This window comes from Saccopteryx bilineata, chromosome 2 (genome assembly GCF_036850765.1).
Source record: "Saccopteryx bilineata isolate mSacBil1 chromosome 2, mSacBil1_pri_phased_curated, whole genome shotgun sequence".
Lineage (NCBI taxonomy): Eukaryota > Metazoa > Chordata > Mammalia > Chiroptera > Emballonuridae > Saccopteryx > Saccopteryx bilineata.
Genome location: NC_089491.1, coordinates 253757531 through 253829619, shown reverse-complemented (window position 1 = coordinate 253829619; position 72089 = coordinate 253757531).

The following is a 72089-nucleotide window of genomic DNA, read 5'->3' as shown; positions in this document are numbered from 1 at the left end:
AACCTCAACCAAACCTTCAGAGATTTGGTGGTTCCAATTATATTCTTCATATTTTTCCTCAATACCCAAAACTATGTAGACTGTAATATTTTTGGTTACAGCATTGATAAACACACTTATTCAGAAGTTACTCAAAAAGGAAAATCACAGTCCAATAACATTAAATATTGCTATAAATGTTTAAAATAAAATAAGAAAGCTTAGTATCATATAAATAATTCTATACACTATTATAAAGTGTGTATTATTCTAATAAAACTAATTTTGTTTACTATTAGGAAATATTTTAATATAAAACAATACATTAATACATCAATAAATATGACCATTCAGTCTTTCTTGATTGATGCTGGCAAAGCACTTTGAGGTTTAACACTAACTTCTGAAAAGCCATATAAAAATAGCAACATATGCATTTATAATGTGGTAATAAACACTCATACACGTGTATAACTTAGTATTAAATGCAGCATTTTAGTTACTGAAATGGGGAAGGGACATTTCCACAAAAATCAGCAACAGGAAAAGGTGACCTTTATCTCCATTACTATTCATAGCATTCTTCACATATTCCTGTCCTCTGTGCGGGGGTCCTCACAGACCAGAAGGAGAGGAAGGATGAGATGAGCCCGGGCCAGAGGCACCTGGCTCTAGATCACCATGGGTCCTGGGGGGACAGCTCACCCAGTGAGCACACTGATACCTGAAGCTCCCAGGAGACACTGAGTGATGTGCCAGCTGGTTGAAGCAATCTCAGGATTGTCACACACTGTCCCACTCTGCCCTCAGACCCCAACCCCTCCTGTCCTCTCTGACACACCGGAACCTCCAGTAGAGGAGCACTGCTGTCCTGATCCTCTCTTCTGAAGCTGCTTGTGACATCACAGAGGGACCTGGGGCCGCTAAGACTGTAGACAAAGAGGGCATTGGGCTAAGGTTGTAACTCTTGCTACTAGGGGTATCAGAGACCTTATCTTTCACATTGACCAGCAATGCACACGCACTGATGTTTACTACATCATCCATTTCACCACCATAAATATAGACTATTTTCCCTTTGTTTTTTTATAGACCAAATGCCCAAATTTATTATTTTTCTTTAAATTTCTGTTTTTACGTAGAGGCAGGGAGGCAGAGAGGCAAACTCCCACATGTGCCCAGACCAAGATCCATCTGGCAAGCCCCCTACTGGTGGTTGATCTGTTGCTCAGCAACCAAGCTATTTCAAGCCCCCTACTGGTGGTTGATCTGTTGCTCAGCAACCAAGCTATTTCAACCAAGCTATTTCAATCCCTGAGGCGAGGCCATGGAGCCATCCTCAGATCCCAGGGCCAAATTGCTGGAATTGAGCCATGGCTATTGGAGAGAGAGAGTGTGAGAGACACAGAGAAGAAGAGAGAGAAGAGGGAGGGTTGAAGGAGTAGATGGCTGCTTCTCCAGTATGTCCTGCAGGGAATCAAACCAGGGAATTCAACCATGGCTATGGGGGAGGAGAGAGAGAGAGAGAGAGAAGGAGAAAGATAAGGGAGGTTTGTTTGGAGGGGCAGATGGTTGCTTCTCCTGTGTGTCCTGACAGGGAATCAAACTGGGGAATTCAACAAGCTGGCTATGCTCTACCACCAGTCAGGGTCCAATATAAAACACCTGTTTTCCCAACACTCTTATGTGCCTGGAAACCCAGGTAAGATCTGAGGCTGCTGTGTCTAGACAACTGCAGTTTTGAAATCTTTCTTCCTGACACTGCATGGGATCACTTCCTCTGTCCACTGGGGTCTGTCTGGGCACACACTATGCCCTGTCCAAGGAGCTCCGTCCTGTGTGGACATGACTGGGCAGTGCAAGTGCCATTAGGAATGGCTAGATGGGGACAGAGAAGGAAACAGTCTTTAATAAATGAACAGGTGGAAGGACATCAGATCCGTAGATGCTAGTGACAGAGAAAACAAAAGTGACAGGACAATCAGTGTCAGCTCAGGGGTCTCAGAGGGGGTTTATGTGTCTCGCTTCCTCCTGAGCACACAGCACTGTGCGCATTGAGTCTCATCATCTGCAGGAATGTTGTCATGACCCCATCCTCAGGCCTCCCCCTTGCTCATATGCTGAGTGGTTTGTGCAACTCTCAGTTATGATTATAAATGAGACTGGCTTGTAGTGTTCAATCCTGATACTTCCCTGTAGGGTAAGGATGCTTTGATTTGCTAGAAGGAGAAAATGAGTTTAAGATGCATGAGCTCATTTTAGTAAATACATTTCAACACAAGTAAACAATGACTTCTATACTGTGGATGGCGGAGCCAGCAGCATCTGACCCGGCCCCCAGAAGCAGGTTAGACGGAGGCAGACATCCTGGGTGATGAGCACCGGTGCCAGATGATGGAGCTGAGGAGTGCAAACGCCCGCTCCTTCCATTCCGTCTCTTTCCTGTGAAGGAGACTCTGTTCAGGGAGAGACAAGGTAAGAGGAAATCTCAGCCATGCTCATGAATCCCCAGAATTCTGTTTGCTGAGGACTAATGGTTGGCATTTAAAAATCCCTGCTTCAGGGTCTCCTATCCTGTGCCCATGGAGCAGTGCAGGTCAAATTCTTCAAGAAAATATAGTTTTGTTTTGTTGTTTCCTATCTCTTTTAAGCTATCAACCAGACCTGGACAATTAAATCCATGAGGGGAGGAAGCTGAGATATGAGGTAAGTGTGGGAGTCAAAGCCAACTGCTCATGTGCCTTTCTGGGTCCTCATGTGCAAACAAGTTACACTTCACTGAGGACACTGCCTGCCCAAGTGTGCAAAAGCCAGTGGAGTATTTTCCCACTGGCCCTGGCCCTGAACCCAGAGCTTTTAGTCACAGTTCACAGCGCCCCCTGCTGGTCACAGAACTCATGTCCTGCAGCCCCTTCCAAACCACCCAGCTCTCAGGAAGGACTCTGGTTTGGGCAATTGGATCTTTCAGATGCCAATACTCAGGGCAATGGAATAAATAGTTCTCATTGTAGTTTAGGGTTGACACATTTATTTTTCTATGTCACTAATGATCTGCAGAAAACAATAAAATGCAATGTTACCAGATATTACAGGATTGTATGAGATCTGAATTTGCTTCTATCTTGTCCCTGGGCTCATCACTGGTATGTGACCACCCTGTACAAGGTCCAGGATTAAGGTTCTGCAGGAACCCTGTTAGTTCCTGTTTTATCGGAACAGCAGACATCTTGTCACACTATTAAGTAACCAAATTAAGGAGTCTTTATTTTAAAGCCAGCAACCACATGGAGAACAATGTCCTTAAATAAAGCAGCTCCGAACACAGTTTAGGGTTAGCTTTTAAAGACAAAATTACATACTGATTGGGGAATGGGGAGAAGGAGAAGCAAGCAGTAAAACAAAACAGTGAAACATGCTCTCTTACAATGTTTATCTGTAAGATTAATTCAGGGAGAAACATTCTGGGTATATCTGCAACCTTGCGGAACTATCAAGGCCACAGCCTGGGAAACCAACCTCAAGGCCAGGGGGAGGGAGTTTTTTTTAGAAAAAGTGAGTTCTGCTAAAAGTCTCTTTGTTTCAGAGAAAGTAAGTTCTGCCAAAAATTACTCATGCTAAATGTCTTTCTCTTCTATATTTCATTCTCTACTGGTTTTAATTAAATTTTAATCAAATCATTGATTCATTTTTGTTGCTATCTTCTTATATAGGTATATATTGACTTCTGTGTCAGGAGCCGATCAACAACTGCTGGCTGACAAGGTCACAGCAGGAGAAGACCCACAACTGCTGGCTGACAAGTTCCAGCAGGAGAAGACCCACAACTGCTGGCTGACAAGGTCACAGCAGAAGAAGATCAAAAACTGCTGATTGACAAAGTCACAGCAGAGAAGACCAACGGCTGCTGGTTGACAGAGTCACCGCAGTGAAGACCAATGGCTGTGGGTTGACAAAGTCACCACAAAGGAAAGGCACAACGATACTTCCCCCTTTGACTTTTTGAATTAATCTGGCCTTATATCCCCCCTTTTCTGGGTGTGTGCTATTTTTTATGGCACAGGGATAATAGTACCATGCTTTTCCAGTAGATTCATAGTGATTTCTTTGGAAATGAGACAGAGGGTGTGAGTTCCACAGAAAAGACTGTAAGCCCCTTGAATTGGGCTCGTAAACATAAGAGGCTGGCTATGATATCCCTCTTAAAGGGTTAAGTTTGTAGGAGAATTTCTTCTTATTAATCATGTTATAAAGAATAGATTGTGACTTGTGAATGGGTAGAAGGCAGTGGCTGTGCACAGAGCACCTTTTGGCCTTCACTTAATTCATCATTTTTTCTCCCTAGCCTTTTCATGTGATAGAGTAGAGAAACTTTCCTTTCTTCTTGCTTACCTGACCTGCAGATGGTGGAACACTCTAAGAAGAATATAGTTAGAACTTAACTAGTGTGTGAATATAGTAAATAAATAAAATTTGACTAGACAATAGAATCTTAGGAAAGGAGTAATGGAATGGCCCATTGTGTGGCCTGGGATGGGAATGCAGTCAGCAAGAAAAGAATGTTTTGCTAAGAGAATTGTTTTATGACTGAAGGCAGTTGCTGGGCTTTCTCAGTGAGACACTCTCATGAGGTTTGTGTACTTTCCAAGATTTTTTCTTCAGATAATGAGAGGAATGGGGAGGGCATCCATAGAAGCAATAGCAATTAATGTCTTCTGAAATTATGTTGCTACTAAGCTATCATGCAAGTGCACTCTATATATCTTTAAGTAAAAGTTACTCTTAATGTTATGTCAATTTCTTAATGGGCAAGCCTTTTGTTATCTTATGAGAAAAGTTAGGACACTGCATAAACTCAAGGCCATTTGCCTGAGCAAGCAAGCAGGTGGTCCTTTGCTAATCCTTAATGATTTCGTCTGTTAATCTCTCTCTGCCCCTTGACTCACAACAACAGTAAAGTTGAGTTATTAGTAAGTACTAATCTTTTAAAAGCTTTTACCAATGTTATTATCGCTATTCAAGTTATTTTGTAGTTGTACTTTGAATGATTTGCCACCTGATTTGTAGTTTATAGATATAAATTAACTGTTATCTGGAAACATGTAAACATAGTGAAACAGAAGCAATGATTAATACCATGTAATTGTAACTTGGTGTGTGTGTATAAAAAAGGAGCTGTACTAGCATTTGGCAGAGATGCCTGGCAGTAAATGCTAACTAGAGAATAAAGAGAAAGAAAAGAATTTGGCTCTCTCACTCGAATTTCACCGACGCCATCTCCTCCTGTGGGACCCCTGGATCCCCCCCGGGGCTGGACCCTAGCACTTCTGATTACTAATAATTTGATAGAATTTATTCTTTCTTGAACAAACTTTGTTATAAAATTGATTAAACATGGTCCTAATGTCAGACAGCATAAAATTAAAGTAAGAGGACCGATTGTAGGAAACAGGGTAGGTAGCCATGGTGACCAGTTAAACATTCTCTGGAACCAATTCTGCAATTTTTCAAATTCTTTTCTTCTTTTTTCTATATCTGTCCTAACTAAATATAGACTTTTTAAATTATACCAGAATTATTCAAATTAAAACAACAAGTTTCTCCTAATGCTGCACATAGGTCACCTTGTTGAAGGAAAAGTAGGTCTAAACCTTTTCTATTTTGTAAAACTATTTCAGCTAAGGAATTTACTTGTGCTTCTAACTTGGAGATAAATTACTTTAAATTTTCTAAATCATAGTTGATTAGACTATTGAACTTCCTTATTTGTATTTCTCCTGCTATTAAGGCTGTAGTCCCAACTACAGCTGTTTCTTGCTAATTCTAATCCTAGTAGTAAGGGGACAAGAACTGGGACTTGTTTCCAACAGGACAACATGCTAGATGGTTGCATTAATAGTCTTCCTTTATTTCCTTTATACAAATAAACTTGAAGCATAACATATATTAGAATACACAATAGAGGCTTATTCTGTTCTCTAAACATGTTTTTTTTTCTTTTTTACAAACCTCCTACAACCTGTACAAACCTTCTGTAATTTACATAAACCCTCTTTACTATTCAGAAATAACTAGCTTTCATAACAACTTATTTTCTCCCTCTTTTCTTTCCAAAGCATTTCTATACCTTATATCTTTCATTATTAAAACTATACAATTCTGTTCTAATTAATCAGAACTCTTAATTTCTAAAAACCTCAAACTTCAGTGACAACCAAGCTAGCAACAAGCAATTCTTTTTCAAAATATACTTCCTTGAAGGATGGATGACGTCAGAGTAATGGCGGAGTAGGAAGCGATACCGATAAATCTCCCCCAAAACTCAACAAGATCTTCAACCAGAAACAGAAAAACCTATACTTGGAGCTTCCAGATTCTTCGCAATACACACAAAGGTATGATTGAGTGAAAAATTGGCTAAACATATAACCAAACCCCGAAGGAAATAGGGAGTAAGAAATGCTCCGCCTTCCTCACTAACCTAAACAGGGCGGCTTTCTCTGGTAACTGTGAATATAGAAACTGAGGCGGGCAAAGGGGGTGAATAGATCCAGGCCCCCGCAGCAAAAACGGCCGAACCAGGCTGTGGCTCAGAGATCCAAGCCGAGGAAAATCTGATCCTGTGGCAACCCGGGCAATACAAGCTAACACTCGCGCCAAACCCAAACAAAGAAAGACAAGCGGAGCGGACATTTTACCCGGTCTCCTGGTCGGTGCGCAGTTAGTGGAAGAGAGATTTCTTCCTAAGCCGCGGAAGTCGGTGCCCGTGTTGCCCCACGGAGAGGCAGGGTGAGAGGCCTTTCTGTGGGCTGAGGGCAGAGTCTCTGGGCAGCCCCAGCGCCCTGGGAAAGCCACGAATGGTAGGGAGTGAGAACTAATCCCAACGGTGGAGATTTTCCGTGCTGGAGGCTGTTTCACTCAGAGGGAACCACGGCCGGCCTCATATCCTGGTTTGCGCGCGCAGATAAGGAGTGAGCGATTCCTCCGAGTGCCTCGGCAGTGCACGCCCGTGTTATCGCAGAGAGGGGCAGAGTCAGGGGCCTTTGTGTGGGCCAAAGCGGAATCTCGGGCCGCCCCAGCGCCTTGCAAAAGCCACACACGGGGACGGAGCGAGACTCAATTCCAACGCTGAAACTTTTCCCTGCGGTTGGGGGTTTCACTCAAAGCGTGAGACTGCTGGCCGGATATCCTGGTTGCAGACAGTGAGTGAGAGTTTCCTCCAAGCGCCCCGGAAGTGGGCGCCCGCTTGTGTTACCGGATAGAGTGGCAGAGCCAGAGGTCTTCGAGTGGGCGGAAAGCCCGCCTGATTATGCTAGCAGCTCTGACTGACTGAGCCTTACCCAGAGCCCTGTGCTGAGTGGAAATAGAGTGGGGAGTTGCCAGCAATTTGAGCCTCTTACTATCCAGGCAGAGGCAGCAGCAACCCCATACCTGGACTATCAGGCTACTAATTGAGGAAGGAAAGACTAGGAGAAAGGCTCCAGGAACACGGACTCTCTCACTGTTGGAGCCTATAAATGCTAATGAGCCTCGACTCCCAACGAGAATAAAGCACAATACATGACATTGCCATAGAGACTTATCAACTGCAAACCTCTACCTGAGCGTGCCAAAGGGGCAGAACCCGGGGTACAGAGTCACCGACCAGGAAGAGGGAGAGAAAAGAAAAAGCAAGAAGATAACCTCTCAAAATCAAGAATAATCTGCAGACTTTATAACCTATCCCATTTTATTATATTTGTTCGTTTGTTTCTCTTATCTTCATTCTTGAGACTTTTTTTTCCTCCTCCAATTTGGCTGATTAACTCTCTACCGGTCTTACTCTCTCCTCTCCTTGAACTACACTACCCATAAGTGTTACATCTCCCATTATCATTTCTCTTCTCTTCCTTTCTCTCTATGAGGGTTGCACTCCAAAACCCTTAACTCTCTCTCTCTCTCCTTTCTTTTTTCTTCTTTTAGTGGTTCCCTCTTTTTTTCTCTCTCTCTCTTTTCTCCCTCTATATTAGTTTCTTCCTTTCTCCTTTACATCTCCTCTCATTCAAACCTCAATAACAAACAAATTATCTTATCTGGGACTCAAACCTATGTTTGTGGCATTTTGGGGGGTTTTTACTTCACCTTTTTAACTCACTAGCAGTGCTCCCATCCCTGGCTCTCCATATTATCTAGTTCTTGTTCCACTAAATACAATAGTAAGTTTTTAATTTGTCCCCCCATTTTTCCATTTTCCTCTTATTCCTCTCATCATAACTCTTAGAAAACCAACACCTAAAAGCAAATCATTTTATTCTTGACCCAAATTTTTTCCTTATTTGCTTTTTGTGGGTCCATACGCTCTTTTTTTTTTTCTTTTTTTTTTTTTTTTTTTTTCCTTTTTTTTTTTTTTTTTTTTTTTTTTTCTTTCTCTCTTTTTTGCCCCTTTATTACTTTTCCCCAATTCAGGCCCTCCATCACAGGCATTGTTTGTTATAACTCACAGTCCACCAGAAGATTTTCTCAAGAAAGAGGGGAGAGGAGAGGAGAGGAAAAAAAGAGGGGGGGAATAATTTCCTTTTTTAAAAATTTTTATTTTATTTTATTTTTCTTTATTTCATTATTAATTTTTTAAAAAAAAAAACAACTCTTTTCGATTTGTTATTTTTTTATTTTTTTTAACTTTTTATTCTTTATTAAATCTCATTAATACTATCAACAAAACCACCCTCAGATGCCATTAAGGAAGAGAAAATCGAATATCATGGATACAAAAGAAAGAGAGGTAACACAGCTAGATGAGGAAAAATCTATGGAGAAAAAATTTAATATATTGGAAACCTTGGAGCTAAATGACAGAGAATTCAAGATAGAAATACTAAAAATCCTCCAAGATATACAAGAAAACACAGAAAGGCAATATAGGGAAATCAGAAAACAACTCCATGAACACAAAGAATATATGTCCAAGGAAATTGAAACTATAAAAACAAATCAAACAGAGATGAAAAACTCAATTCACGAGCTGAAAAACGAAGTAACACGCTTAGCTAATAGAACAGGTCAGATAGAAGAGAGGATTAGTGAAATAGAAGACAAGCAACTTGAGGCACAACAGAGAGAAGAAGAAAGAGACTCAAAAATTAAAAAAAATGAGATAGCCCTACAAGAATTATCTGACTCCATCAAAAAGAATAACATAAGAATAATAGGTATATCAGAGGGAGAAGAGAGAGAAAATGGAATGGAGAACATACTTAAACAAATAATTGATGAGAACTTCCCAAGCCTGTGGAAAGAACTAAAGCCTCAAGTTCAAGAAGCAAACAGAACTCCAAGTTTTCTTAACCCCAACAAACCTACTCCAAGGCATATCATAATGAAATTGACACAAACCAACAGCAAAGAAAAAATTCTCAAGGCAGCCAGGGAAAAGAAGAATACAACATATAAAGGAAGGCCCATTAGATTATCATCAGATTTCTCAGCAGAAACTCTACAAGCTAGAAGAGAGTGGACCCCAATATTTAAAGTCCTGAAAGAGAGGAACTTTCAGCCACGAATACTATACCCATCAAAGCTATCCTTCAAATACGAAGGAGAAATAAAAACATTCACAGATACAGAAAAGATGAGGGAATTTATCATCAGAAAACCCCCACTCCAGGAATTACTAAAGGGGGTTCTCCAATCAGATACAAAGAACAAAAAAAAAACAGAGCCACAAGTAAAAGCTCCAAGAAGAACACAATAAAACCAAATTTAAACTGTGACAACAACAAAAAGAAAGAGGGGGAGAAGACGGAGATTAACAGTAGCAAAGGACGATGGAGTGCAAAAGTACTCACAAAATAGTTCGCTACAATGAACAGGGTAGGGACCCTTTTCATTACTCAAAGGTAACCACCATTGAAAAAACCACCACAGAAGCACATGAGATAAAAAAGATAGCAACAGAGGAAAGATGTATGGAATACAACCAAATAAAAACAAAAGATAGAAAAACGAAAGAGAAGGATCAAACAAGACACAAAACTAACAGAAAGCAAGATATAAAATGGCAATAGGGAACTCACAAGTATCAATAATTACACTAAATGTAAATGGATTAAACTCACCAATAAAAAGGCACAGAGTAGCAGAATGGATTAAAAAAGAAAATCCAACTGTATGCTGCCTACAGGAAACCCATCTAAGTAACAAGGATAAAAACAAATTCAAAGTGAAAGGCTGGAAAACAATACTCCAAGCAAATAACATCCAAAAAAAAGCAGGTGTAGCAATACTCATATCGGATAATGCTGACTACAAGACAGGAAAAGTACTTAGAGACAAAAATGGCCATTTCATAATGGCTAAGGGGACACTGAATCAAGAAGACATAACAATTCTTAATATATATGCACCAAACCAAGGAGCACCAAAATATATAAGACAGCTACTTATTGATCTTAAAACAAAAACTGACAAAAATACAATCATACTTGGAGACCTCAATACACCGCTGACGGCTCTAGATCGGTCATCCAAACAGAGAATCAACAAAGACATAGTGGCCTTAAACAAAACACTAGAGCACCTGGATATGATAGACATCTACAGGACATTTCATCCCAAAGTGACTGAGTATACATTTTTCTCCAGTGTACATGGATCATTCTCAAGAATTGACCATATGTTGGGCCACAAAAACAACATCAGCAAATTCAGAAAAATTGAAGTTGTACCAAGCATATTTTCTGATCATAAAGCCTTGAAACTAGAATTCAACTGCAAAAAAGAGGAAAAAAATCCCACAAAAATGTGGAAACTAAACAACATACTTTTAAAAAATGAATGGGTCAAAGAAGAAATAAGTGCAGAGATCAAAAGATATATACAGACTAATGAAAATGACAATACGACATATCAGAATCTATGGGATGCAGCAAAAGCAGTGATAAGAGGGAAGTTCATATCGCTTCAGGCATACATGAACAAACAAGAGAGAGCCCAAGTGAACCACTTAACTTCCCACCTTAAGGAACTAGAAAAAGAAGAACAAAGACAACCCAAAATAAGCCAAAGAAAGGAGATAATAAAAATCAGAGCAGAAATAAATGAATTAGAGAACAGAAAAACTATAGAAAAAATTAATAGAACAAGGAGCTGGTTCTTTGAAAAGATCAACAAAATTGACAAACCCTTGGCAAGACTTACCAAGGAAAAAAGAGAAAGAACTCATATAAACAAAATACAAAATGAAAGAGGAGAAATCACCACGGACACCGTAGATATACAAAGAATTATTGTAGAATACTATGAAAAACTTTATGCCACTAAATTCAACAACCTAGAAGAAATGGATAAATTCCTAGAACAATACAACCTTCCTAGACTGAGTCAAGAAGAAGCAGAAAGCCTAAACAGACCTATCAGTAGAGAAGAAATAGAAAAAACCATTAAAAACCTCCCCAAAAATAAAAGTCCAGGCCCTGACGGCTATACCAGCGAATTTTATCAAACATTCAAAGAAGACTTGGTTCCTATTCTACTCAAAGTCTTCCAAAAAATTGAAGAAGAAGCAATACTTCCAAACACATTTTATGAGGCCAACATAACCCTCATACCAAAACCAGGCAAGGATGGCACAAAAAAAGAAAACTACAGACCAATATCTCTAATGAATACAGATGCTAAAATACTAAACAAAATACTAGCAAATCGAATACAACAACATATTAAAAAAATAATACATCATGATCAAGTGGGATTCATCCCAGAATCTCAAGGATGGTTCAACATACGTAAAACGGTTAATGTAATACACCATATCAACAAAACAAAGAACAAAAACCACATGATCTTATCAATAGACGCAGAAAAGGCTTTCGATAAAATACAACACAATTTTATGTTTAAGACTCTCAACAAAATGGGTATAGAAGGAAAATATCTCAACATGATAAAGGCCATATATGATAAACCATCAGCTAACATCATATTAAATGGCACTAAACTGAAGGCTTTCCCCCTTAAATCAGGAACAAGACAGGGTTGTCCACTCTCTCCACTCTTATTTAATGTGGTACTAGAGGTTCTAGCCAGAGCAATCAGACAAGACAAAGAAATAAAAGGCATCCATATCGGAAAAGAAGAAGTAAAGGTATCACTTTTTGCAGATGATATGATCCTATACATCGAAAACCCCAAAGAATCCACAAAAAGACTACTAGAAACAATAAGCCAATACAGTAAGGTCGCAGGATACAAAATTAACATACAGAAGTCAATAGCCTTTCTATATGCCAACAATGAAACAACTGAGAAGGAACTCAAAAGAATAATCCCCTTCACGATTGCAACAAAAAAAATAAAATACTTAGGAATAAACATAACAAAGAATGTAAAGGACTTATATAATGAAAACTATAAACCATTGTTAAGGGAAATCGAAAAAGATATAATGAGATGGGAGAATATACCTTGTTCTTGGCTAGGAAGAATAAATATAATCAAGATGGCTATATTACCCAAAGCAATATACAAATTTAATGCAATTCCCATCAAAATTCCAATGACATTTTTTAAAGAAATAGAGCAAAAAATCATCAGATTTATATGGAACTATAAAAAACCCCGAATAGCCAAAGCAATCCTAAAGAAAAAGAATGAAGCTGGGGGCATAACAATACCTGACTTCAAACTCTATTATAGGGCCACGACAATCAAAACAGCATGGTATTGGCAGAAAAATAGACACTCAGACCAATGGAACAGAATAGAAAGTCCAGAAATAAAACCACATATATATAGTCAAATAATTTTTGATAAAGGGGCCAACAACACACAATGGAGAAAAGAAAGCCTCTTCAATAAATGGTGCTGGGAAAACTGGAAAGCCACATGCAAAAGAATGAAACTGGACTACAGTCTCTCCCCCTGTACAAAAATTAACTCAAAATGGATCAAAGATCTAAACATAAGACCTGAAACAATTAAGTACATAGAAGAAGACATAGGTACTCAACTCATGGACCTGGGTTTTAAAGAGCATTTTATGAATTTGACTCCAATGGCAAGAGAAGTGAAGGCAAAAATTAATGAATGGGACTACATCAGACTAAAAAGTTTTTGCTCAGCAAGGGAAACTGATAACAAAATAAACAGAAAGCCAACTAAATGGGAAATGATATTTTCAAACAACAGCTCAGATAAGGGCCTAATATCCAAAATATACAAAGAACTCATAAAACTCAACAACAAACAAACAAACAATCCAATAAAAAAATGGGAAGAGGATATGAATAGACACTTCTCCCAGGAAGAAATACAAATGGCCAACAGATATATGAAAAGATGCTCATCTTCTTTAGCTATTAGAGAAATGCAAATCAAAACGGCAATGAGATACCACCTCACACCTGTTCGATTAGCTGTTATTAGCAAGTCAGGTAATAGCAAATGTTGGAGAGGCTGTGGAGAAAAAGGAACCCTCATACACTGTTGGTGGGAATGTAAAGTAGTACAACCATTATGGAAGAAAGTATGGTGGTTCCTCAAAAAACTGAAAATAGAACTACCTTATGACCCAGCAATCCCTCTACTGGGTATATATCCCCAAAACTCAGAAACATTGATACGTAAAGACACATGCAGCCCCATGTTTATTGCAGCATTGTTCACAGTGGCCAGGACATGGAAACAACCAAAAAGCCCATCAATAGATGACTGGATAAAGAAGATGTGGCACATATACACTATGGAATACTACTCAGCCATAAGAAATGATGACATCGGAACATTTACAGCAAAATGGTGGGATCTTGATAACATGATACGAAGCGAAATAAGTAAATCAGAAAAAAACAGGAACTGTATTATTCCATACGTAGGTGGGACATAATAGTGAAACTAAGAGACATTGATAAGAGTGTGGTGGTTACGGGGGGGAGGGGGGAATGGGAGAGGGATAGGGGGTGGGAGGGGCACAAAGAAAACAAGATAGAAGGTGACAGAGGACAATCTGACTTTGGGTGGTGGGTATGCAACATAATTGAACGACAAGATAACCTGGACTTGTTATCTTTGAATATATGTATCCTGATTTATTGATGTCACCCCATTAAAAAAATAAAATTATTAAAAAAAAATAAAATAAAATAAAATAAAATAAAATTAACATAAGAACAACAACAAAAAAAAAAAAAAAAATATACTTCCTTTTGGAGGTGCCCTCCCCTCAAGGAGCCCATCGTACACATGACTAATATTTACAGGTCACTTTACAGAGGTAGCTATGAGCGCATATATACTTTGCATTTACCTTGAAGCTCCTCTCCCAGTGAAGGGACCTATAACCCCCTTCTGCATGATCCACAGCGGCATATGCATCAAACCTTAAGATGACATGCTCTGGCCGTCACCTGACACTAGCCTCCCCCCCCTTTCTAAAGTTCAATTATAAAGAGTCTCATTTCAGGGTTCTTCAGGCTTTTGTAGTACAGAGACCAGCCAGCTTCCAGTTTGAGGCTGGAGCAGGACATGTTGTCCTTCTTAGGGTCAACTTACAGGGGTTGGTGGGATCCGTATGCATGGTCTATGAGGGGGTCTCCCAGGGAGCTTAGGGAGAAGGGGTATTCCCATGTTTAATACAATCTTATACAGGGTGAATCCTGCCTGGTGGGGGGTGCATTGTGTTTTCAAAATAGCAAAGGTAAGAAGATTGACCTAGTCTTCACCCGTCTCTAAAATGAATTAAGTCAGTACTTCTTTCAGAGTTCGGTTCATTTTTTCGACCTGTCCCAATCTCTGAGGCCTGTGAGCACAATGTAATTTCTAATTAATATTGAGTGCCTTTCCTACTAGCTGTGAAATTTTGGACCCAAATGCAGGCCCATTATTAGACCCAATATCAATAGGCAAGCCAAATCTGGGAATAATTTTATACAGCAATTTCTTAACAACTGTTACTGCGGTCTCAGTTCCAGTAGGGAAAGCTTCTACCCATCCTGAAAAGGTGTCAATAAAAACTAATAGGTACTTATATTCCTCTGCTGGTGGCTTTATTTCACTAAAAGCTCTCTCCTAATGTTTTTCCGGGAAAGCTCATCTTTCCCTATTTCTTTTTACAACTTGTCTACTCTCCTTAGCATTTACTTACATACAGACTAAACACTTGGACACTACACTTTCTATAATAGATTCTAAGCCTGGCAAATAGTAACTTTTCTTAAATAATTCTATTAGCTTAGTTTGGCCTAGATGAGTAGCTTGATGCAGCTGCCGATAATCTCTCTGCCTAGGGCTTCAGGTAAGAAGGGCCTTTTGTCTGGCAACTCTAACCACCCTTCCTTATTTCTAGACATTCCTCTGCTTTTAGCAAAATCCTCCTCAAGTGGATATAAAAAGGTGTCTCTGGCAACAACGGTTTCAGTAAAGTCACTGAAATTTCTAAAAGCCCTATGGGTTTTAGGGCTACTTCTGTGTCTGCTTGATCAGCTACCCAGTTTCCTTTGCCTCTATTGAGTCCCCTTTCTGGAGTGCTGGGCAATGAGTAAGGGCTACAGTCTCTGGTAACCAAATGGCTTCAGCAAGGCTAAAATTTCTTCTTTGTTTTTAATGTCCTTACCAGCAGATGTTAAAAATCCTCTCTCCTTATAGATCGCTGCATGAACATGGGCAAAAGCATACCTACTGTCAGTGTAAATATTGACCTTTTTTTCCTTTGGCCCAACTTAATGCTTGGGTGAGAGCAATAACTTCTGCCTGCTGAGCCGAGGTCCCATGGGGCAAGACTTGGGCTTATATGGTATTATTAGGAGTCACTACAGCTGTTTCAACATGTTGAACCCCATCTAGGACAAAACTGCTTTTATCTGTGAATAGCTGTTCTTCCACATTAGGAAGGGGAACATCAGTAAGGCCTGGTCTTGCAGTTGAACAGAGTCCAGCAGCTCAGAGCAGTCACGCTAGGGGATGCTTGAATAGTCATCAGGCATCAGGCTTGCTGGGTTGATAGCCTGCATCTGGAGGAACTTAATACAAGGCTGGTCTATGAGCAGAGCCTGATACTGTGTGGTCCTAGCATTACACATCCACCTTTCTGGAGTCCCTCTAAGTAAAGTCTCTACTGCATGTGGGGCCTTCAGGAACAGTTCTTTCCCCATAGTCCATTTATTTGCCTCTCTCACTAGTATGGCAGCAGTGGCTATGGCTCTGAGACAGTTCTAAAGCTTCTTGTTCTTTATCTGTCCAAGTTAACTGTTGGGTTCCTACTGTACAGGAGTATAAAGTCTTGGCTATCTCTGCAAATCTAGGGATCCACAACCTCTAGTAGCCAACTGCCCTTAGTAATTCTCAAACATGCCTCTTGTTAGAGAGGATTGGGATCCGAAGGATTGCCTCTATACAACTGGAGGAGTGAGTATGCTTCCCTGCCTCAATGTGGTCGCCTAGATAGGTCACCTTGGAGGTGCAGAGTTGTGCCTTTTTAGCTGACACTCGGTAACCCAGAGTCTGCAGTGTTTGTAAAAGACCCTCAGTGTCTGTCTGGCAGCTTACCTCTGTATCCACAGCTAGAAGCAGTTCATCTACATGCTGTACCAGCGTGCATTCAGGATGTTCCTGGCGGGAGGCGAGCAGGTCCTGATGTAGAGCCTCATCAAAGAAGGTGGATTAATTCTTGAAGCCCTGTGGCAATCTGGTCCATGTTAGTCTTGTCATTAAATGCCTGCCTCTGGGTCGTTCTTCTTGAAGGCAAAGATGGGCTGACATATAGGGACTAAGGGAGAATATTGAAGAAATCATCTTTTAAATCTAAGACTCTGTAAAATTCAAAGTTCGGTGACAACAGGCTTAAGAGTGTGTAGGGATTAGGCACAGTTGGATGTATTGTCTCAATCTGCTTATTTACTTCCAGTAAGTCCTGGACTGGATGATAGTCTTTGGTGCCTGGCTTCTGAACAGGCAGGAAAGGGCTATTCCATTGGGATTGACAATGAACAAGAGCACTAGCTTCTCACAATCTCTTAATATAGGTACTTGCTCCCTGAGAGCAGTCCGAGGAGGGCAGTGAGAACAGATTGAGAAGCTCTGGTGTCACTAAGGAAGTCTACTGCGTAGCCCCCTACTTGTAAAGTTACCTTGGGCTCCTGGGGGCTAACGAGTATGGATCCCTGGCCCCATTAGTCCTCCTGTAAATTAAAGACTCTTGGGGTCTGCTGTGACTTTCCTTTTATTTTAGGACAGCCTTTCCTATAATGTCCTTTTTCTTTACAATTAAGCACATTGATTTTTTTTCTTAACTCAGTATTCCTTTTTTGTTCCCTTCCTTTTTGTTCTGGTGTTCTAAAGCAGCTACAACTACCCTAGTCATCCTTTTAGTCTGTTACTTCTCAAGGGTGCCTCTATTATTATAAATTTTCTGGGCTATTTCTAACAGTTGGGAAATTACCATCCCTGGGAAACCTTCTAATTTGTGTAGCTTCCTCCTAATATCTGGAGCTGACTGGGTACACAGAAGCTAAGTTAACTGCCCTAGCATTTTCTGGTACCTCAGGGTCTAGAGATGTATAGATCCTGTAAGCTTTCTGCAGTTTTTCTCAGAAAGCTACGGAAGTCTCCTGAGGACCCTGAACAACTTCTGACACCTGAGACAAGTTTATGGGTTTCTTAGAAGCTCCCTGATCCCAGCTAACAGAGATTGGTCAAAAGTGTTCAAAGCTTCCTGTCCTGCTGTGGCATTTGGATCCTATTTGGGCTGGACAATAGAGAACACTGTCTCAAGGTTGTCCTAATTGTCAGAGCATTTCTCCCTAGCATGACAGCTTCTCTTGCCTCTGATTTGATTCTTTCTCCTCAGTAGTGAACAAGGTGACTAAAATCTGCAGACAATCATCCTAGGTGAGGTGATGTTTACAGCACTGATTCTAATCATTCTGTAAGGGCCTGAGGCTTCTATTCTGAGTTTTCTAATTCTGTAGGTCCCTTGAGGAAAAGGGGACATAAACCATGAAAAGTTGCCTCCCCTGCAGCAACCCATCAGCAGGTAGGGTTTCCCTCAGGGGGAAAATGAGTTTAAAAGGGACAGTATTCCCTAAGTGTTCCCCTTGGGTTTGGCTCTAGGTATGAGGCAGTGAGAAAGTGACCTCCTGATTATTCCCTGGAGTCAAAGCAGAGGAAATAGAAGGGGCTGTAGCAAGGGGGTAGCAGTGGAAATTCCTCTGGGTGGTTTACAACACAAGCAGTTGTTTGGAAATGCAAATGCCCCTGGCTGGCCATGCCACTAAAACCTTTTGTCCCAATCACCTGGTGCAGTCCTTGAGCTTAGAAAGAGGGTTTTTTATGAGAACAAACCACTGGTCAATATAGGGGAATTGGTCAGGGACCTGGGATTCCCAGTGCCTGAGGGGCTGGGGGAGCTGCCACGTCAAGCAGCACCAGGGAGCCCAAGTGAGCGCTGTGCAGGCTCCACCACCCCAAACACCATGGAGGTGGCATTGCCCTGTCTGCCACTTTTACTTTCTCTGCCTCAGCTGTAGCCGCCTGGCCGCCTGCTGCAGCTCTTGCTCAGCCTGGTCTCCCCCAATGGGTAGGTGTGTGCAGGCCACAGGGACAATGGCCCATGATAGTATTCTAGACTGCCCGTGCTTTCTCCGGGTCTAGCAATTCTTCACTTGGCCAGTCTGCTCTAAAAGTTGGCCATTTTAATTCACAGAGAGTTTTCAATGTACCTTTAGACAATTTTTACATCACAGTTATCAGAAAATCTAATTTGTAATTCTTAAGCATACACTCAAGAGGAGTTTAACTCTTACTTTGCCCTTCCCCTATTGTTACAAACAATATTAGCACAAATGAGCTTCCTAAGATCACAAAAGGAATAAAAAACTAAGGTTTGTGCTATTTTTCTAAAATGTCCCCCATTGGGTCATACCCTGGAGAACTGAAGGACAAAGAGTTTTCAGACAAAGGTTGACATACAAGAAAAGGGGATGCCCCACAAGGAGCCCCAAACTGGAAACTCAGGTGCAGGCACCTAAACTCCTTATTCACAAACCCTTCACTCAGGAGTTTTGGGTGTGGAGATAAAATAACAAAACAAAAGCAAAGAATGACATCTCAGCAGGAGAAAAGTCAGAGAGGGACCTTTGAAAATAAAGGTCCTCTAGGATATCATGTAAAAATACATGAAAGCAACAAAGCAAGCAGAGGGTAAACATATAAGAGAGCAAATTCACACGTGTCCTGGGACTCTTCTACAAAAACAGACTTCAGATTACTCTCTGCTGACGTCTTGGCCCTGGAGAGCCTATTGTGTGAGTGTGATCACATCTGATCCTTGATCACAGTAGTTTTAAACTGGCTAGCCACAGACAAATTACAGATTGAACAAATTGCAAATTTGCTCTACTCACCTCCAGAGGCTTTCCTGACTCCAAATGAGAGGACAGGCATGCTGATTGTCCATGGCTGACAGTAGGTCAGACAGAAAAGCCCAGCAGGGCCCTGGAAAGTCTCCTGTGGCACTTCCCCTGCTGCGTTTCTATTCCCAGAAGTCAGGCCAAGGAGGCCAGTGGCTCTGCTTGTGTGTGGCAAAGACAAATGTGTCCAGAGGACAAGATCTCGCTGAAGCCTCCAAAATGTTATATCACAACAGTGAGAAACAAACTTCTTACCATACAGTTAAGTAACCAAATTAAGGAGTCTTTATTTTAAAGCCAGCAATCTCACAAAGACCTAAGTCTTCAAGTGTAGTGGCTCCAAACACAGTTTGGCACTAGCTTTTAAAGACAAAATTACGTACAGACTGGGAATGGGAGGAGGAGAAGCAAGCAGCAAAACAAAGCAGTGAAAAATGCTCTCTTACAATGTTTATCTATAAGATTAATTCAGGGAGAAACATTCCGGACACATCTGCAACCTTTCAGAACTATCCAAGGCCACAGCCTGGGAAACCAACCTCAAGGCCAGGGGTATAGTCAAGTTTTTTTTTTAGAAAAAGTGAGTTCTGCTAAAAGTCTCTTTGTTTTAGAGAAAATAAGTTCTGCCAAAAATTACTCGTGCTAAGAGCCTTTCTTTTCTGTATTTCAGTTCCTACCTGGTGATTACTGTACTGGGTGAGCCTTGTCACTGGATTGATGTGGGAGCTGGGTTGTTGTCAGGGCTCCCGTCAGCTCCCCATCCTCACTGCACACGTCCTGGCTCTTTATCTGTGTGTTTGCCATGAGAACATGACGTTGTCAGAGAAGAAAGGACTTTGTTGTTCATGAAGCAGTGTGTTCTCATTTACACTTGAACTCACCCTGGGAATAAATATATATACCCTGCGGTGAGCAAAGGTAGGTTTACAATTGTAATACAACTAAATAATGCAGTAATTAATAAATAATAACACAAGGTGAAATGTTGTGGTTCATGTACTCATAAATGTAAACATACTTTTGCTCACCCTTGACTATACAGATATAATATATAGCTATCTGATAAACTTAACATACTTTTTGTCTAGTTTTGTAATATTTCTCAACATTGCCATAAAAGCATATCTTATCTCTTTTCAGAGCTTACTTCTTCATTTCTGACCTAAATTGCTCCTGCCCTGCTGTGTCCTAATCCACATTAGCCCTGATAAAGTTCATGTCTTATAAGTTCAGAAATATTAATAAGGTTAGATTTATAAATTCTAAGTTCAAAAAATATATATTTATTCATTATCACACCAAACAAAGAACCACAGAGGGAAAGGTATGACAGGTCATGTGGTCACAGTGGAGGAAGTGAGCAGGTGACAGGTCTGAGAGCCATGTCCTCACAGGGAGGGTCCCCCAGAACCTGGAGCTCAGGATTCCTCAGAGGGCGACCTCCAGGAAGCAGAGAAAGCAGCTTCCCTGAGTGGTGAGGGTGCAGGGGACAGGCATCAAGCCCAGGCCGAGAGCAGGGCCATGCAGAGAGGTGGGAGAGGGCCCCCAAGTCTCACAGGTCACAGATGCCAGACTTGTGCATTTCTTGTCACCTGCCCAGCACCTCTAAGGGATATTTTTTATCTGAGTACAAACTGACTCTGTTTGAGTTGGAAGGCCAGTAATAAAAATATATATTTTATTGACCACTGAAAACAGACCAAGACAAGAACATGAGGCCACCTGGTTTAATAGCCCAAGGACAGCAGAGGATGTCTTGTGACTGGCAGTATTGGTCACAATCAAAGACAGAAAAAGAATGGGTCATGGGAAAGATGAGGACACAATATTACCTTTCTTTCCCTTGGCACAGGGGTACTTTTTGCCTGGGGTGGTATTGATCTAAGTGACAGTGATAGTCAGCCTCCTCATCAGGCTGGAGGTCAAAGGAGGTCAGTGAGGCCATGTGCACAACCAGGAGCCAGAAAAGAGGGCTGGACCTCTGACACTCAGGCACTTTTGTCCCAAGTCACAGGTGCAGAAGGGTGCGCTCGCTGGGTGCTAACTGTGTTTGCTGCTCCGTGCTCAGGAGACCATGACCTCAGACCCTGTCTCATCAAGGTCTTCACAGGAGGAGTAACAGACACTGGGAAGTCCCTGCTCCTGATGCCCTCAGCCCAGCCCACACCCGGGATTGTTGTAAAGCTCCAGTGGGGTGAAAGGACGGCACAGTCATGGCCTCAGGGCTCAGGAAGCCCCCTCTCAGGAGTCCACACGGCCCTGAGTGCTGTCGGCTATAAGAGCGTCTCATCCATAGGTCAACACGACCCCTTCCCAAAAGCAGGTTCCGCATCTCCCCAGCAAGAGTGAAGCATTCTAACCCTATAAAGAACCCCCAAATATTTATTGACCTCAGCCATGAATTTTCCTCTTGATAACCCCTCTCTCCTGATTGAACAGCAGGTGCAGGTACCCAGCAAAGGTTGCACCAGCTCTGTGCTGGAAGTCCTCTTGGGCCAGAGTCGCCACCTGGGACCTCCATCTTGGGGCCCCGTCTACGGTACTCAGAGCTCTTCCACCGCCTGTGCACAGCTGCTTGGGAGGAAGGGGAAGGTCACTGATCTGACCTCTGGACGGGCAGAGTCCTGGCTGTGGAGGACGGTGCACCTATTGGGACGGTCCCCAAGCTATGAAAAGTAAAAAAAGTGTCATTTGCTTATTTCAAAAAAATAGCAGCAGTCCCACAAACTCTGGTTTACCACACATGACTAACAGGCAAAATATCAGTGACATAATGAGGAATTTATTTTTGATATTGGTTTTATTTTCCTTAGACTTCAGAAACATGGAATAAAAAATGGATAGTAGAGATTCTAAACCAGAAGTTACTTCCAAATATAGTTTACATGTAGAATTTTTTTAATGCTCATTTGTTGTGAATTAAGACTGTGGAGGTCGATGTTTATGTCCCACTTCCCATCTGTGTGTGTCACTGTGAGGAGCACTACTGTGCCTGATCATACAGTAACAGTTGGTCTCGTCCTCAGGCTGGAGCCCAGAGATGAGGAGCCCCTTATTGGCCGAGGTGTCTTTGGATCCAGAGAAGCTGTTGGGGACCCTGGATCCCAAACTTGTACTTGTATAGTAGTACAGGAGAAACCGGGGAGCACTCCCTGGCCTCTGCTGGTACCAGTATATGTAGTAGCTGCCAACACTGATGTCACTGCTCAGGGTGCAGGTGAGTCTGGCTGATGCTCCAGGAGATGCAGAGAGGGAGGGCCGCTGAGTCAGCACAGGCTGGGACAGGGAACCTGCAAACACAGAGGAGGGGTCAGAGACACCAGTAAATATTATCAGAATTATGAACAAGAGGAGAGTGAGTTTTGAAAATGTCCAGTGTTTCTAAGACCTGATCCTACCTGCACAGTGAGAGAGGAGCACGAGGAGGAGAGGGGTCCAGGCCATGGTGCTCACAGCCCTGAGCCCACAGTGGGGCTGGGCTGCCCCAGGCCTCCTTTTTTTCTCCCCTCTCTGGGAGCACCTACTAAGACAACACAAAGGTGGTGTCAAGGGACTCTACAACATCAGAGTGAGAGCAGCTACTGAGTCCCCATCAGGGAGCACAAGGCCCAGCCCTCAGGCGCATGCTCTATTGAGTGAATAGCTTTTACAAGCTGTGGTGGGAATTCAGGACTGTCCCGCAGCACCTCCTGCTGGTCACACAGCACACACCTGCTCATGCCCAAAGTTTCTGGGTTCCCTGGTGGTTACTGCAGCTCACCATGTCACTGTGTCTATTCACATGCCCATAATCTGACTCCCAAAAAATACGACCTTATGATTCAGGTATTCCACCTCTGGGTATTTACTATCTGGACCTAAAGAACAGTAACTCAGAAAGAGACATGCACTTCCACACTCATGGCTGCATTACTTAAAACAGCTGAGATATAAAACAACCTAAATGTTCATCAATAAATGAATATATGTATGAATATATAAGAATATTGTTCATTACTAAAAATAGAACCTTTGGACAATAAGCTAATTGAAATACATCTGACAGAGGATGACGAACACCATATGTTCTCACTGATAAGAGGAATTAAACTATAACATGGGGGTTACTTGCTCTGTTCCTTAATCTGTGTATATTTTTCAACTTTCCCTTATTATAAAATTTTATTTTAAAATTGCATAGCTGGCAAGTTACAAAAACTGAAATAACTGAGTTATGAAAAATCATTGAATAAACATATTCTTGACTTTCACAAATTGAAAATATATTGTAATAATAATAATAATAATAATAATAAAAGTATCTGCACACAATTGAGTTAGCACCTGTTATTGACGCTTAGTCTTTGTATCTCTGCCCTCACAGTCACCTGCCCATGACAGCTATGGATAGTGTATGCATGCAAGTAAGTGTGTATGTAGTTTTTGTATGGGTATGTGTGTTTAAGCATGTATTTATTTAGGTTTGTATGTAAATCCATTTCTGTATTTTTATACATAAGTCGACATTATTATATATTTATGTATAATTTTTACATCACAAAAAGTTAGGTACTGATTATAATTTTGTACTATATACACACAAACTTAAATAATTATACATGTAAACATATAGTTTTATATTTTATATATATATATATATCTATAAATTATATATAGAGATCTAGACACTGAGGATGGCAGCAACAGCCCCAGCACCTTCTGGCCCAGGACGCTGAAGCAGGTTGAGCACCCTCACAGCTAATGGAACAGCCCCGCTGTGTGCAGCTGGTGGAAAGAGAAAGCGATGCCCCTCCCCCATACTGGCTCACTTTCCACCACAGGAAACTCCCTGTGCAGGGAGTGAGGAGGGGAGGGGAGGAACCCGGGTCAGGACAGAGCCCAGAGCTCTGCTTGCTGAGGCCTAATGTTGTCACTGGGAAAATCCTTTCATAGGTGTCTCCGTCTTTACCAACAGAGCACTGAGGGTCATATTTCTTTAAGATTAGTTTTGTTGCACCATTTTTTATCTATCTTTCCTGCAAATCAGACCAGAGGAATGACTTCATAAAACGAGAAGATAAAATAGGAGGCAAATATGTGAGTCAGAGTTAAATGCTCACATGACTCCTGCAGCACATGGTGCAGGCAAGTTACACCTCAGTGAGGACACTGCCTGCCCAAGCATGCAAGAGCCAGTAGAGAACATCCCTAGCCTGCCTGGCTTAGAACCCTGAGCTTCAGGCACAGTCCACCAGCGCCCCCTGCTGGTCTCAGAACTTGCATCCTGCAGCCCATTTCACACCATCCATCCCTCCTGAAGGGCTCTGGTTTTGCACTTGCATCTTTCCAATGTCACTACCCAGGGCAGTAGAATGGGCATATTCCCTCTGTGATGTTGGGGTTGAGCCATTAATTTTCCAGGTCATTAATGAGCTCCGTCCAACTCAATAATATCCTATGTTACAAGATATTAAAGAATTAGCCAAGCCTGACCTGTGGTGGCGCAGTGGATAAAGCGTCGACCTGGAACGCTGAGGTCGACAGTTCGAAACCCTGGGCTTGCCCAGTCAAGGCACATATGGGATTGCTTCCTGCTTCTCTCCCCCCTCCCCCTTCTCTAAAATGAATAAATAAAAAACCTTAAAAAAAAAAAGAATTAGCCAATATCTGAATTTACCCCTGCCTGGCCCCTGTGGTTATTACCACTTCATAATCACATTGTTTTTTCTTGCTTTTATAAACTGTTTTTTATTATTGATTTTATACAGAAAGGAAGAGAGAGAGAGAGAGACAGAAACATCCTTTTGTTTCTATATGTTTCCTGATTGGGGATCAAACCCACAACATACCCGTATAGGAAAAATGCTTTAACTAACTGAGCTATGCAGCCAGGGCCATGAACACATTGAGTCAAGTCTTAGGCAGAAAGTTCCCATTAATTTCATTAGTTCATACCTGGTAAGAATTCTACTGGGATGATTGTGACATGTTGAAATATATGGTTATTTTGCTCTTGTTTGTTGTTGTTGGGAGGGTTTCCTATTAGGTCCCCATGCCCCAGGAGACATGTCCTGGCTTTTTTTTATGTCCCCTTTACCATGAGAACACAGCGCTGACAAGGAACAAGTGTCTTGTGTTCTTCATATTTTTGCAGGTTCTCATTCACCCTTCAATGTGATTCTGACAAAACTTCCTTTCTTCTGACTCTTGAGTTAGTGAAAATAATGTTGTCCATTTATGCAATTTTCAGTACAAAAATTGATATAAAATATTATGAATAGAACTTTACTTAATTTAGAGGTTCTTCTTTATAAAATTTATGAACTCTCATTTTCTGTTCTTTAATCTTTATTATCTCTGCTCAAAGTAATTTGTTAAGAGCTCCATGGATTTAATGGGGTTTGGATGAATAAGGTCTAAATCTAAATCAACTAATATTTATTCCATATTATCTCAACAGGAAGTGAGCAGGAGACAAGCCTCAGAGCCATGCCCTTTCTGGAGAGAAACTCTGTTGCAGTAATATAATGTTATCTATATAAATAAAAATGTAAATGTTTGCTCAAAATTTTAAATCTTTGGAAATTCTTCACTGATTGCTTTGAAATTTTGATACAACATTCCATTCAAATACATTCTATTTTATACATATCTAATATTATATAGCTGTAGATGTCACAGCTGTGACAGGTCAAAATATGCTTTTTTGAATAACAGCTCCATCTGTTGGACATAAAAGCAACACACGCTATACTAAATATTTCCATTTTAATGTTTCCGATTTATGACCCATTTACATGCAGCCAGACTTGAGGATGCATGGTTGTGAGCACAGCGATCATGGTCTGCAGCTTTAGATCTGCTTCATTCTCATCAGAATGAATGTGACAGGCTGAGAGAGGCTGAAAGACATCAATGAGAAACATCAGATCAGCATCAAACATGACTTCGTGCTCAGCAATCATGCAATTACAATTGCCTTGCGTTCCGGTACAACCCAGCTGATGATTATAGTTTGAGCTGGCATGTTCTCATTGGCACTATGACTGAAGTATGTCCTTATTGCAAGGCTCTGAGATTTAATGGAGAAATGAAAGTAGTGTGTTGCGCCACTGGAAAAATTAAATTGCCTCAACTTGGAGAACTGCCAGAGTAATTAAAACAGGGGTCGGGAACCTATGACTCACGAGCCAGATGTGGCTCTTTTGATGGCTGCATCTGGCTTGCAGACAAATCTTTAATAAAAAAATAATAACGTTAAAAATATAAAACATTCTTATGTATTACAATCCATTCATTTCCTACTGCTCATGTTCATGGTTAAAGGTGGCTGGAGCCAATCACAGATGTCTTCTGGGACTACACCAAATTTTTATTGGATAATGCGTAATGTACATGGGTCATTGTATGGCTCTCATGGAATTACATTTTAAAATATGTGGTGTTCATGGCTCTCTCAGCCAAAAAAGTTCCCCACACCTTCATTAAAAACTTTGCTTGCTGGATATACTGCCAAATCAAAGCATTTCTTATCTAATATCAAGAAATAGAACTCATGCTTCCAAATGACATTGTTTGGCACAGAAATTGTAACAGCTCTACTCACGTCAACTTTCAAAGTGAAAGGACAAATTTATCATAAAGACAGCTTCCTGCTTCCGTTTCCAGGTGGTCAACATAAATTCCTACAAATGTATTTCATCAGTGATGGCAATGATGAATTGAATGCATGCTGCAGAATTTCTACCAGCATAAAAATGTCCATCGTTTCCCAACTGCAAGAACTTCTTCATGAAAAAAACAATTTAGTGCCTTTGTTCAAAACAGAATTGATATGATACCATCTGATACACACAAGATTGTTATTCATGCTCACAAAACGACTGCTGGAGAACATGTGTGAAGATTCAATGCTCCAACTATAGATGAAGTGGCAATTGTTATAGTCGGAGATCAATTCCAACCTAGAGATATTGTTCTTCATCAGAGAAACAATCAATTGACAAAAGTTGCAGAAACTCATTGATGCTACAATGCCCTGCAATATCCAATCACTTTTTGGGATGGTGCCGATGGATATCACTTCAACGTTAAGATGATAAATCCAGTCAGTGGCAAAAAAACAAATATGAAATGCAGCACAATGAACTATTATTCATACCAATTAATGATTTGAGAGAATCAAAACAATCACATTTTGGAATGCCATCAGTTGTTTCATCAATACATCATAGTTATGTATGCAAAAAATCAAAACAGAACATTTTATATTCATTTGTTTGAATCAGACCAAGCTTCGCTCTGAAGAATATGTTCTTTTACGATATGCAGTTGTGAATAATGGTAATAAAACTAATGTTGGAAGACTAACCATTTTGCCATCTTCATATACAGGCAGTCCACGTCATATGCATGAGTATGCTCAAGATGTAATTGCGTATGTTCGTCACTACGGGCATCCAGACCTATTCGTTACATTCATATGCAATCCAGTTTGGGACAACATACAACAGCTCGTACTTTCTAGGCAATCACCGGTGGATAGGCATGACATCACAGCACATGTTTTTAGACAGAAGCTGAAATTGCTGATGGATTTCATGGTAAAATGTGAATTGTTTGAGTCTGTGCACTGTAAAAAATTAATTAGCAATGTTGTAGAAGCAACTATCTTGATAGGACCTTTTAAAGGTGAAGATGTCCTCATTCCTCGCATTCCCATGATTCCAACGGATATGTCATTTCAATTTAAAAGATTGCAGTTCTCAATTCGATTGACATTTGCAATCACCATCAACAAAACTCAGGGCCAATCTTTAGAATTGTGCGCTTTAGATGTAGACACGGATTGCTTCTCACATGGACAATGATATGTTGTGTTTTCTAGACTTGGCAAACCAGACAATCTCTATATCTGCACAGACAATGGAACAACAAAAAATATTGTATATCTGCAAACATTGTGAAATTAAACATATTAGAAACGTGCGCTTTCTCTTTTCTTTCTTTTCCATTTAACCAGACTGAGCCACAGCAATGCATGGCTGGGTACAGCTAGTAGTAAATAAATATATAGAAATATAGAAAAATATGGAAGATATATAAAATATAATTAGGATATAATATTAAAAACAATTAAAGAAATTAAAGTTATGCCGTCTGAATAAGAATTAATCTAGTGTGTCCAGATATGATAAACAGACCCTGCCTTTCCCCCAGGGTTCAGTTAGTGTGTGTGTGAAGTTAGATATAGATAGAAAGTGGCTGGATGTCATAATCTGTAGGTTAACATAAACAACAAGCTTCCCTAGGAACACCTGGAAAGTGGCTTGATGTAACATTTCAGTAGATTATCATAAAAAGGGCTCCCTGGGAGGGATTTCCAAAGAGCTGGTTTGAGGTGATAATCCTGTAGACTGACACCTGTTTGAAAGTATAAGCCAGAAAAGGTACTAAAGCTAAGCCCCCCCCCCCCCGCAGTAGTCTCCCAGACCCCAAAGTTGAACGTGAACTGTCTCCACGCAGCTCTGATCAAAGACAGCCGAGAGGAGCACACTGAAGGGGCCCCTTATGCTGTACCCAGGCACACCAAAAGGATTGGTGAGTAATAAATTGCCTGCGTGATTGTGATTCTTGCAGTAAACTTGTGTGTCGGTAGTATCTTTCCTCTGTTGGCACCTAGTCTCGGCACTGATAAGTAGAATCCTCATAGCCGCCTCAAGAGTAGTCTGGAAGAAACTGCCAGCCCTGCTGATAAGCAGGAATGCCCCACTGTGCGGGGAAGTCTAATCAGGGACCCCTGATCGACATAGAGCTGGGGCTCTATGGAGACAAGTTCCCAGGGCCTGGAGATCAGGAGCTCCTCAGAGTGTCATCTCAGAGGGAAAATAAAATCCCAGCTTTCTTAAATGTCAGAATTCAAAGAATGAGCATCAAATAATAGGCCAGGAGCAAAGGCAGGTATGTCTTTGGGAGACATCATCTGGGTCTCCCAGGTCACATATCTGTTGTCCTTGTCACCCCACCCAGAAACACTGAGGGATATACAACATCTGGGTACAAAGTGGTTCTAATTGGATTGAAGACCTATAAGAAGTGGAGATGTTGTCATTGAACCTTAGATACAGGCCAAGGTAAGATCATGAGACCTCCTTGTTTTAAAGAAAAAGTGTCAGAAGAGGCCAAAACCTGAGCAAGAATGGTCACAGTCAAGGACAGAGCACTGTTGGATCACAGGGGAAGGAGGGTGGATTTTCACCTCACTTCTCCATGGCAGGAAGTTCTCTGTGGCATTGCTTTGTGCTGAGCTGGTGGCAGTGATGGTCAGCCTCCTCATCAGCTGGGGCCTGGGGTCACGGAGGCCGTGTGCACACACAGGAGCCAGAGAAGAAGCAGAACCCCTGAGGGTCAGTCACCCCTGTCTATGTCACAAAGTGAGACAGCTGCTCGGGAACCCTTAGAACCATTGCCATGGAAACCCTCCATGCATGTGCCACACCCTGTGCAGGAGAAGGCTACCTCAGGTCTGGGCTCATCAGAAGCTTCACAGGGGGAGTGACACAGACACACACTGGGGAGTCCCTGCTCCTGATGTCCCATGGCCCAGCGCACACCCTGGATTGTTGGGAAGCTCCACTGTGGTCTGAGAGGGGAGAAGACACAGGCAGGGCCTGGGGGCTCAGGAAACTCACCCACTGGAGTCCTCCTGGCCCTGAGTGCTGCCGGCTGTAAGAGGGTCTCATACACGGACCCACCTCACTCCCTTTCGTGGAACAGGCTGCACATTGTCCCAGCAGCGGTGGAGTGTCCCCCAACCTCAGGTCCCATTGAGAGATGTGCTGGACTCAGGCCACAAAACACAGCACTCTTGTTTAACTACCGGCTCCTGGAAATCACACCTGAAGGGACAGGTGCTGTCAGAGTGCGAGGCCAGCTTTCTGCCTTGAATTCTCCCTGAGCCTGTGTCCTCACACAGCGTCTCACATCAGGTACTTTGTGCCCAGGACACAGTGCTCCTCTGCCAGCCCTGCACACAGGAGCCTGAGGGGGACAGGAAGGTCCCTGCTCCAATCCCTGGAGGAGTAAAGTCCATGCTTTGGAGGATGAAGTGCCACTAAAATGGCCCTGGGGACCCGATGAAGACAAAGCTAGGGAATGTCACTCCCTTGTGTGAGGAGACAGAGGGCGGCTCCACAGGCTCTCGTTTTATCACATCAATAATCAGGCAACACCAGTGTCCTAATGGGCTATTTTATTCTTGTTTTTATTTTCTGAGATTTCAAAAATGTTGAATGGAAAAATATGAATAGACACATTTTGATCCAAAAAGTACTTCCAAGTACAGTTTGATTATATGCAAATTATTTTAAAATGATTAAATTTTCATGGAACAAGATTCTAAGCAGGCTGATGTTTAAGTCCCACGTCCCCATCTTATGTGTCACTGTGAGTAGCACTATTGTGCCCAATCTCACAGTGATAACCTGGTCTTCAGGTTGGAGCCGCATTGGCCATCGCTCCCTTAGATCTAGAGAAGCAGCTGGGACCCCAGAGCCCTGACCTTATCTGAGTCTGACTTGTAGTACAGGAGAATTGTGGGGGAGGGGAGTTTCAGGCTTCTGCTGAATCCATTCTATATATTTGCTAACAACACTGATGTCACCTCTCATGATGCAGGTGAGTCTCATGGAAATTCCCAGAGATGCAGAGACAGAGGGCAGCTGAGGCAGCACAGGCTGAGACAGGGGTCCTGCAAACACAGAAGTACATGGGACAAAAACCAAAGTACAATTTCTCAGGTTCTGAGCCAAAGTGGCTGATCCAGGTTGGATGTTTGCCCTGTGTCTGTCCAGCCTGTCCCCACTGTGCACTGAGAGAGGAGCAGAGGAGCACAGGGTTCTGGGCCATGGTGCTCACAGTCTCTTCTTAGGACACAGAGTTGGGGCTGGGCATCCCAGACCTCTCTTATCCCTCCCAGCTGGCCTTCACAGAGGAGGCGCTGCTCATGCAAATAGGCCCCATCCTGCCCTTCTTCTATTGGGAGCACAGTGATGGTCAGAGAGCCTGACCTACCAGACTTGGAGCCAGAGAATCAGCTGAGGACTCCTGAGGGTCTACTGCTATCCTAAGAGAAGCAAGCAGCTATCCTGTCAGAGGAGTGGGGACTGCACAGGGGAACCCATTTCAGGGGGACAGCAGGTTTGTGTCTCACTTCCCCACAGGCCTGCAGCACTGTGTGAGCACTGAGACTTATATCATAGGACTGGCAGTGATAATCAGTCTCATCCTTGGCCTGGAGCACAGTGATGGGCAGCATGCCTGAGATGCCTGACCGGGAGCCAGAGAATCTGTCGGGGACCCCCGGGTCACGTTTGCTATGACCATAGATGAGGCATTTGGGGGCTGTTCCTGGGAGCTGTTGGAACCATTACACAGCAAAACCTTCCCCAATGTTTAAGCTGCCCCCAGTGCAGAAGATGGTGACCCACTGTCCAAGGGCCCCAGACACTGAGGGCGGCTGAGTCAGCACAGCCTGGGCCCAGGATCCTGGAAGAGGGAGAGACACAGACATGGTGATTCTGGGTCAAGAGACAAGAGGAAAAAGCAGGGCCTCACACATCTCCCCAGAATCCCTTTTTTGGTCCCCACATCCAGTCACATGTGCAGAGAGCAATGAGGGTGAGCAGGAGAGGGGACCAGGCTATGGTGGGGCTCATCCCTGAGTTCTTTGTCTGTGGCCCCACAGCTGAAGCAGAGCTTCCCCCATGTCTCTCCCTGCCCCTCTTCATACTCTGCAAGGGGGAGGAGCCACTCATGCAAATGAGACCCCATCTATTTGATCCCTCCCTGGGCCCTGGGTCAGGTCTCTCTGCCTGAGAATGGCCATGGGTATTGGCATGGTGCGGCTGTGTGGGGCCTAGTTTTGGGGAAGTGACAGCTGTGAGCCTGAGCAGAGGGCACTAGGCAGTGCCAGGAGGTTGGTCTCAGCTCTGATCACCCCAGTTTCCTCAGCAACAAGCCCTGAGTGACCTCTACTGTCCATACCATTGTGTGTCAGGTTGACCAGAACCTATCAGAGCCAACATCTGCCTTCCCACTGCTCTCTCCTCTGCCCCCAGCCTCAGGGCCAGGCCAGGTGTCCTCACTTGTAGTGTTGAAAAGTACCGTAACTCACTTCCACAGGTTTACGTAGAGACACCAAGTCCAGATGAATTTTGAAGGGTTTTATTAAAAGGAGGAGATTTCTTAATATGCTGACCGCATATGGCTAACATGGGGCATATCAGACCCAAATCATGCAGCCCCAAATGTATCTCAGAGGCTGGTTTTATACCCTTTGACTGATAGATAAGTGAATTCCAAACTGCCCTTTTGCTGTTCTGCTTGGCTGCCTGACCCCACCCTTAACTACCGGACAATTGCTCATGGGACAAAGGAATTCCAGAAAGCTGGTCAATCACCCCAATGAAGAGTATTCCAGAAAGCTGAACATACCAGCACACCCTTGCTCGACGCTATCCCCAACCCTATAAAGTTTTACTTTAGTCTGTTTTCGGTGCTCCTCTCCCCAAGAGAAGTGTCCGGCTTGGTTTCTTTCTTCCTTTCAATAAAGCCTGTTCTGTTATTCTGGTCTTTTGGACTCCCATGGATTCCAACATTTGGTGCCGAAACCCAGGACAGGGTACTAACTGCCTGGACAATCCCTCTTTGCTGTCCAAACTTACAACCAGGGAAGCAATGGGCAGCGGCAGCTCGTCCCAGGCTTACTCCCTGATTCTGTTTGGATGTGTAATTGTAGGTCGATTGGCCGGCAGTCTAACCTTGTCCTGAACCCCTGCTGGACCAGAAAGGTAAGGAGTTTCTCCCTTCCCCTTCCCCAGTTGGCCTCCAAATTTCTCTCTAAAAACACCCCTTCCTGGTCAGACGGTTTTGACTTTGAACCCCATATCTACAAGTGGTCGATATGTACTCTACTCCTTTAAGGACTTCTACGAAAGTCTAGGCGCGCCTAGCCAGGCCATTCTCCTATGTCCTGGGATCTCAGCCTTGGAGTGACGACCTCTTGTCTGAGACTCTTTCAACGTAGATTTTCTCCTCTTGGAACTGTGACTGGAGGCGGGGATGCCCCCTTCTCTCACCAGTCTCCTCTACTGTGGGCTCCTCCCAGTCCAAACCATCCACCAGACTCCCCTCGAAACACGGGCTCCTCCCAATCTCAGACCTCAGAGACTACTCCTCTACTCCTTCGCGACTCACCCTACACTCTGAGGTTCACAGTTTGGGAGGTTTCTACTCTGAGTGGCTAGCTTCTACGGACTTCCTCGAAAGTCTAGGTGCCTAGCCAGGTTGCTTTCTATTACCATTACAATATCCTAAGAGATCTTGACAACTTTTGCCACTGGACAGGGAAGGCATCAGAAATTCCTTACGTGCAGGCTTTTCTTCTCTTTTCTCCCTTGTCCTTAATTTCTGTGCCTTCTGTTCTACATGCAGGCCATTTTGGCCAGAGAAACCTCACCTAAAACCTCTGCTCCTAATCTTTCCTTCTCCATGGACTCCCAACTCTCTCCCTTCTGCCTGACCCCAAGGACACCCTTCTTTCAGGACCCCTCTGGTCCCTCTGAAAATTTTTTCCACTCGAGTCTCTTATCTCCAAGAGCCCCCTCCCTTTTCCACTGTGTTCTTCATCCCCTTCCCCACCTTAGAAGCTGTGTCTCTGGCTGCAATGCCTATCTCTTCTCCGACCCCTCCTCCCTCCTTACAAACTGTAACTGTGCCTCTTTTCCCCTCGCCCTCTCCCCTCTCCTCAGAGCTGTAAATCTTTTTTGACTCCTCTGACCACGTGGCACCACACCAGTACTTTACCCTCCTCCCCCTCCTCTTGCAGATTCTGACCCTCCTTCTTTCCATCCAGCTGCTCACACTGTCCATCCATCTGCTTTCTCTCTTCCTCCCCTCTATGCTGGCAACTCCCTGTCATCTTGAAAAACTTAAAAAAAGCAGAATTGTATATTAAGCTATGTGAGTAAGTAATCCATCTTGTCTTTTTGTTTGTCAGAGAATATTTCTAGTATAATTTTAATTGAAACAAGTAAAGTGCGCTCATTTAAATTCCTTAATTCATAACTTTTATGTCATCTTTGTTTAATGTGTAATGGTGTCTGTTTCTAAGGCCTTAAACCAATAATTACCCACCTCTTAAACCAGGCTTACACATCCCCATGGACTCTCCCTGCAATACCCCCATCCTTCCTGTTTGAATACCTTCAGGGGATTATCACCTCATACAAGATGTACGCCTAATCAATGAGGCAATAGTTCCCATCCATCCAGTAGTCCCTAATCTCTACAGATTATTGTCACAGATTCCCTCAAACACCACTCACTTCAGGATTGTAGACCTCAAGAATACCTTCTTTGTCATTCCTCTGACTCTTACTTTCTGTTTACCTTTATGTGGACTGTCTTACCCTAGGGGATCAAAAACAGCCCACACCTGTTTGATCAGGCACTAGCTCAGGAGATGCCCACACTCTCCTTCTGAGCCCCACACATGAGAGAACTGCACACAGTCTCTCTTACCTTGTCCCCTCAGGGGAGGGCAGTGAGGATCCCTCATGCAAATTATTACCTCTCTTTGGAGTTCCCAGGCTATAATTTGCTGAAAGCTGAGTATGGGGAGCATCTCCTTGGCACTGGGAGGTCACAGCTGCTGGTCCCAGTGAGCACAGAACAGAGAACAAAGGTTAGGGCCCCAGGGCTTGTTTCCCAACTGAACCCCCTCAGCCCACCCTCTGGGACAAGCCCACAGTGCCCCCTGCTGTCTGAGAGTGCAGACACACTTGTAACTGGGAAGGAGAGGCAGGAGCAGAGCAGAGAGGGACTGAGACTCTGGTCTTCAGCCCCTCCTTACACATCACCCACCCCCACAAGGCAGGGACTTCCCATCATTCAGGGCTTTTTACTGTGCTGCAGGTGTCCCCACACCTCACTCCTTACTTCAAATACGTTGACTCCTCAGCATGAAGTCATCCCGTGCTCCCCGAGTGTTTAGATCATTATCCTTATGAGGGCCATTAGGTGACTAATGACTCAGAAGTAATGTGACCTGAACCCAGTGAGAGAAGGGAGAAGATACACCCTCTCTGTTCAGGGGGTGGAGATTGGAAAACCAGACCCCATCCATAAATTTCAATTCCCTTCTAGAAGACAGGTGTCCATAACCCTCTTCATTTGTTGTCTTTATCTTTAAACTTAAATAAGCAAGATCCATGAATACAAATGCCCAGTAAATTCTCCCAAAACGTATCTGTATTATTTAGAGAGAACTGCTTCTCTGTGGCCCCTCTGCCCTGAGGAAGCTGATCAAGGACACCCGCCCCAGATACAGCCAGAACCTACAGTCCTAGAGTGGACACCAGGGGAACGGGTCTCCACACAGGTCAGGGTGGGCTGCACAGTGCTGCTGGGACTAGGGGATGGAGACAGGCAGTAGTGGCAAGGACAGTGACAAGGGAAATGACAGAGTTCCAGAATTCCTGCCTATGCTCACTAACTACTCACAGTCAACTATTTTCACTATTCCACACATCCTCTGTCAAACCTGGTCTGTTGGATATCATTCTAATTGCTTTTATGAATATTAAAATTTACTTTTCCCAGAGACCTAATTCACACATGTAGTCTCAATGGCGTTCATGAACTATAATCAATTATACACACCTTTCTAGCCAAACTCTTGCATTTCAACTTCAGACTTCTATATTCGTTGTTAGAACTCCATGTGTTCACCTGAATGATTTACAAACAAAATCAAATCAGTGTCTCTAACATTGAATCAGAATAAAACCCACTGGATGTCATGACATTTACAATCAGGTTTCCTGGCTCTGGAACCCAAACCATGGAGAGTGCTGACAGTCAGAAAAAAAGTATTTTTGAATGAAAATATAAATAAGTCATTAAACATATTTTTAAATGGCCATTCAAGCCTGACCTATGGTGACAAATTGGGATAAAGCGTCAACCTGGAACACTGAGGTCACCAGTTCGAACCCTGGGCTTGCCTGGACAAGGCACATATGGGAATTGATACTTTCTGCTCCTCTTCCTTCTTTCTCTCTCTGTCTCTCTCCCTCTTCCCCTTTCTCTCTATCCTCTCTGAAAATTGAATAAATAAAGTCTTAAAAAAATTGTGGTAAGATATAAAATGCCCATTCGCCCTCCCTAACACACGGGAGATGTGGAATGAAGACACGGTTACAGGGTTGCTGTCATTGGTGCTGTAACCATACTCCTTGATCCCAGTCATAGACATGGAGTCATGCTAGAGACACCCACCTTCCTCACCCAAACCTCCAACAACCCCTCATTCTGCTGATTCTACAACAAAAATAAATCTTGACTCTTCTGAGTTCTCCTCATCATCACTCTGTCCTGAGCTTGGACACTGTCATCTTGCCCTGGAATATGACAACAGTCCTACACCCTCCTTCCCTGTCAATGGTCTTCATTCCATTTTACCTTTAACACATCTCCCAGAATTAGCTGCAAAGTCTTCATCAAAACAACAGTGTCAACTGACCAGGTAGTGTACAGTGGATAAAGCGTCTGACTGGGATGCAGAGGACCTGGGTTCGAGACTCCGAAGTCGCCAGCTTGAGTGCGGGCTCATCTGGTTTGAGCAGAGCTTGCCAGCTTGGACCCAAGGTCACTGGCTCAAGCTGAAGGGTTACTCAGTCTGCTGAAGCCCCACAGTCAAGGCACATATGAGAAAACAATCAATGAACAACTAAAGTGTCGCAACAAAAAACTAGTGATTGATACTTCTCATCTCTCTCTATTCCTGTCTGTCTGTTCCTATCTATCCCTCTCTCTGACTCTATCCATCTCTGAAGAAAAAACAACAACCAACTGTGTCTCCTGAAACTCTTTCTCACCCTTATAATCAGATGAATAGGACAACGACAAATTTTATTATTTATTTGAGACCTATATTTCAATGTTAGTGCATGCTCATATTAGAGCCAATATCTGTCCACAACATGGTGAACTAAAATTTATTGTGTGAAAGCACTAAATCAGGGGTCCCCAAAGTATGGCCCACAGGCCGCATGTGGCTCCCTGAGGCCATTTATCTGGCCCCCTCTGCACTTTCGAAAGAATCACCTCTTTCATTGCTGGTCAGAGAGAACAAAGTGCAGTGTCGCTCACATACAGTACTACTTCCGGTGACGTGGACGCACGCATCACGGCTGGGGAAGCACGTCATATGATGCACATCCGGTTTGCGGCTGCGGTGCCCCACACTGAAATACTGGTCAGTTTGTTGATTTAAATTTACTTGTTCTTTATTTTAAATATTGTATTTGTTCCCATTTTGTTTTATTACTTTAAAATAAGACATGTGCCGTGTGCGTAGGGATTTGTTCATAGTTATTTTTATAGTCCGGCCCTCCAACGGTCTGAGGGACAGTGAACTGGCCCCCTGTGTAAAAAGTTTTGGGATCCCTGCACTAAATGAATGAAAATATTTACACAGGACTACATTTAGCTTTATTTATTTAAAATGCACAAAATAGGTAAAGATGTAAACATAAAAGGAAGAATAATGGCAACTAATTGCTGGGTAGACTGATGATGGTGAATGACTATTAATTCCTGAGTTGTCTCTCATTCCTCAAAGGGGTCAAATGTAAGACTTCAGGCAGTCCCCAGATTCAGGAAAGGTGATCATCCTCATCTGGCACCTTGTGCGATAGCCAGCACATCAATGTCATGTTGTGTCCCCCATCTGGCTTTACTGGGGAAAATTACAGGAAAGGTTTCAGCAAAATCCATGGCCCTCCTACCCTCCCCTGAGCCTCCTGAGAAGCAGACGGGGTGGGACCAGGGGCAGCAGGATGGATATGGGGTTGTCTTTCCAGACGAGAACCCACACCTGACATTATGTGTCTTTAGTAAATAAAGTGGGTGAGAGGCCATGACGTGAGACCTGGAGAAGGAGACTCAGCGGTGGCTCCGAGGAGACGTGTGGCCATGATGGATCCACGTCCATGGCACTTGGAGACCCAGGAAGTTAGGGCCTGGGGGGGGCCGATGGCAGTCCCACCAGGCTCAGGACAGGGCACCCTGAGAGAGACTCAGGAGTCACCTGCAGACAGACGACAGACCCAATACTAGGGACAGGAAAGGAGGGACAGGGACTCTGTCCTAGATGACCATTTCCAGAATGCCCTCAGCCCTTCACCTGTGCAGGGAGAAAAGTGAGGAGAGAGGACCCTAGAGTGTCTCCAGAGTTGGGACCCTACAACTCCCCACAATTTCCTGATCCTGCTTCAAAGCTTTGTGGGGTGGATCTCCATCACCTAATGTTCCAAAATTTTAAATGTCCCCAGCTCCCTCAACATATTTTTTTTAATTTATATTTTTTTCAAATTTTATTTTATTTTATTAAATTTAATGCAGTGACATTGATAAATCAGGGTACATATGTTGAGAGAAAACATCTCCAGATTATTTTGACATTTGATTATGCTGTATACCCCTCACCCAAAGTCAAATTGTCTTCAGTCACCTTCTATCTGGTTTTCTTTGTGCCCCTCCCTTCCCCCACCTTCTCTCTCCTTCCCGCCCCAACCCTCCCCCCCTCTTACCATCACATTCTTGTCCATGTCTCTGAGTCTCATTTTATGTCCCATCTATGTATAGATTCATATAGTTCTTAGTTTTTTCTGATTTACTTATTTCACTACGTATAATGTTATTAAGGTCCATCCATGTTATTGTAAATGATCCGATGTCATCATTTCTTATGGCTGAGTAGTATTCCATAGTATATATGTACCAAAGCTTTTTAATCCACTCGTCCTCTGACAGACACTTGGGCTGTTTCCAGATCTTCGCTATTGTGAACAATGCTGCCATAAACATGGGGGTGCATTTCTCTTTTGGAGCTGTTCTATGGTGTCCTTGGGGTATATTCCTAAAAGTGGGATAGCTGGGTCAAAAGACAGTTCGACAGTTTTTTGAGGAATCTCCATACTGTTTTCCACAGTGGCTGCACCAGTCTGCATTCCCACCAGCAGTGCAGAAGGGTTCCCTTTTCTCCACATCCTCGCCAGCACTTATTTGTGTTGTTTTGTTGATGAGCACCATTCTGACTAGTGTGAGGTGATATCTCATTGTGGTTTTAATTTGCATTTCTCTAATGATTAATGATGCTGAGCATTTTTTCATATGCCTATTGGCTATCTGTATGTCCTCTTTGGAGAAGTGTCTATTCATTTCTTTTGACCATTTTTTGATTGGATTGTTTGTCTTCCTGGTGTTGAGATTTACAAGTTTTTTGTAAATTTTGGTTATTAACCCCTTATCAGACGTATTGTCAAATATGTTCCCCCATTGTGTAGTTTGTCTTTTTATTCTGTTCTTATTGTCTTTAGCCATGCAAAAGCTTTTTAGAGATGACGTCAGAGTAATGGCGGAGTAGGAAGCGATACCGATAAATCTCCCCCAAAACTCAACAAGATCTTCAACCAGAAACAGAAAAACCTATACTTGGAGCCTCCAGATGCTTCACAATACACCCGAAGGTATGGTCGAGTGAAAAATTGGCTAAATATATAACCAAATCCTGAAGGAAATAGGGAGTAAGAAATGCTCCGCCTTCCTCACTAACCTAAACAGGGCGGCTTTCTCTGGTAACTGTGAATATAGAAACTGAGGCGGGCAAAGGGGGTGAATACATCCAGGCCACGCACAAAAGGCCGAACCAGGCTGTGGCACGGAGATCCTAGCGGAGGAAAAACTGTTCCTGTGGCAAGCCGGGCAATACAAGCTAACACTCGCGCCAAACCCAAACAAAGAAAGACAAGCAGGGCAGCCATTTTACCCGTTCTCCTGGTTGGTGCGCAGTTAGTGGGCGAGAGATCTCTTCCTAAGCCCCAGAAGTGGGTGTCCGTGTTGCCCCACAGAGAGGCAGGGTCAGAGGCCTTTCTGTGGGCCGAAAGCAGAATCTCTGGGCAGCCCCACCGCCCTGGGAAAGCCGCGCACGGGAGGGAGAGAGAACTAATTCCAACGGTGGAAATTTTCCGTGCTGGTGAGGGTTTCACTCAGGGAAACGCGGCCGGCCTCATATCCTGATGTGCGCGCGCAGATAGGTAGTGAGCGATTCCTCTGAGTGCCTAGGCAGGGCGTGCCCGTGTTATCGCACAGAGGGGCAGAGTCAGGGGCCCTTGTGTGGGCAAAAGCGGAATCTCGGGCCGCCCCAGCACCTTGCAAAAGCCGCGCACGGGGACGGAGCGGGACGGAGCGAGAGCGAATTCCAGCGCTGCAAATTTCCATGCGGTTGGGGGTTTCACTCAGAGCATGAGACTACTGGCTGGATATCCTGGTCTGCGCGCACAGATAGTGAATGAGAGTTTCCTCCAAGCACCCCGGAAGTGGGTGCCCGCCTGTGTTACCGGACAGAGTGGCAGAGCCAGAGGTCTTTGAGTGGGCGGAAAGCCTGCCTGATTATGCTAGCAGCTGTGACTGACTGAGCCTTACCCAGAGCCCTGTGCTGAGTGGAAATAGAGTGGGGAGTTGCCAGCTCTTTGAACCTCTTACTATCCAGGCAGAGGCAGCAACAACCCCATAGCTGGATTATCAGGCTACTAATTGAGGAAGGAAAGACTAGGAGAAAGGCTCCAGGAACACGGACTCTCTCACTGTCGGAGCCTATGAAAGCTAATGAGCCTTGACTCCCAACGAGACTAAAGCACAATACATGACATTGCCATAGAGACTTATCAACTGCAAACCTCTACCTGAGCGTGCCAAAGGGGCAGAACCGGGGGTACAGAGTCACCGACCAGGAAGAGGGAGAGAAAAGAAAAAACAGGAAGATAACCTCTCAAAATCAAGAATAATCTGCAGACTTTATAACCTATCCCATTTTATTATATTTGTTTGTTTGTTTCTCTTATCTTCATTCTTGATACTTTTTTTCCTCCTCCAATTTGGCCGATTAACTCTCTGCCGGTCTTACTCTCTCCTCTCCTTGAACTACACTACCCATAAGTGTTACATCTCCCATTATCTTTTTTCTCCTCTTCCTTTCTCTCTATGAGGGTTGCACTCCAAAACCCTTAACTCTCTCTCTCTCCTTCCTTTTTTCTTCTTTTACTGGTTCCCTCTTTTTTTCTCTCTCTCTCTTTCTTTTCTCCCTCTATATTAGTTTCTTCCTTTCTCCTTTACATCTCATCTCATTCAAACCTCAATAACAAACAAATTATCTTATCTGGGACTCAAACTTATGTTTGTGGCATTTTGGGGGTTTTTTACTTCACCTTTTTAACTCACTAGCAGTGCTCCCATCCCTGGCTCTCCATTTTATCTAGTTCTTGTTCCACTAAATACAATAGTATTTTTTTAATTTGTCCCCCCATTTTTCTTTTCTCTTATTCCTCTCATCATAACTCTTAGACAACACCAACACCTAAAAGCAAATCATTTTATTCTTGACCCAAATTTTTTCCTTATTTGCTTTTTGTGGGTCCATACCGCCCCCCTTTTTTTTTCATTTTTTTTTTTGCCCCTTTATTACTTTTCCCCAATTCAGGCCCTCCATCACAGGCATTGTTTGTTATAATTCACAGTTCACCACAAGATTTTCTCAAGAAAAAGGGGAGAGGAGAGGAAAAAAGGAGGGGGGGAATAATTTCCTTTTTTAAAAAATTATTATTTTATTTTTCTTTATTTCATTATTAATTTTTTTTTAAAAAAAACAACTCTTTTTGATTTTTTATTTTTTTTAACTTTTTATTCTTTATTAAATCTCATTAATACTATCAACAAAACCACCCTCAGATGCCATTAAGGAAGAGAAAATCGAATATCATGGATACAAAAGAAAGAGAGGTAACACAGCTAGATGAGGAAAAATCTATGGAGAAAATTTAATATATTGGAAACCTTGGAGCTAAATGACAGAGAATTCAAGATAGAAATCCTAAAAATCCTCTGAGATATACAAGAAAACACAGAAAGGCAATTTAGGGAGCTCAGAAAACAACTCAATGAACACAAAGAATATATGTCCAAAGAAATTGAAACTATAAAAACAAATCAAACAGAGATGAAAAACTCAATTCACGAGCTGAAAAACGAAGTAACAAGCTTAGCTAATAGAACAGGTCAGATAGAAGAGAGGATTAGTGAAATAGAAGACAAGCAACTTGAGGCACAACAGAGAGAAGAAGAAAGAGACTCAAAAATTAAAAAAAATGAGATAGCCCTACAAGAATTATCTGACTCCATCAAAAAGAATAACATAAGAATAATAGGCATATCAGAGGGAGAAGAGAGAGAAAATGGAATGGAGAACATACTCAAACAAATAATAGATGAGAACTTCCCAAGCCTGTGGAAAGAACTAAAGCCTCAAATTCAAGAAGCAAACAGAACACCGAGTTTTCTTAACCCCAACAAACCTACTCCAAGGCATATCATAATGAAATTGACACAAACCAACAGCAAAGAAAAAATTCTCAAGGCAGCCAGGGAAAAGAAGAATACAACATATAAAGGAAGGCCCATTAGATTATCATCAGATTTCTCAGCAGAAACTCTACAAGCTAGAAGAGAGTGGACCCCAATATTTAAAGTCCTGAAAGAGAGAAACTTTCAGCCACGAATACTATACCCATCAAAGCTATCCTTCAAATATGAAGGAGAAATAAAAACATTCACAGATACAGAAAAGATGAGGGAATTTATCATCAGAAAACCCCCACTCCAGGAATTACTAAAGGGGGTTCTCCAATCAGATACAAAGAACAAAAAAAAAAACAGAGCCACAAGTAAAAGCTCCAAGAAGAACACAATAAAACCAAATTTAAACTGTGACAACAACAAAAAGAAAGAGGGGGAGAAGATGGAGATTAACAGTAGCAAAGGACGATGGAGTGCAAAAGTACTCACAAAATAGTTTGCTACAATGAACAGGGTAGGGACCCTTTTCATTACTCAAAGGTAACCACCATTGAAAAAACCACCACAGAAGCACATGAGATAAAAAAGATAGCAACAGAGGAAAGATGTATGGAATACAACCAAATAAAAACAAAAGATAGAAAAACGAAAGAGAAGGATCAAACAAGACACAAAACTAACAGAAAGCAAGATATAAAATGGCAATAGGGAACTCACAAGTATCAATAATTACACTAAATGTAAACGGATTAAACTCACCAATAAAAAGGCACAGAGTAGCAGAATGGATTAAAAAAGAAAATCCAACTATATGCTGCCTACAGGAAACTCATCTAAGTAACAAGGATAAAAACAAATTCAAAGTGAAAGGCTGGAAAACAATACTCCAAGCAAATAACATCAAAAAAAAGCAGGTGTAGCAATACTCATATCGGATAATGCTGACTACAAGACAGGAAAAGTACTCAGAGATAAAAATGGCCATTTCATAATGGCTAAGGGGACACTGAATCAAGAAGACATAACAATTCTTAATATATATGCACCAAGCCAAGGAGCACCAAAATATATAAGACAGCTACTTATTGACCTTAAAACAAAAACTGACAAAAATACAATCATACTTGGAGACCTCAATACACCGCTGATGGCTCTAGATCGGTCATCCAAACAGAGAATCAACAAAGACATAGTGGCCTTAAACAAAACACTAGAGCACCTGGATATGATAGACATCTACAGGACATTTCATCCCAAAGTGACTGAGTATACATTTTTCTCCAGTGTACATGGATCATTCTCAAGAATTGACCATATGTTGGGCCACAAAAACAACATCAGCAAATTCAGAAAAATTGAAGTTGTACCAAGCATATTTTCTGATCATAAAGCCTTGAAACTAGAATTCAACTGCAAAAAAGAGGAAAAAAATCCCACAAAAATGTGGAAACTAAACAACATACTTTTAAAAAATGAATGGGTCAAAGAAGAAATAAGTGCAGAGATCAAAAGATTTATACAGACTAATGAAAATGACAATACGACATATCAGAATCTATGGGATGCAGCAAAAGCAGTGATAAGAGGGAAGTTCATATCACTTCAGGCATATATGAACAAACAAGAGAGAGCCCAAGTGAACCACTTAACTTCCCACCTTAAGGAACTAGAAAAAGAAGAACAAAGACAACCCAAAAGCAGCCGAAGAAAGGAGATAATAAAAATCAGAGCAGAAATAAATGAATTAGAGAACAGAAAAACTATAGAAAAAATTAATAGAACAAGGAGCTGGTTCTTTGAAAAGATCAACAAAATTGACAAACCCTTGGCAAGACTTACCAAGGAAAAAAGAGAAAGAACTCCTATAAACAAAATCCAAAATGAAAGAGGAGAAATCACCACGGACACCGTAGATATACAAAGAATTATTGTAGAATACTATGAAAAACTTTATGCCACTAAATTCAACAACCTAGAAGAAATGGATAAATTCCTAGAACAATACAACCTTCCTAGACTGAGTCAAGAAGAAGCAGAAAGCCTAAACAGACCTATCAGTAGAGAAGAAATAGAAAAAACCATTAAAAACCTCCCCAAAAATAAAAGTCCAGGCCCTGACGGCTATACCAGCGAATTTTATCAAACATTCAAAGAAGACTTGGTTCCTATTCTACTCAAAGTCTTCCAAAAAATTGAAGAAGAAGCAATATTTCCAAACACATTTTATGAGGCCAACATAACCCTCATACCAAAACCAGGCAAGGATGGCACAAAAAAAGAAAACTACAGACCAATATCTCTAATGAATACAGATGCTAAAATACTAAACAAAATACTAGCAAATCGAATACAACAACATATTAAAAAAATAATACATCATGATCAAGTGGGATTCATCCCAGAATCTCAAGGATGGTTCAACATACGTAAAACGGTTAACGTAATACACCATATCAACAAAACAAAGAACAAAAACCACATGATCTTATCAATAGATGCAGAAAAGGCTTTTGATAAAATACAACACAATTTTATGTTTAAGACTCTCAACAAAATGGGTATAGAAGGAAAATATCTCAACATGATAAAGGCCATATATGATAAACCATCAGCTAACATCATATTAAATGGCACTAAATTGAAGGCTTTCCCCCTTAAATCAGGAACAAGACAGGGTTGTCCACTCTCTCCACTCTTATTTAATGTGGTACTAGAGGTTCTCGCCACAGCAATCAGACAAGACAAAGAAATAAAAGGCATCCATATCGGAAAAGAAGAAGTAAAGGTATCACTTTTTGCAGATGATATGATCCTATACATCGAAAACCCCAAAGAATCCACAAAAAGACTACTAGAAACAATAAGCCAATACAGTAAGGTCGCAGGATACAAAATTAACATTCAGAAGTCAATAGCCTTTCTATATGCCAACAATGAAACAACTGAAAAGGAACTCAAAAGAATAATCCCCTTCACGATTGCAACAACAAAAAAAAAATACTTAGGAATAAACATAACAAAGAATGTAAAGGACTTATATAATGAAAACTATAAACCATTGTTAAGGGAAATTGAAAAAGATATAATGAGATGGAAGAATATACCTTGTTCTTGGCTAGGAAGAATAAATATAATCAAGATGGCTATATTACCCAAAGCAATATAAAAATTCAATGCAATTCCCATCAAACTTCCAATGACGTTTTTTAAAGAAATAGAGCAAAAAATCATCAGATTTATATGGAACTATAAAAAACCCCGAATAGCCAAAGCAATCCTAAAGAAAAAGAATGAAGCTGGGGGCATTACAATACCTGACTTCAAACTATATTATAGGGCCACGACAATCAAAACAGCATGGTATTGGCAGAAAAATAGACACTCAGACCAATGGAACAGAATAGAAAGTCCAGAAATAAAACCACATATATATAGTCAAATAATTTTTGATAAAGGGGCCAACAACACACAATGGAGAAAAGAAAGCCTCTTCAATAAATGGTGCTGGGAAAACTGGAAAGCCACATGCAAAAGAATGAAACTGGACTACAGTTTGTCCCCCTGTACTAAAATGAACTCAAAATGGATCAAAGATCTAAACATAAGACCTGAAACAATTAAGTACATAGAAGAAGACATAGGTACTCAACTCATGGACCTGGGTTTTAAAGAGCATTTTATGAATTTGACTCCAATGGCAAGAGAAGTGAAGGCAAAAATTAATGAATGGGACTACATCAGACTAAGAAGTTTTTGCTCAGCAAGAGAAACTGATAACAAAATAAACAGAAAGCCAACTAAATGGGAAATGATATTTTCAAACAACAGCTCAGATAAGGGCCTAATATCCAAAATATACAAAGAACTCATAAAACTCAACAACAAACAAACAAACAATCCCATAAAAAAATGGGAAGAGGATATGAACAGACACTTCTCCCAGGAAGAAACACAAATGGCCAACAGATATATGAAAAGATGCTCATCTTCTTTAGCTATTAGAGAAATGCAAATCAAAACAGCAATGAGATACCACCTCACACCTGTTCGATTAGGTATTATTAGCAAGACAGGTAATAGCAAAATTTGGAGAGGCTGTGGAGAAAAAGGAACCCTCATACACTGTTGGTGGGAATGTAAAGTAGTACAACCATTATGGAGGAAAGTATGGTGGTTCCTCAAAAAACTGAAAATAGAACTACCTTATGACCCAGCAATCCCTCTACTGGGTATATACCCCAAAAACTCAGAAACATTGATACGTAAAGACACATGCAGCCCCATGTTTATTGCAGCATTGTTCACAGTGGCCAGGACATGGAAACAACCAAAAAGCCCGTCAATAGATGACTGGATAAAGAAGATGTGGCACATATACACTATGGAATACTACTCAGCCATAAGAAATGATGACATCGGAACATTTACAGCAAAATGGTGGGATCTAGATAACATGATACGAAGCGAAATAAGTAAATCAGAAAAAACCAGGAACTGCATTATTCCATACGTAGGTGGGACATAAAAGTGAAACTAAGAGACATTGATAAGAGTGTGGTGGTTACGGGGGGGAGGGGGGAATTGGAATGGGAAAGGGGGAGGGGGAGGGGCACAAAGAAAACAAGATAGAAGGTGACAGAGGACAATCTGACTTTGGGTGACGCGTATGCATCATAATTGAACGACAAGATACCCTGGTCTTGTTATCTTTGAATATATGTATCCTGATTTATTGATGTCACCCCATTAAAAAAATAAAATTATTAAAAAAAAAAAAAAAAAGCTTTTTAGTTTGATATAGTCCCATTTGTTTATCCTGTCTTTTATTTCCCTTGCCTGTGGAGATAAATCAGCAAATATATTGCTCCGAGAGATGTCGGAGAGCTTACTGCCTATGTTTTCTTCTAAGATGCTTATGGTTTCATGCCTTACATTTAAGTCTTTTATCCATTTTGAGTTTATTTTTGTGAATGGTGTAAGTTGGTGTTCTAGTTTCATTTTTTTGCAGGTAGCTGTCCAATTTTCCCAACAACATTTATTAAAGAGGCTGTCTTTACTCCATTGTATTTCCTTACCTCCTTTGTCAAATATCAGTTGTTCATAGAGCTGTGGTTTATTTCTGGGTTCTCTGTTCTGTTCCATTGATCTATATGCCTGTTCTTATGCCAGTAGCAGGCTGTTTTGAGTACAATGGCTTTGTAGTATAACTTGATATCAGGATGTGTGATACCTCCCACTCTATTCTTCTTTTTTAAGATTGCTGAGGCTATTCGTGGTTTTTTTTGCTTCTATATAAATTTTTGGAATATGTGGTCTATATCTTTGAAGTATGTCATTAGTATATTAATTGGTATTGCATTAAATTTATAGATTGCTTTGGGTAGTATAGACATTTTCATAATGTTTATTCTTCCTATCCATGAGCAGGGTATGTGCTTCCACTTGTTTGTATCTTCCTTGATTTCTTTTATCAATATTTTATAATTTTCCGAGTACAAGTCTTTAGTCTCCTTGGTTAAATTTACTCCTAGGTACTTTATTTTTTTGGTTGTAATAGTGAAGTGGACTGTTTCCTTCATTTCTTTTTCTGACTGTTCATTGTTGGCACATAAAAATGCCTCTGATTTCTATGCATTAATTTTATATCCTGCCACTTTGCTGAATTCATTTATCAGGTACAGTAGTTTTTTGACTGAGACGTTAAGGTTTTCTATATATACTATCATACCATCTGCAATAGTTTTACTTCTTCTTTTCCAACTTCAATGCCTTTTATTTCTTCTTCTTGTCTGATTGCTGTGACTAGGACTTCCAGGACTATGTTGAATAAGAGTGGTGAAAGGGGGCACCCCTGCCTTGTTCCTGATCTTAAGGGGATTGCTTTTAATTTTTGCCCATTGAGTATGATGTTGGCTGTGGGTTTGTCATAGATGGCTTTTTATCATGTTGAGGTATGTTCCCTTTATTCCCACTTTGCTGAGAGTTTTGATCATGAACAGATCGTGGATTTTATCAAATGCTTTTCTGTATCTATTGAAATTATCATATAGTTTTTCTCCTTCCTTTTGTTTATGTGATGAATCACATTGATTGATTTGCAAATATTGTACCAGCCTTGCCTCCCCAGAATAAATCCCATTTGATCATGGTGTATGATTTTTTCCATATATTGTTGGATCCGATTTGCTAATACTTTGTTGAGGATTTTAGCATTTATATTCATCAGGGATACTGACCAGTAATTTTCTTTCTTTGTGTTGTGTTTGCCTGGTTTTGGAATCAGTATTATACTCACCTCATAAAAGGAGCTTGTAAGTCTTCCTTCCTCTTGAATTTTTTGAAATAGCTTGAGAAGGATAGGAGTTAGTTCTTCTTTGAATATTTGGTAGAATTCACCTGTGAAGCCATCAGGCCCAGGACTTTTCTTTGTTGGGAGTTTTTTGATAACTGTTTCGATCTCATTTGGTGTAATCGGTCTGTTTATGTTTTCTGATTCTTCCAGATTGATTTTTGGAAGATTGTATGTTTCAAGGAATTTGCCCATTTCATCTAGGTTGTCTAGTTTTTTGGCATACAGTTCTTCATAGTATTTTCTTACAATATTTTGTATTTCTGTTGTGTCAGTTGTTATTTCTCCACTCTCATTTCTAATTTTATTTATTTGAGCCCTTTCTCTTTCTTCTTGGTGAGTCTAGTTAAAGGTTCATCGATCTTGTTTACCTTTTCAAAGAACCAGCTCCTAGTTTCATTGATCCTCTGTATTGTTTCTTTAGCCTCTATGTCATTTATTTCTGCTCTGATCTTTATTATTTACTTCCTTCTACTACATTTGGGCTTTACTTGCTGTTCTTTTTCTAGTTCTTTTAGATGCAGGGTTAAGTTGTTTATTTGAGCTTTTTCTGGTTTCTTAATGATAGATACGTGAATTCCAAACTGCCCTCTTGATGTTCCGCTTATCTGTCAGACCTCACCCTTACTGGACTATTGACCCTGAGACAGAGGAATTCCAAAAAGTTGACAACCCGCCCCAAGGAGGGGCTCCGGACATACCAGGACTTTTGATTCAACACCCACATGCTCGAAGCCCCCCAAGGAGGAGCATTCCGGACATACCAGGACTTTTGCCTCAGTATCCCCTCAGGCTCTCCCAAACACTATATAACTCGCCCCTAGTCTGTAACCCATGCTCTTCTCCCCCAGGAGAAGTGCCCGGCAGGGTTCCTTTCTTCCTTTCAATAAAGCCTGTGACTCTGGTCTTTCGGACTCCCATGGATTCCAACATCTAGTGCCGAAACCCGGGACAGGGTACTAACTGTCTGGACGAACCCTCTTTGCCGTTCAAACTTACAACCAGGGAAGCAATGGGCAGTGGCAGCTCATCCCGGGCTTACTCCCTGATTCTGTTTGGACGTGTAATTGTAGGTCGATTGGCCGGCAGTCTAACCCTGTCCTGAACCCCTGCTGGACCAGAAGGTAAGGAGTTTCTCCCTTCCCCTTCCCCGGTTGGCCTCTAAATTTCTCTCTAAAAATACCCCTTTCTGGTCAGACGGTTTTCTCTGACATGCCTCACGTTTTGAGGGGTTTGACTTTCAGTCTCAGTGGACTGCACGGAAGACTAGGCGCCTAGCCAAACCTCTCCACTCTCTCGGACTTCTCGTCCTCGGAGCTCCCTGACAGGTGGTGACGACCTCTATCAGGGACGACTCCCCCACACGGAGATTCTCTCCTCTTGAGACAGTGACAAAAGGTGGGGACGCCCCCTCTTGCTCACCTGTCTCCCCTCTGGGCTCTTCAGGGTCTAAGCCTTCCTACCAGACACCTCTAGGATGTCTCATAAAAAAACCTCACCAAACTCGGTCTCTCAGACCTCAAACCGAAGAAATTAATCTTCTTCTGTAACACGGCATGGCCTCAGTACAGACTAGACAATGACTCCCATTGGCCTGAAAACAGGACATCCGATTACAATATCCTAAGACATCTTGACAATTTCTGCCACCGGACGGGGAGGGCATCAGAAGTTCCTTACGTGCAGGCTTTCTTCTCTCTTCTCTCCTGTCCTTAATTTCTGTACTTTCTGTTCTACACGCAGGCCGGTTTTGGCCAAAGAAACCTCACCTAAAACCTCTGCTCCTAATCTTTTCTTCTCCGTGGACTCCCAAACTCTCTCCTTCTCCTGCCTGACCCCTGGGGCACCCCTCTCTCGGGACCCCTCTCTAGTCTCTCAGCAAATCTTTTTGCTGGAGTCTCTTCCCTCCAGAAAGCCTCTTTCCTTCACTAAATCCTATTTTCTCATTCATCAGTCTCTCTTTCCCTCCCCTGCTGGCTGGGGCCTCTCCCTTCTCCACTGTGTTCTTCGTCCCCTCCCCCCTCCTTAGAAGCTGTGGCTCTGGCTGCGGTGCCTGTCTCATCTCTGACCTCTTTTCCCTCCTTACAAGCTGCAGTTCTATCTGTCTCCTCTCCGACCCCTCCTCCTTCCTTACAAACTGTGACTGTGCCTCTTTCCTCCTTGCCCTCTCCTCTCTCCTCAGAGCTCTAGATCCTTTTGACTCCTCTGACCATGTGGCGCCACACCAATACTTTAACCTCCTTCTCTCCTCCTGCAGATTCTAACCCTCCTTCTTTCCATTCAGCTGCTCACACTGTCCATCCGTCTGCTTTCTCTCTTCCTCCCCTCTTTGCTGGCAACTCCCTGCCATCTCGAAAAACTTAAAAAACAGAATTGTATTAAGCTATGTGAGTAAGTAATCTGTCTTGTCTTATTGTTTGTCAGAAAATATTTCTAGTTAATTGAAACAAGTAAAGCACGCTCATTTAAATTTCTTAATTCATAATATGTGAAGTCTTTGTTTAATGTGTAATGGCGTCTGTTTCTAAGGCCTTAAACCAGTAATTACCCACCTCATAAACCAAGTTTACTCATCCCCACGGACTCTCCCTGCAATACCCCCATCTTTCCTGTTCGAAAACCTTCAGGAGTTTTTCACCTCGTACAAGTCTTACACCTAGTCAATGAGGCAGTAATTCCCCTCTATCCAGTAGTCCCTAATTTCTACAAGTTACTGTCACACATTCCCTCAAACACCACTCACTTCATGGTCCTAGACCTCAAGAATGCCTTCTTTACCATTCCTCTCTTACTTTCTGTTTGCCTTTACCCAGACACTAATGCAGCCCAGCAATTTACCTGGATTGTCTTACCCCAGGGGATCAGAAACAGCCCACACCTGTTTCAGCAGGCACTAGCTCAGGATTTAGCAGCATGCAATCTCAAAACTAGTACTCTCTTACAATATGTAGATAACCTACTCCTCTGCAGCCCCTCCCTGCCTGCCTCAAGGAGACTCACCACCACCCTTCTTAACTTCCTCACTATGAAGTGTTATCCTGTCTTCTCTGCTAAGGCTCAACTTTATTCTCAGTCCCTAGTCTATCTAGGCATTACTTTAATCCCCACCACCTGAAGTCTCACCCTAGATCAAACTCAGACCCTCCACAGTCTCCAACCACCTACCACAACAGATCAAATCTTTTCTTTCCTCAGTCTAATTAGGCTTCTTTAAACACTGAATTCCCAATTTTGCTCTCTTAGTCAAGCCCCTCAGTGAGATCTTCTGAGCATGGCTTTTAAGGTCTACAATGACCAAGGAAGTAACAGAAAAGGCAAATAAGGCCCAAAGAGGTCAGGAAATACCAACTTTTGGCTCCAGCGCCCTAAGGGGTTTCACAGCATTCTACCAGGGCCCTGCTCCAGAGTGGAAAGAAAGATCATTGAACTGAAGCCTGCCAGGCTTCCCGGCCCCACCAGTGACACACCTGTGCTGTGGAAAGAGGGATACGAGAAGGTAAGCTGCCCCCTTTCTCCATGGAGGGAGGGTTCAGTCTCTTCTAGTCCTGCTCCAGCTACCTGTGACCTGACCTTGTCCAGTGTGCTGGGAATTGCCACTGAAGGCCCAAGGACATTATTCATGAGACTAAGGTATTTCTTCCAAGTAGCAGATAAACTGATCGCATTTCTTGTAAACACAAGGGCCATCTACTATGCCTTGCTTGAATATTTAAGTTTTATTTATCCCTCAAAGATCTCTACTGTGGGTATTGACAGTCTGATTTTATTGAAAATTTTTTAAATCAAGAGTTCTGACTAGAAAGAAATTGTATGGTTTTGATAATAGAAGGTATAAGGTATGGAAATACTTTTGAAAGAAAAAGGAAAAGCAAGTTGTTATGAAGGCCAGTTATTTCTGGATAAGAAAGTGCATGAAAGTTGAAGGTTTATGTAAGTTGTAGAAGGTTTGTGCAGGTTGTAGGAGATTTGTACCAAGAAAAAAGAATTTGTACAGTCAGAAAACTGGTTTTCAAAGAATGTTTAATCAGTCACCCTAGCTAACAATCCTCTACCCTCCCCACTTATTAGGATGACTCTTTCCTCCACCCTGACCATCTGGAGCTCAGAAACAGAGAAACAAAACCGACCCCTTATCCTTCTATTCTCTATTCACCTCTCAGCCTGCCTCACCAAATCAGGAACTTTCTACTCATGTGGGACCAACACCTATCTGCATCTCCATACTAATTAGACAAAAACCTGTACCCTAATCTATCTCACCCTAAATATCAACCTAATCCCACCCCATGAGCCTCTTCCAGTTCCTAATACACTATCCATCAATGTAAGGACCAAACAAACTATACAGGTAATTTCTCTTCTTATTGCTTTAGAAATCTCTACAAAAGTAGATCTAGGGACAAGGGGACTAGCCACACTGCCCTGTCTTATTCCTATTTACTCTCTCTCTCTCTCTCTCTGAAGCCCAGCGAATTCATAAACATGGAATCAGTGGTTTCACACAAACTGGGCATCTTACTATTGCCTTTCATTAGTTCACTCACTCTCCTATTTACTTTTCTAACTTTTAAACCCTGCCTCTTACATTTGTTTACTAGTTTCTTACAGAACTGCATGTAGACCTTCACCAATCAGACAACTGGAAAAATCTACCTAACCCTACACATCAACCCTGAAACCTGCCCTCGCGAAACAGTAATATCTGAAACCCTGTATCAGCAAACCTCCTAAATTCTTTCAACCTTGCTAATCTCCAAATACCTGCCTCTTTCTTTATTAAGTTCCTACAGGCTGGGATGAGAGAAATCTCTAGGATTACCTACAATCAAATGCTCCTACACTCCTATTCCCCAGTACCCCAAGGAAAACTTCATGAGGGAAATATCAAATAGGTAGGGATGACAGCAGGAAGAAGCCACCCCTCAGCCCGAGAAGTTCCCTCCTGAATGTTCTCCAAACCCTCTTCCTTTTTAACCACACATATTCAATCCTTCTAAAAAACTTACACCAACAAGTTTCCTGTCTCTTAAAATCTCCACATGTCCTCTCATTTGAGAGGAACCAGACCAGCATGTCTCATGAGGCTCATCCAGGAGACCATGTATCACCATGTCACTCTGTCCACTCGGCACTCGCAGCAAGCAACTGACAATTATTACCTTGCAAAAATTTTTTACTTCCTCACTCAGGTTTTCAGAGACAGCATGGAAATTGATGACCTCCTTAACTGGATGAAGGACTTGGCTTGGCAAGATTCCCTTCTTCAGTTCTCTCCAGAAGAAGAAATAATTTTCCAATTGTTTCTCCTCATCACCCCTCACCATATATTATAAAATTAATAACTGCCTTTCTTTTATATGTAACCACAGAGTCGAGAAATGATAGATACGTGAATTCCAAACTGCCCTCTTGATGTTCCACTTATCTGTCAGACCTCACCCTTACTGGACTATTGACCCTGAGACAGAGGAATTCCAAAAAGTTGACAACCCACCCCAAAGAGGGGCTCCAGACATACCAGGACTATTGATTCAACACCCACATGCTTGAAGCCCCCCAAGGAGGAGCATTCCGGACACACCAGGACTTTTGCCTCAGTATCCCCTCAGGCTCGCCCAAACACTACATAACTCGCCCCTAGTCTGTAACCAGTGCTCTTCTCCACCAGGAGAAGTGCCCGGCAGGGTTCCTTTCTTCCTTTCAATAAAGCCTGTGACTCTGGTCTTTAGGACTCCCATGGATTCCAACACTTAAAGTGTGCCTATAGTGCTATGAACTTCCCTCACAGTACTTACATTTCTAAATTATATTACTAAGAAGTTACAGAAACTGAGTTAACTGAGCCAACAAAAAGCATTTAATAAGAGAGCATTCTCAGCTCTTACAAATTAAAATTGTATAGTAATGCTGTAAAGTGACCAGAGTGTTTCACAAAGTCCCCAAGTTCAGATGAATTTTTGAGGAGTTTATTAACCGGAGACTGCAGGGGCTAGGGTACAAACCCAAATCCTGGGCCCCTAACACAGCTCTGAGGCCCCTTTTCATAAACCCAATTACACACTGGCTGGGAGAGGGAGCATGCACAAAAGTCATTAATCTCATTAACAAGCTCATTGAATTTTACTGCCTTGTTACAACGTTTATCTATAGGATCTATCAAAAGAAAAACATTGCTACACTCTAAAGGCTTTTAAGAAAACAGAAGTGAAGGGAGTCTCAGATAAGTTCTATTTTCCTTGCTCTGTAGTTACATTATGACTTATCTGACCCAGTTGCCCTTGCAAGCCCTTCCTCCTGCATTCTTCTCTTTCCTTTCTCCACAGAAAGGAGGGGGTAAGACACCTGATTTTACTCCTTAAAATGGCGTTGCTAATGCTAAGTTTTATAGTTTCTTGGCACCTTATCACAGTTGTAGTAATAATAATAATTACAATATGTTGGGCGGATAAAATGTATTATGCTCACTTTGTTAAAGATGCCGACGCCCAGGTGATATTAATGTGTGTTGGAGGCAGACAGGATCATTGTAGCCTGGGGCTTGGTTTTGGGATTAAGCCTCTCCCACCCATCTTGATGTGGGGTGGTACAATCCAATCATGCCTCAGAGAAGTGACTGTATTAGAGACTTCCCTATTTTGCATATTAGATTAAGGGCTTGGATTTCTACACTATAAAATGGGGACGGAACAGAGTTTGCGCTCTTGGTTCCTGAGGTTAGCAAGAGAGAGCGGAGAGAGTAGAGCCAGCAGCGGAAGGAGGCCACGTGGAGGAGGCCAGGAGAAGCAGCCAAGATGGCGGAGTGCTGAGTGAGATGCCAGTTTGTGTAGAGTTTCTATTTGGGATAAGGAAGGAGATGGGGAACTGAGGAGAATAAGTCTGGTGAGCTAGAAACCTTTGATTCTAGGAAACTCGGATAAATCAGTAGCTTTGTGAGCATTGAATGTGATTGGGTTTTGGAGCCCAGTGTGTGTTTTTACTTGCCCGCCGGGTGCAAGCTAGGATTAAAGACTATGGCCCATCTGCTTTTGGCTCCTTTGTTTCTTTACCGACTGTCTGAATCCAATGCGAACTTGCATGGGCCTGGTTGCTGTGATAGTGGTCCTGGCCGTGGCTCATGGCTCTACACAATAGTATAAGCACAGTTGAGTTAGCATGAGTTATGGAGGGGGAATCTTTGCTTCTCTAGACCCGGAGCTTCTCTTGCCCGTGAAAGTCATGAGTTGTGCACATGTGCACATATGTGTGTATGTAGTGTTTGTGCATGTAATTTATCCATGTATGTATTCTGGTTTGTCTATAGAATCCATCCCTGTGTTTTATTCTGTGTGTGTGTGTGTGTGTGTGTGTGTGAGACAGAGATAGAGACAGAAAGAGGGGGGGAACACATAGGGACAGACAGGAAGGGAAAGAAATGAGAAGCATCAATTCTTCATTGCTGCACCTTAATTGTTCACTGATTACTTTCTCAAATGTGACTTGACAGGGACTACAGCAAACTGAGTGACCCCTTGCTCAAGCCAGTGAACTTGGGCCCAAGCTGGTGAGCATTGCTCAAACCAGAAGAGCCCCAGCTCAAGCTGGTGACCTCGGGGTTTCGATCCTGGGTCCTCTGAGTCCCAGTCCAATGTTTTATCCACTGTTCAACCACCTGGTCAGGCCATCCCTTTGTTTTATAATTAAGTCAACACTATTATATATTTATGTATAGTTTTACTTCACAGAAACTTAGGTACTCATTAAAATTTAATTTTATATAGATATACATATACATATATATATATAATTATAGATATCTATATCCTATTATATAGAGAGATGTAGACAATGAGAATGGCCCAGGACCCTGGAAGCAGGTTGAGCACCCTCACAGCTAATGGAACAGCCCTGCTGTGTGCAGCTGGTGGAAGGAGAAAGCGATGCCCCTCCCCCATACCGGCTCACTTTCCACCACAGGAAACTCCCTGTGCAGGGAGTGAGGAGGGGAGGGGAGGAACCCAGGTCATGACAGAGAGCCCAGAGCTCTGCTTGCTGAGGCCTAATGTTGATCCTGGGAAAAATCCCTTCTTAGGTGTCTCCTTCTATGCCTAAGGAGGACTGTGGATCATGGTTCTTCAAAAGATTTAGTTTTAGTGGGTCATTTTCTATTATTCCTGTAAATACGACTGGGGCAATGACTTCATAAAAGGAGAAGATACAATATGAGGCAAATATGTGAGTCAGAGTTGAGTGCTCACGTGACTTCTGAGGCACCAGATGTAGGCAAGTTACACTTTTTTTTTTTAATTTATTCATTTTTAGAGAGGAGAGAGAGGGAGAGAGAGGGAGAGAGAGAGAGAAGGGGGGAGGAGCTGGAAGCATCAACTCCCATTTGTGCCTTGACCAGGCAAGCCCAGGGTTTTGAACCAGCAACCTCAGTGTTTCCAGATTGACGCCTTATCCACTGAGCCACCACAGGTCAGTAGGCAAGTCACACTTTAGTGAGGCTGCTGCCTGCCCAAGTATGCAAGAGCCGGTAGAGAACATCCCTAGCCTGCTTGGACCACAACCCTGAGCTTTCAGGTGCAATCCAGCATCGCACCCTGCTGGTCTTAGAACGCACATCCTGCAGCCCATTTCATACCACCCAGCTCTCTTGGAAGGGCTCTGACTTTGCAGTTGAATCTTTCCAATGTCACTACCCAGGGCAGTAGAATGAATACATTCCTGCTGTGATGTGGGTGTTGAGCCATTAATTTTTACAGGTCACTAATGAGTTCTGGACAGCTCAGTTATATGCTATGTTACCAGATATTAAAGGATTACTTGTCTAACCAGGTGGTGGCGCAGTGAATAGTGCCTGACTGGGATGTAGAGGACCCAGTGTCAAAACCCTGAGGTCGTTGGCTTGAGCGCGAGGTTGCCAGCTTGAGCGCAGGGTTGCCAGCTGAATGTGAAGCCACCAACCTGAGCATGGGATCATAGATATGATGCCATGGTCATTGGCTTGAGCCCAGAGGTTGCTGGCTTGAAGCCCAAGGTTGCTGGCTTAAGTTCAAGGGTGCTGGCTTGAGCAAAAAGTCACTAGCTCTGCTGTAGCTAACCCCCTCAACCTTCCACCCTCATCAAAGTACATAAGAGAAGGCAATCAGTGAACAACTAAGGTGCCACAACAAAGAATTTATGCTTCACATCTCTCTTCCTTCCTGTCTGTCTGTCCCTATCTGTCCCTCTCTTTGTCTCTGTCACACAAAAAATAAAAATAAAGCCTGGACAGGCAGTGGCGCAGTGGACAGAGCATCAAACTGGAATGCAGAGGACCCAGGTTCAAGACCCCGAGGTCACCAACTTGAGCGTGGGCTCATCTGGTTTGAGCAGAGCTCACCAGCTTGGACCCAAGGTTGCTGGCTTGAGCAAGGGGTTACTCGGTCTGCTGAAGGCCCGCGGTCAAGGCACATATGAAAAAGCAATTAATGAACAACTAAGGTCTCTCAATGAAAAACTGATGGTTGATGCTTCTCATCTCTCCGTTCTTGTCTGTCTGTCCTTGTCTATCCCTCTCTCTGACTCAATCTCTGTCCTTGTAAAAAAATAAATAAATAAAAAATAATAAAAATAAAATAAGGATTACCCAATAGCTGAGTTTACCTCTGCCTGGCCTTTGTGCTCATTACCGTACATAACCTCATTGTTTTTTCTTGCTTATAAAGTTATTTTATTATTGATTATAGAAAGAAAGGAATGGAGGAAAAGAGACAGACAGAAACATCCTTCTGTTTCTGTATGTTTCCTGATTGGGGATCAAACCCACAACCCATGCATATTGGGAAAATGCTCTAACTAACTGAGCTATCCAGCCAGGGCCATGAATGTTAAGCCTAACCAGAGGGACTTGAAACATTGAAGACACAAACAAAATCCATCGATTCCATACCAGAGCTTTATTGTCTAGCTTGGCCAAGCGGCAGCAACTCCGACAGAAATCTGAGGGAGAGCGCGCCAACCCTTTGTTCTACCTAGTTTTTATAGTTTTGCAAGTGGGAAGTACAGAAGCAAAAATTGCAATTAGGTGCCTTTTACCACTATTGGTTATAGTCATATGTCCTTTAACATGATAGGACCATGTGCAATTTGCAAGCCATACATCATTTTGGAGAAAACAAAATTTACTAGTCAACACAATGGTAGAAAGATGTCTCTTTACATATTAAAAGGCATTCCTGTATTTTCTAGTGTTTATCCGCCATCTCTCTGTCCAGAGTCACACGTGTTAACCACACGCATTTACATAGGAGAGGTAGTTTCTGTGGGGACAAATGCCCGCAAATGGCTCATTGCTATTAGAAAAGGTTTATTTTGGCTTTTCTCTTCCTGCACCTAGCTAGCCATTCGCCCCTTTCCCCACAGGTGTGGTGGAATCTGGGAATTCATGTTTTCCTTCCCTTTGCTTTTACAATACAATGCCAAGGGCCATCCTGGTTTTAGGCCAATCACACAGTACAAAATTTCTCTGCACACCTTAACCCAAATTAATAAAATGTTCTTCAAGCCTCTTAAAATATTAATATTAATTCTGCAGCTTTTGGTACTTTACAACACCTGCGGCTGAAGTGGCACAGTGGCTCCTCAATGAACACATTGAGTCAAGTCTTAGGCTGAAAGTTCCCCATTAATCCCATTAGTTCATACCTGGTAATAATTCTACTGGGATGATCGTGACAGGTTGAAACAAGGCTTGCTCTTGTTTGTTGTCGTGAAGTTGTTAGGTCCCCAGCCCCCAGTGGACATGCCCCGACTATTATTTTATGTCCCTTTTGTCCACGAGAACACAGCGCTGTTGGGGGACAAGTGTCTTGTGTTCTTCATATTTCTGCAGGTTCTCATTCATCCTTGAATGTGATTCTGACAGTACTTCCTCTCTTCTGACTCTTGAGGTAGTTAAGATAGTTTTGTCCATTTATGCAATTTTTCTTAGTACAAAAATTGATATAAATATTTTTATAAATAGAAATCTACCCATTTTACCGTTCTTCCTGTTAGGTAGAAACCACAGGACAAAGCAGAAACATGAGGTTAGTGTGTTCCAAAAGAAAAATTTATTTTAAAAATGCCTAAGTGCAAACATACAAGCAGGCTGAAACCAGCAAGTATCAACCCTGAGCTGCAGGAAAGGGCATTAGATACAGGGAACTTGTCGGCATGGGGTCCATGCACCTGGGCAAGCTTAGATTAGCATATCAGGGTCCTTGTGGCCTTGGTTACTAACTTAACAAGGGGAATTCTGCTGCAGAGACACAAGTTCTCTGATGTAGCAAAGACTTGGTGTCCTTGGTAAATCCTAAAGACAGCCAAGAGGTCAGTGTCCCAGTAACAGCTGGGTGCCTGAGTCTGTGAGCCTGCTTTCACAACAGCTACTGTGATTTTAAAGCTCCCCTAATGGTGAGGCTCCTGGCCAATGCAAGCTTTTCCAGATATTTTTGTGATGGTAAACTTTTGCTACATTTCAAAGTGAAGGCCAGTCAGCTGTTAGGAGACAGAATAGCAAGCAAATTAACTCTAACCTTACAAAATGTTTGGGTGAGGGGAATATGAGTTTTACAGGAGCTAACTTAACCTAACCCTTCCCCTATTATGAGATTTATAAACTCTTTATTTTCTCTTCTCCAATCTCCATTATCGCTACTCAAGTTCATTTATTAAGCACTACTTGGATTTAATGTGAATTGGATGAATAAGGTCTAGGTCCATATGAACTAATGTTTATTCCATATCGCTGCAGCAGGAGAACCTGTACAGAAAGTAAGAAGAGTCATAGGGTTAGACTAGAGGAAGTGAGCAGGAGACAGGCCTCAGAGCCACACCCTTTCTGGAGAGGAGCTCCCAGGGCCTGGAGGTCAGGAGCTCCTCAGAGTGTCATCTCAGAAAAAAACAACACCCAGCTTCCCTACGGTGTCAGGGTTCAAAAAATGAGCATCAAGGACAGGCATAGGGTTGGTAGATGCCACCTGGGTCTCCAAGGTCACATATCCTGGTTTTCTGTTGTCCTTATCACCACACCCAGAACTCTGAAGGCTATGTTGTATCTGGGTACAAAGTGATTCTGTTTGAATTGAAGACCTCTAAGAAGTGGAGATGTTGTCACTGACCCCTAGAATCAGGCCAAGGTGAGATCATGAGACCTGCTGTTTTTAAAGCAAAAGTGTCAGCAGAGGACAAGACCTGAGCAAGTTTGGTCACAGTCAAGGACAAAACAGTGATGTGTCACAGGGGAAGGAGGGTAGATTTTCCCCTCACTTCTCTATGGTGGGATGTTCTCTGTCACAGTGCGTTGCAGTGAGTTTGTGGCAGTGATGGTCAGCCTCCTCATCAGCGGGAGCCGGGGGTCAGGGAGGCCGTGTGCACACACAGGAGCCAGAGAAGAAGTGGAACACATGAGGGTCAGTCACCCCTGTCTGTGTCACAAGGTAAGAGATCTACTCAAAAGCCCTTGGAACCATTGCCATGGGAACCCTCCATGTATGACCACACCCTGTGCAGGAGAAGGCTACCTCAGGTCTGGGCTCATCAGAAGCTTCAGAGGGGGAGTGACACAGGCACACACTGGGTAGTTCCTGCTCCTGATGTCCCATATCAGGCTTCAAATGTTGGAAAGCTCCAATGGCGAATGTGAGTAAAAGACATAGTCATGGCCAACAGACTCAGGAAACCCACTCTTGGGAGTCCCCACAGCCCTGAATCCTGTCATCTCACCCATGGACCCACCTCACCCCCTTCCATGAAGCAGACTCTCCATTTTCCCAGCAACGGCAGAGCGTCCCCCCACCTCAGGTCCCATAAAGAGGTGTACTGGACTCAGGCCAGAAACTGCATCTCCTCTCAAATAACTACTATTTCCTGGACATCACACCTGAAGGGACAGGTACCCGTGAGAGTGCCAGGAAGCTTTGTGCCCTGAATTCTCCCTGAGCCTGCGTCCTCACACAGCATCTCACATCATGGTTCCTCATGGCGGGGACACAGTGCTCCTCAGCCAGCCCTGCACACCGGAGCATGGAAGGGACAGGAAGGTCCCTGCTCTGACCACTGGAGGAGCAGAGTCTACCCTGTGGATGATGGAGCACCCACTGAGTTGGCCCTGGGGACCCGATGAAGACAAAGCTAGGGAATGTCACTTCCCTTGTGTGAAGAGATACAGGGCAGCTCCACAGGCTCTCGTTCTATCACATTGATAATCAGGCAACACCAGTGTCATAATGGGCTATTTTTTTATTGTTTATACTTTCTAAAGTTTCAAAAACATTGAATGGAAAAATGTGAATACACATTGTGAATGAGAAAGTACTTACAAATGCAGTTTGTGTATATCTAAATAATGTAAAAATGATTAAATTGTCATGGAGCAAGATTCTAAACAGGCTGATGTTTATGTTCCATGTCCCCATGTTATGTGTTACTGTAACATTATTGTGCCCAATAACGTCACACAGTGACAGCTTGGTCCTCAGGTTGGAGTCCTGCATTGGTCTAAGGTACTTTGGATTCAGAGTAGCAGCTGAAAACCTCAGATCTCTCATGCTTATCTGAGTCTGACTTGTAGTACAGAAGAATTCTGGGGAAGGGGAGTGTTGGGCAGATGAAATATATTATGCTCACTTTGTTAAAGGTGGCGCTGCCCACGTGGAAGCCATCGCTCAGGTGATAGTAATGTGTATTGGGGGTGGGCTATGGGCAGGCAGGATCCTTGTAGCCTGGGGATTGGTTTTAGGACTAAGCCTTTCCCACCCTTTTTGATGTGAGGTGGTACAATCCTATCATGCTTCAGATAAGTGACTTTGGATTAGACACTTCCCTATTTTGTATATTGGATTAAAGGTTTTGATTTCTGCACTATAAAGTGCGGCAGACCGGGAGCTTCCTCTCTCAGTTCCTGAGATTGGCATTAGAGAGGAGAGCAGAGAGGAGAGCAGAAAAAGGCCACATGGAGGAGGCCAGGAGAAGCAGCCAAGATAGCAGAGTGCTGAAGAAAAAGCCAGTTTGTGCAGAGTTTGTGCAGGGAGAGGGAAGGAGATGGGGAACAGAGGTGAATAAGGCTGGTGAGCTAGAAACCTTTGATTCCCGGAAAACTCGGATAAGTCAGTAGCTTTGTGAGCACTGACTGAGTGGGTTTTGGAGCCCAGTGTGTGTTTTTACTTGCCCAACAGGTACAAGCTAGAATTAAAGATGATGGCCCATCAGCTTTTGGCTTCAATTTTTCTTTACCGACTGTCTGAATCCAATGTGAACCTGCATGGGCCAGGCTGCTTTGATAGTGGCTGCAGCAATTGGTCATACAGGGAGCATTTAGGCTTCTACTGAAAACATTATATATATCTGCTACCAATACTGATATCACCTCTCATGATGCAAGTGAGTCTCATGAAAATTCCCAGAAACACAGAGAGGGAGGACAGCTCAGGAAAAACAGGCAAGAACAGGGAACCTGCGAACACACGTGACACATGGGACAAGGACCAAAATACAATTTCTCAAGGTCTGAGCTAAAGTGGCTGATCCAGGTTGTCCAGCCTGTCCCCACTGTGCACTGAGAGAGGAGCACAGGAGCACAGGGGTCCGGGCCATGGTGCTCACAGCCCCTTCTTAGGACACAGAGCTGGGGCTGGGCAGCCCAGACCTCTCTCACCCCTCCCAGCTGGCCTCACAGAGGAGGGACTGCTCATGCAAATAGGCCCCATCCTGCCCCTCTTCTAGGGGAGCCCAGTGATGGTCAGGGAGCCAAAATTGCTGGACTCAGAGCCAAAGAATCAGCTGAGGACTCCTGAGGGTCAACTACCATCCTAAGAGAAGGAAGCAGCTATCTTGTCCCCAGGGGGACCCGTTGTGTGTGTGTGTGGGGGGGGAGTGTAGGTTTTTGTCTCACTTCCCCACTGTCCTGCAGCACTGTGAGAGCATTGAGACTCTTGTCATAGTTCTCGCAGTAATAATCGACCTTGTCCTCAGCCTGGAGCCCAGTGATGGTCAGGGTGGCTGAGCTGCCTGACCGGGAGCCAGAGAATTGGTTGCAGACCCCTGAAGGATGACTGCTAGTATCATAGATGAGGAGTTTGGGGGCTGTTCCTGGGAGCTGTTGGAACCATTGAACACCATAACCACCACCAATGTTGTCACTGCTCCCAGTGCAGGAGATGGTGACCCTCTGTCCTGGAACTCCAGACACTTAGGGCCCCGAATTACCATCTCTGTGTCTCTACCTCTTTTAGGATCCTGGGCTGACTTAGCCTGGGCCCAGGATCCTGGAAGAGGTAGAGACACAGAGATGGCAATTCTGGGTTGGAAGACAAGAAGAAAAAGCAGACCCCATGTGTCTTCCCAAGGTCCCCTTCCTTGTCCTCTTATCCAGTCACCTGTGCACAGAGTGATGACGGTGAGAAGAAGAGGGGACCAGGCCATGGTGGGGATCATCCCTGAGTCCTGTCTCTGTGGCCCCACAGCTGAAGCAGAGCTTTCCCCACATCTCTCCCTGCCCCTCTTCACACTCTGCAAGGGTGAGGGGCCACTCATGCAAATGAGACTCTATCTATTTGATTCCTCTCTGGACCCTGAGTCAGGTCCCTTTGCCTGAGGATGGCCATGGGTATTGACGCTGTGGAGCTGTGTGAAGTCTAGTTTTGGGGAAGTGACAGCTGTGACCCTGAGCAGAGGGCACTAGGCAGTGCCAGGAGGCTGGTCTCAGCTCTGATCATCCCAGTTTCCTCAGGAACAAGCCCCGAGCGCCATCTAGTGTCCACACAATTGTGTGTCAGGTAGAAAAGAACTTACCAGAAACAGCATCTGCCTTCCCACTGCTCTGTCCACTGCCCCCAGTCTCAGGGCCAGGCCAGGTGTCCTCACTTGTAGTCTCCCCATCACTGCAGGGCAGTTTCTGCTCTCCTCTGAATCCTCAGGTGAGTCTGCCCACACCACTTTTGGCTGTTCAGTGATCAGGACTGAGGTGGTGTCTCTTAAATAAACCCTGAGATCAGGATCACGTCCAGAGCAGTGACCGGCCCATGGAGGCATGTCTTGTTCTGTGCAGGACGTGTGTTATTTTTCCCTGGTTGCTCGACATCTCCTTCCATGTGAGTCTCCAGCAGAACTGAAGAGAAAAGGCTCTTCTCTCTCGGGATGGGGAGTTGTGTGGAGGAAGCCCTCATGTGCATTTTTGGTGGCCACGCTGTTCATGTCTTTATTGTCTGTGATTGTCCCCACCTGTAGGAAGTCATAGCTCTCCTCAAACTGTGAGCAGCTGGTTTCCCTGGGTGGCTATTCTCTAGCTCACAGCCACTTTTTGCACTCATAAACTGTCACCAACTTCTCCTGCTCTGGATAGAGTCATACACTGAGACTCTGACCTGGCCGTGAGGTCGGGGGCACACAGCACTGAGGACGGGGACCCACAGTCATCATGGTCCCTCCCTCCAGCAGAGTTGATTCCTGTGACTCTCAGGCAGGCCTCCCTGCTGGATTCCCGATTCTGCAGGAAGAGCTGTGTTTCCAGCAGGGCCTGCTGCCTAAGGGTGGGGGGCCTACAGGGAGCACACTTTCATAGAGCAGAAGCTGTACCCCACAAGCCAAGAGGAAGGTGGCTGTGCATGACCTCAGTAGGACAGGAAGAGGGCAGCAGGCCGGGCTGGGGGCAGATGGGGGAGTACTCACAGCTTCGGGTTCATGACAAAGCCCTGAGATCCGATTACGTGGGTCCCTTGCGGTCAGATTCTGAGAGTCTCTGAATTTATGAGCTGAGGACACTGGCATCAGCTTCCCACTGACCCTTCATGGATTATACAGAAGGAATCTGTGTTCTCAATGGAACGTCTCTGCTTGTGGAGGAGTAACCATCTGGAAACTCTAATAGTGTGTGTGTGTGTGTGTGTGTGTGTGTGTGTGTGTGTGTGTGTGAGAGAGAGAGAAACAGAGAGAGGGACAGAGAGAGGGACAGACAGGGACAGACAGACAGGAAGGGAGAGAGATGAGAACCATCAATTCTTAATGCGGCTCCTTAGTCTCCTTAGCTGTTTATTGAGTGCTTTCTCTTATGTGCCTTGACTAGGAGGCTACAGCAGAGCTAGGACCCCTTGCTCAAGCCAATGACCTTTAGACTCAAGCCAGCAAGCATAGGGTCACGTCTATGATCCCACGCTCAAACAACCCCACACTCAAGCTGGTGAGACTGTGCTCAAGCCGGTGAACTCAGGATTTTTAACCGGAGTCCTGTGCATCTCCGTCCAGTGCTCTATCTACTGTGCCAGCACCAGGTCAGGCTGAAAACTCTCTTGATAGGAGAGATAGAGATTGAGTGACTTGCTGTTTTTGTTCCTGGGGGAACACTAACTCATACACCACTCTATCAAAATCTTTGTCTCAATTTCGGCTCTTCCTGGCCATTTGCCGGGCCCTGTGCATGAAACAATCTCTGACAAGGGTGGGGCAGGGAGACACCTGTGCTCTGGGTCCTACAAAGCCCTTGAGAGATCACGGTCACCTGGAAATAAAGGGTCAGGAACGCACATTCGAATTGTGCATAAGTGCTCCCTGTTCATACCCCACAGAACAGGCTGCCAGCACCCTCTCTGTCACAGGGCAGAGTCACACTCTTTCAAGGACAGGCCAAAGGAGCTCTTGAAGTGAACTGTGGTTGTCTGAGAGAGGTCTTGAATATTCAGTCCAGTGTTCACAGACGCAGGTCCCATTTCTAAGCCTTGGAAACTCAGTCAGCAACCCTGAAATCAGTTAGGAGACACTGGCTCAGCATTCTTACTCAGCAAGTTGCAGTCACAGAGTCCTTCATGGGAGTGAGAGTCACAGATATGTCACCCCAGGTGCACACTGCAGGTGGCAGCACAGGATCAGCACCCAGTGGCCCCAGCCCAGGCCCCCTGCACCCACTCGGCCCTCAGCCCTCATGGCAGCTTCTCCCACCTGGTCTGTGTCACTCCTGGGACAGAGGCTGCTGTCCCCTTGCTGTTTTTGCTTTTGTTTTGCTGAAATATCCTGCCTCATCCTTTATTGAAAGTGTGTCTTACCTAAGACCTTGTCGTTAAATTTTCAATTCGGAAATAACTGTCCTCTTAACCACACTGGGTATTCTGAACCACAAACTAAAATACCTACTTAAATTTCATTATTTGCAGTGTTTTATACATTTAAGAATTTTTTTTAATTTTCAGATTTATCCTTAAGGGTTTTATACTCATGGTGTTACAAAAAGGACTGTTGTTATTTTTGAAATTTTGATGGTTCCCTGCTCTTATATAGAATACAGTTAGTTCAGCACATTGGTTGTATCACTACATTCAGATGGGAGCACTCAGACCAGAATCACCTCAGTCCCTCTGTGACCCTCAGCTGCGCTTGCCCTGAATCAGCCTCTTTGTCTCCCACAGTGTCTCCTATGGGAAATGTCTGTCTGTCAGAAAGCAATTGTAGCCTGTGATAACATGGACACGCCATGAACATATAGGCAAGAAATCCATCTTAAGAGTTGCATTGAAAAGGAAAAAAAGTGAATGAAAGTTGAGCTGAAGACAACAGTGTGACACTGTCACAACTACTGGTCCCAGGAAAGGCAGGTGCTAGATGACAATATGACCACACGAGTCATGGCTGAGCCAGACTTGGTCACAGCCCCCAGCAGGGGTGACGGCACCAGGCCTGGAGAGCAGAGAGGAGGTTTTATTATCACTTCCCCGTACTATAGACACTATGTAACTACTGCCACTGTCCCATACATTACAGTAATGTCCTGCCTTGTTCTCAGGCTGCAGCCCAGAGATGAGCAGGAGCCCCGCATTGGCCAAGCCATCTTTGGATCCAGAAAAGCGGCTAGGAACCCCAGAGCCCTGGTCCTTATCTGAGTCTGACTTGTAGTATAAGAAATACTGTGGGGAGCTCCCTGGCTTCTGCTGGTACCAGTTTATACCATAGCTGCCAACACTGAAGCCACTGCTCAGGGTGCAGGTGAGTCTGGCTGATGCTCCAGGAGATGCAGAGAGAGAGGGCGGCTGAGTCAGCACAGGCTGGGACAGGGCACTTGCAAATACAGACACATGTCAGAGTTGACACAGAGACCACGGACAAGTTTTTTTTATTAGACTGAACATAAAGAGAATGAAGAGGAATAATAGGCCTGGTCCCCAAGTTCTGTCCCCACCTGCAGTGAGAGAGGAGCACGAGGAGGAGAGGGGTCCAGGCCATGGTGCTCACAGCCCTGAGCCCACAGTGGGGCTGGGCTGTCCCAGGCCTCCTTTTCTTCTCCCCCCTCTGGCAGAGGAGGGGCTGTCCATGCAAATGTGTGTCCCTCAGTGACAGCCAGCCCCTCCCTGAGCCCTGGGGCTGAGCTCAGCTCACACCCCACACTGAGGAGGATGGAGGTGGCTTCCCCTGCTGGGAGAGCCCTGGGAGGAAGCACCTGCTGAGACAGCACAGGAATATCTAACATATCTTCAGGATTCAAATGGTTTTAATTTATTTTCATCTTACTTTTTCTATAACATTTTTAAAAATGTAAGAGGTCCAAGTTTTTTTAAAAGCAGGTTTCACAGTGTCAAATGCGTGAAACATTTGTAGAAAACTTAATATTACAGACAAATAATGTTAAATACTGATTTAGTTGTTTTAAATAAAATATTAACTAAAGTGGACCAATGCCAGAATAAGTTGATGTACACTTATAATGTGTCACTTTATGTAATACAACATAATAATACATGATTAAAGCCTGACCAGGAGGTGGCACAGTGGATAGAGCATCATCCTGGGCTACTGAGGATGCGGGTAGCCAGCTTGAGCATGTGATCATAGACTTGAGCCCAAGGTCTCTGGCTTTAGCAAGGGGTCATTCACTCTGCTATAGCCCCCCCCCACACACACCCTGTCAAGGCACATATGACAAAGCAATCAATAAAAAACTAAGGTGCCACAACTATGAGTTGATACTTCTCATCTTTTTTCTTGTTTGTCTGTCCTTGTCTGCTTCCCCCCCTCTCTCTCACTAAAAAATAAAATAAAATAATTATAATTAGATAATACTGTCTCACACAATTTCATTCTTAGGACAGCAACTGAGAAAAGTTATCATGAAGGGTGACATTTTCACAAAACCAAGAATAAGCAAGGTGACTTTTACCTTTATTATTATTCAAAATTACTCTGAAAGTGTCTAGCAATTCAACAAAGAAGTGAAAACAATGGTTGGGACTCAGCATTGATGGGAACATAGGAGTCAAAATTCTTAAAGATCCAAATGCACGATCCGGCCTTAGACTGTCTGGTGCAGAAGTTTCTTTTTGTTTTTAACTTAGACCTTAATGATTAATGCATTCCATCTTCATTATCAAATTTATGGCCACAGGATTGTATATAGTATTTTCTTATTTTCCTTTTAATACCTGAGGGATCAGTAATGATGTCACCTCTTTAATGTCTGGTATTGATTATTTATGCCTTCCCTCTATTTTTATTATCAGCCTGGCCAACAGTTTATTCATCTTTCTGAAAAATGAGTTTTGATTTCATTAATTTTTCTCTACTGTTTATTTGCTTTTGTGTTCATTCAATGCTATATGCAGTGTTTCTCTTTTCTGATTACTTTAGATTTGCTATGTTCTTCTTTCTCTAGTTTCTCAAAGTGGAAATTTAGGTGAACAGTGTTATTTTGTTGTTGTTGTTGATATTATTGAGAGAAGAAGGAAAAGAGAGAGAGAGGAAGGAAGAAAGCAAGAAGAAACATTGATTTGTTGTTCCACTTATTTATGAATTTATTAGTTTATTCTCGTATGAGCCTTGACAGGGAATGGGACCTTGATGTATCGAGACAACACTCTAACCAACTGAGCTGCACGGCCAGGGCAAAAATTGCTCCTTTCAAGTGAGACCTGAGAAGCCCATACCTGTGTTCATCAAGACATGAGTGGGACACAATCAATGAAATACTTCACTGATGCATGGGACTTGACAGTCTATTTGCTCCTTCTTAAAACTCTTGACTAGGACACCTGGTTCCTTTATGATTTGCACACAATCCCTTGGAACCTGAACCCTGTGTATTTCTGGGACGCAATAGGTAAAATCTGGCGCTTAACTCATCCTCCTTGGCAAAAAGTTTTCAGAATTTCCATTCTGTCGTGTTCGTTTGCAATGAGGGAATTGTTTATCTCTTCAGTGATTCAAAGTGGTTTTTTTTTAAGATCTTTTCATTCATTTGAGAGAGGAGAGAGAAAGAGAGAGAGAGAGAGAGAGAGAGAGAGAGAGAGAGAGAGAGGAGAGACACAAAGGGGGAGGAGCAGGAAGCATCAACTCCCATATGTGCCTTGACTGGTCAAGCCCTGGATTTTAAACTGACAACTTCCGCGTTCCAGGTGGACACTTTGTCCACTGAGCCACCACAGGTCAGGCCTCAAAGTGTTTTAATATCTCCATTCCACACTTATTCTCCTGTCCAAAATTTCTTGATATCTTGTTATTTTATAATTTGAAACATTAACTTGCAGCTCTTTATAAAGAATTTTTTGAGGGGGAGAAATAAAGATAAATCATGTGAAACACCTTGATTTGGAGAGAAATGACACATCTCTCTAGCACAGCTTCCTGCAGACTCCTGCCCTGTGTCAGTGCAATTCCACTCCCCTCAACCCGATGGCCACGCTCCCTGCCTCCCCCTCCCCTGCAGGAAACACTGTGGAGTCAGGGGAGTCTCTGGAGGACACCTGCTCTGAGGGCAGAGGGCCAGTGCAGTTCTGCCTCTGTGATCTGATTTCTTTTCCTCTTTTTTTTCGGTGTCCAACACATGGGAACCTCAGTTTCAGTAAATGTGATTGAGATGTAGGGACAGAAGTTGCGTTCCCGAGTATAAACTATCTTACACTTCCATATATTATTGTAATTATTATTGTATTTTGAAGTTAATATTATTTTTGGATTGTTTTTATTTTAGTTTAGTTTTTTCTATAAGCCAGTGAGAGAGAGATTTAATTTTTTCAGTATTTGTGGCATTTTCTCTAGGTTTCACCTTATGTATTTTGCTAGTATGTTTATTATTACCCATAGAATCATAACTGTGCAATATCAAAACTTTCTCTTGGTAATTAAATGCTGCTGCCATGAATCTGAACTTAAATATAGTGAGTGTGCCTGTGTGTTTGTGTGAGCATGTGTGTATAACTTTTTATTTTGTCACTACTGACAATAACAAGGCAACTGATATACATATACATACATATATATATATTATATATATATAAAATGTCTATACTATATCAGCTTTTATGGACACACTATTAGCACTAAATAAGAGATGAAAAATAAAACATTTTTGTCTGACCTATGGTGTCACAGTGGATAAGGGCGACCTGGAATGCTAAGGTTGCCAATTTGAAACCCTGTGTTTGCCTGGTCAAGGCACATATGGGAGTTGATGCTCTCTTCTCCTCCTCCTTCTCTCTCTCTTTCTCTCTCAAAAAATGAATAAATAAAACCTTTTAAAAAAAGGATAATAAAACATTTTGAAGATGAGAACAATAGACTTGACCATGTCCTCTGGAACCGTGGGAAACAAGCCCCGTGAGGACACATCAGTTCCACACAGCCTCCGTGAACAGGAGACAGGGGGACATTAGGAGTGAGGGTGCACTGAGCCAACAGGGGATTTTGTCTCACTTCCCCACCTGCATCTGTCACTGTGGAAATGGTTGCTGAACCACAGAGCACAGTAGTACTCAGCCTCGTCCTCGGGCTGGGCCCCCGTGATGGTGAGGGCGGCCTTGTTTCCAAGCAAGGAGCCAGAGAATCTGGCAGGAATCCCTGGTACCCGGTGGTTGGTATCACCTATTAGACCCCGGGACACCTGGTATCGCTTCTCTTAGACCCAGTCAGCATAGTTACTAGTGGTGACGGCCCCAGCACTGGATCCACAGGTGAGTGTG